General features: G+C 40.6%; 2 protein-coding genes and 1 non-coding gene across 3 annotated transcripts; 1 reads left to right on the top strand and 2 right to left on the bottom strand.

Moving 5' to 3' along the window:
* Positions 1-15,565: 15,565 nt before the first annotated feature.
* trnat-ugu lies at positions 15,566-15,638 on the bottom strand. Its single transcript has one exon. It is a non-coding gene; the product is annotated as a tRNA-Thr (tRNA).
* Positions 15,639-16,540: 902 nt separating this feature from the next.
* Positions 16,541-23,577, bottom strand: hhipl1 (HHIP-like 1). The gene is made up of 9 exons (XM_040136312.1): positions 23,177-23,577; positions 21,321-21,967; positions 21,017-21,160; positions 20,455-20,783; positions 19,291-19,417; positions 18,150-18,295; positions 17,943-18,024; positions 17,234-17,316; positions 16,541-17,128 (listed from the first exon to the last, which is right to left on the bottom strand). The coding sequence occupies exons 1-9, from the start codon at positions 23,564-23,566 to the stop codon at positions 16,560-16,562; spliced, it is 2,517 nt and encodes an 838-aa protein (XP_039992246.1). The 5' UTR covers positions 23,567-23,577; the 3' UTR covers positions 16,541-16,559.
* A 3,242-nt stretch (positions 23,578-26,819) lies between these two features.
* ccdc85ca (coiled-coil domain containing 85C, a) lies at positions 26,820-59,183 on the top strand. Its single transcript, XM_040137334.1, is given in 5 exon segments — positions 26,820-27,117; positions 27,120-27,187; positions 27,189-27,306; positions 43,831-43,955; positions 58,944-59,183. Coding segments are annotated over 5 exon segments (849 nt in total).
* Positions 59,184-72,089: the final 12,906 nt, after the last annotated feature.

Genomic DNA, 72,089 nt, shown 5'->3' with positions numbered 1-72,089 from the left:
GTTAAATCTTGGTTTCATCAGACCATAGAATCCTGTTTCTCACAGTCTGAGAGCCCTTTATATGCTTTTTTTGCGAACACTAAGTGGGCTTTCATGTGTCTTTCATTGAGGAGAGGTTTCTTTCTGGCCACTTTGCCCTAAAGCCTAGATTGGTGGAGTGCTGCAGTGATGGTTGTCCTTTTGGAAATTTCTCCTATCTCCACACAGGATCTCTGGGGCTCAGCCAGAGTGACCATCAGGTTCGTGGTCAGCTCTCTTACCAAGGTTTGGCAGGATGGCCAGCTCTATAAAGAGTCCTGTTTGTTCCAAAGTTCTTATCTTTAAGAATTATGGAGGTCACTCTGCTCTTGGGAACCTTCAATGCAACAGAAATTTTTGTAGCCTTCCCCAGATCTGCTCCTCTACACAATCCTGTCTCTGATCTCTGTAGGCAGTTCCTTTGACCACACGGCTTGGATTTTGCTCTGACATGCATTGTCAGCTGTTAGACCTTATATAGACAGTTGTGTGCTTTTCCAAATCATGTCCTATCAATTGAATTTACCACAGGCAGACTCCAATCAAGGTATAGAAACATCTCAAATATGATCCTTAATTTCAAGTGTTATAGGGTCTGATTACTTATGTCAATGTGATATTTCGGTTTTTCCTTTTAATAAATTTGCAAAAAATTCTAAAATTCCTTTTTGCTTTGTCAATATGAGGTATTCAGTGTAGACTGATGAGTGAAAGAGTGAATTTAAACAATTTTACCATGAGGCTACAACATAACAAAATGTGAAAACAATGATGGGGTCTGAATACTTTCTGAATGCATTGTAACCATAACAACATGCTTTAGTTGCTATGAGCAGATATTGTGGGGAAAACAAATGAAATATGAAACCACTAAACATTTTGCAGACACAGTCAGTATGAGCATTTAGTGACTTCACAGATATATTTACTGAAATGTTCCCTTATTATGTTGATGAAAAACCTAATTCAGGTGGCTTTAGAGTACATTTCTTTTAAAGTTTAAAATATAAAGAAAAGTGCAGAGAAGAGTGGTGAAAATGTTTGCCAGAAGTTTGGCAAATATGATCAACAGCAGCAGTCAGTCAGCAGACAGGACTCAATCTGTCTCTGTAATGGCAAAACACAACCTTCTCTAATTTCATCAAAACAGTCAACTGCAATCTCTTTTCTGAACTTTTTTATAGATTTCCACTATGGGGTGATAAAATCTTGATTGGTTTTCAAGTTACAAATGACAAAAGTTTCAGAAATTAGTGAGGTAGTGAGACTGTCTCTATATGCTGCACAAAATGGATGCCATTAATCAATCTGCTGTTTGTCTGACCTATTTGTCTGCTTGTTTTAAGGACTTCTGAAGTAGACACAAAATCCAATAAAATATAAGAAAATATTCCATAGTAATTCTAACACCAGTTATCTGTTGTGAACTAAGGATAGAAATGAAAACAACAAAACTGCTTTTAATTGTAAGGTGTAAAAATACCCTATGCTTGTCTGAAGAAGATGACTTTATTACTAATTCATTATTGATGAAACTTGCAGGGTCATCTAAGTGTCTGACAAATGTCTAATCCCTATTAGGAGGGATTAGGGAGGAGCAACATGGAGAAACACATATACCATTTTTGATCCACACGATGTGTACGAGGAGGAAGGGGTAAACGGGACAGATGTGTGTACAGTCCACAGAGTGAGGATCAAGGATATCAGCTGCCAGATGGGGGGTCTGGGCCTCAGAGAGCTTCTGTTGTATCAGTCTGAAGAAGGCTGTGTGGGGTCTGCTGAGAGGATAAACAGGAATGTGTTCATACATGAGCACCACTTCACTTAAGAGTTCAGATGTGGAAAACAAGGTTGCGGAGAGCGGAGAGACTGAACCATACGATAATGAAGCAAGACAGAAAACCGAAACAATCAGTTGAAAATGTTCAAGCAACTAAAACTGGACGTAAAACTAAGCAGCTTTAAAGGCCATTAAAAATAAAAAAGAAAGGGGAAGATTTCTGGTCGTCTAAAGCTCAGTTTAATTTGGGGTTCCTACAGGATCCATTCTTGGCCCACTATTGTTTAATATACAGTACATGCAATCTCAGTCAGATAATACAAATGATGAACATTTACTTTCACTTTGTCTTGCCTGGATGACTATAATGCACTCTTTTTCAAAGCTCCATCAACCATCTCCACTTGGTGCAGAACATTGACTTATTACAAGGACCAAGAAACATGCAGCCCTATCACCAGAGTTTTGCAAAACCCCAGATAATTGTAGTTTATTAGGTGGTGATGATGATGATGTGAAGAGGATGAAGGAGACTCCGCTGACACCGTCTTGATTGCATATAAAGGTTTTTTACAAAGAAGTACAGCATCAAATCAAACATTTGCAGATCTGCTTGTGAGAGGGTGTGAAGCCAATGAACCACTCTCCCACTCAGCCTTGACCACCGACTCTTAAATAAGGCCGTTGTCTTCCTAGGCCACGTCTCCAACATATGTTTTAATCATAAAGTGTTACCTCCCTTTCCAGAATGCGAGGCATCCTCTGAGTCCCCCAAATCAAGGGCCTCTATGATAACACATAAATCTATCTCTGCATATTTAATTTTCAACGACGTTTTTTGACATCCAATGCAAGCATTTTCAAAATTTTCACATTTTTACAATACGTGCACATGGCAACTAAAGTATCGTTAAAGTGTGGTAAGCTAAATTCTACATACAAAAAAAAGCAGCTTTAAAGTCCTTTTAAAATACGGATCAAAATCTATATTTGCATCTTTATGAATGTATTTTTATATTATTCATAACATAACTGTATTCCTCACTAAGGTAAATCAACCTAAAGTGCATTTTCTTAAGAATTTTAAGTGAATTTATCTCAAATTATATACATAAAGTCGTACATGCTTATATCTTTAGTTGCCTGGAAGATTATAATGCAATTAATGTTTAGAGTTTCCTCTGCTGGCTCCAACTGCTGCAGACCACTACTTGCTGAATTATTGTAAGAACCAATATATGACCATTTTGCCCTTGTGCTAGCCACCGTACACAAAGTCAAAGTTAATTTTAATAACTGATAACCAACAGTTTTGTGTGAGAAAGAAAAATTAAAGTGTTTTTCTAAATTAAAAGTTTTGTTATAAGGGTTGAAATCTGGTCCAGGTTCAATAAAAGGTTGTTTAAACCCTGGAGACAAATAGTGATAAGTGCTGCTAATTGGTAGGCAACATATACCTCCTTGCAACTGTGTTTGCTATATGGATTCAGTTATGTCAAACTTGAGTCATTTTTCATTAAGTACTCATGTTACTTTGTCTTCCCCTCATAAACCTTAATAAGAAGTATGCATCATAGCAGTAAAAACTAATGAAAGACTCAGAGAATAAGGTCTTTGAAAGGGAAAAGTCAAATATGAATACTTTTCTGGAGCTGTAACTGATTTATGTTTCTGCTGGGGGCTGTGGGCCTTATGATGATCACTGAGTGGCCATAATTGTTTACTTTGGGATTTACTGCTACATCACTAGTACACGCTACAGGCCAAAAGTATGGCTGCAAGGCAAATAAGCAGGGAGCCATATCTTTACATACTCCATAGAGCACTTTTCAAGCTGAGAAGTTGTTTCCATGAGACAATAAAATATTAAAAGAAACAGAGTTGTAAGTAAGATTTAAAACTGTAAGCATAAAGCAAAGGACATAAAGTGTCTCCATTCAGTAGTTTGTCATGAAAGGATGTATTGTTTCCGCTCAACCCCGTCCTGAGCAGCTAACAGAGCTCAAAGGACACTATTTTCCAGAAACCAACCACCACCCTGTACACACCTCCACACACATACAATGTCACTGCCACACACACACACACACACAGCTGTTTCTGTCAGTGCTGTGCAGTAGTGGTTGGCAGAGGTGGTCAGTCTGTGTGACTATGGGAAATTAAAGTAATACTGAAATTCAAATTCGTCTAAGTTAAGAAATCATGTATATTTTTCGTGTTTTTTGACTTATTTACTTATTTGTTCAAAACTGTTTTTACCACAAAGACAAATTATTAGTGTTCTCAAATGGATGAGTTTTTTCTTCCCACCCGACTCACAGAATGCACCAGACCCACCGGCAGTCAGCCAGCGGGACCATCTGTGCTTCAGTGCTCCCTACGTTCCTCCATTACTGTATAAGTTCCTCTGTGTTGTAATTTGAATCAATGTATAAAGCACTGAGGTTACAGGACTATTCCCTCAGTTGTCAGTGGACCTGTCAGATTTTGTGAACTGATTATGAATTTCAGCTGTACTGCCACTGCTAACATTTTTATCATTTATTGCATTCTTTATTTTGATAGCTGTTATCAGATGATAACTATAGTATTTAAATAGCATCACAAAGCTTTGTTTGACAGCTTGGATGCATTTCAAATGTAAGGCTTTGCATCCATGGAGCATGGCGTGCTGGTTTAGCTGTTCCTGAGTTAACAGAGCGACTCCATGCGGGTCAGTGAATTCCTCCTGAATAATCCAAAAGACTTTAGAGACTTTTTTTGGCATACTAACTCTTCTGCTCACTGCTTGACACTCTTAGTGTCTAAAATATAAACTCTCTGACAACACGAAGGATGCTACAGCATTATTTCACAGCTGCCATTTATTATTTCACATGTCCACAGTCTGTGCAGACTCAGCTGCCTCTCACAGACCAAACATTACGGTACCTTTGTTATCTTTGTGTGTTTATGTGTCTTTACTTGTTAAAAAAGAGCACCTTTTCCACAGCAAAATTTTGCTACAGTCACCAGGATTTTCTGGAGATTGGTAGAGTACAAACTGCCAAACACATATGAGTCTTAACCTGGTAGACTACCCAGGCCCTGACTGCTAATCTTACAGCAACTCTGCCCTTACATTGGACATTCAGACCACATCTCTACCATGCTAATTCCCAGCTATTTTCCAGATGAATCCAGAAACAGATTAAGGTCTCATCAGAGGGGGCCATCTCAGCCCTGTGGGACTGCTTCGAAAGCACTGACTTGAGCATATTCGAGGGGCAGCTTCCTATGAGGAGAGGTTTGGACGTTGCTGAGGATCTGGGACACGGCATTCAGATATGGGGAGTAGACAGCAATCACAGCAGTAAGAAATAACCTGTTATGGGGCATCAGTGAAGCAAAACTGAATCATGCATAGAGAATCAATGGCCACTGACAACAGAGCGACATGGCACTTGTGGAAGGGCATCCAGGCCATCACAGACTACAAAGCCCCACCGTAGACTTGTGACAGTGATGCCTCTCGTCCAGATGCAATGAACAACTTCTTATGCACGATTTGACAGGTTTAATAATGTCCAGGTGATGAAGACAAAACCTCTGCCAGATGACCAGGTTCTGCATGTTACTGCTCATCCCCACATTCTTCAAGTCATCCACCATCATCCTGGTGCCTAAGATGTCTCCCATGTGGTGTCTATTTCCTCTCCACTGTTGCCAAGTGCTTGCTCATGGTGGGAACTCTATAATATTGTAATATTATAGAGTTCCCTATATCATATTCTCTCTATAATATTGTAAGGTCTTTACCTTACTCTGTTAAGTACCTTGAGATGATGTATGTAATGATTCAGTGCTATATAAATAAAATCAAATTGAATTGAATTGAATTGAATGAAGTGCTTTGAGAGGTTGGCACATTAAATCCAGCCTCTCCATCACACTCAAACCCCTCCAGTTTGCTTACTGCTCCAACCACTCCACTGAAGATGCTGTAATATCTGCCCTCCACCCAGCCCTGTCCCTTCTGGAAAGAAAGAATTCTTATGTCAGGATTCTATTCGTTGACTTTAGCTTAGACTTCAACACAATCATCCCACAACACCTGACTGTGAAGCTGGACCAGCTAGGCCTCAACACCTGCCTCTGCAGCTGGGTCCTGGACTTCCTCACTGGTAAACCACACTCAGTCCAGATTGACAGCTACACCTCCAGGATCAGGGCCTCCTCTACCAGGCTCTGCAACAGCTTCTTCCCTCATGCTATGATGATCCCCAAGAGCTTGCACACCCAAGCCAACATCCCCAATCCCTTCCCATGAACTATAACACCTGGGCCAATCAGCCAGTATCCACTACATGGACAGTAATGACTGTATATGTCACTTATGTAACCTTCTGTGCCTTACAATCCACTACACTGTACAGAATAAGCTACCAGTCATTTGTTTACAGTCATGTTTACAACAAACATCTTGTTGCACCTTATTTGCATCTGAGCCAGCTGCTAATGAGCCATCCTGTTCCTGCTAATGCAACAGTGCTGACTCTTACCCATAAGCCAGTGTGGTGTGTGTATCTCTTGTGGTTTTATTTACTTTTAGGCTAATAATTTAGTTTTTTGTTATGTTGCACTGTGGTCCATGAGGAATTTCATTTCGTTTCCCTGTATGCTGAGACAAGTTCAAGCTGAAGTTTTGAACTTGATATCAACTTCACGTACACTTCTAGAAGTGCATTACATCAGCAGGATATCTATTGGTTATTCAGTCAAGGCATAGAATACTTCACTAATAATAATACCATACAAATTACTCAGTGAAATTAATTCCTGCCACGGTCTCAAACCAAGAAGGGAATAACAGCCATTTAAATCAGGTAATGCCAGCGGTAGCCCTTGGCTTCTCAAATAACCATGATAGTACTACTTTAATTTACGTCCCCCTATTTAGCATTTATGAGCAGTATACATACATTTCATAAATGATTCATAACATGCTATAATATAGCTGTAAGGAGATAGACGGTCTTTTTTAAAATGTTCATTAAAGTTAAATATTTTTTATATCTTCTCCTATGAAGATGTATTTCATATTATTACAGCTATTTTTTACTCTATTGTCATTTGTTATCCCTTTATGCAGCAGCCTGTACTTATGGGTGTTCACAAGAGGAGTTATAGTTGTTAACAGATACATTAATAAACACTTAGATCTGATTACACCTAAATTATAGTCTGTTAGAAACAGGTTCATACTTATATAATGATTATAAATACTAAACAGGGGGACTTACAGTAAAGTGTTACCATGATGACTGATAACCATAATTTCTCCTAATTATGAGAAAACCATCTCAATTATGATTAATTATGAGAGATATTTTCTCATACTGAGATAGACTGAGACATGAAGGTCATACTTCTTAGATAAAGTCTCTAGTTTTCTTTTTCTTTTGTAAATGCACTGTACTTCAGTAGTAGACTATGGTTTCCTCCAGTCAGACGTGCACCACAGAAGTTGCCAGCCATCTCTTAGCAATTCCAGTCCCCAGTGTCAGCCACCTGCTGTGACTGGTAAGTATGAGAGAGAGGGGGAGGATAAGGACAGAGAAATAAAGCAAATGAGAGGTCACGATGGTGATGTCAGACTGCTCTCCGTCTACTTGCTGGAAATGGGCTCCCCCATAATGTTTTAATTTCCAGAGGATTACTTCAAACATAGGCCCTGGGGCCTTACCTCGCTCCCCTGTTAGACGCCAAGGGAGAGGAAGGAAGTCCGGTCCAAGGATATTATGATGAACTATGTCCTCAAATTAAAGAATCTAAGGTTTTTGGCTTTATAACTGAACATGTGTGAGTGTCTGTGTGTGTACATTACATTTCAGAAAGCTAAGCAGACAGCATAACCTCTTAACTGTTGCTGTATGTATTCAACACTTTTTTTTGCCAGTGTGTCAGCACTTTACTACAGTTAATTTAGATGCTTAAACTTGTGAATACTGACAAATTAAATTCTATTTTTTGTGTTTTTGTTTTTGTTTTTGTTTTTGTTTTACAGTTGTGGTGTTTATTGAACATTTTGATAGAATCACAAAAAAAGAAAAAAGTTATTTTAAATTGCATAAGTCACTTTTTTGTATCATATATGATACATCAGGTTTTTATGGTACTTTATTTATCTGAAATGGATTTATTTAGAAACAAAAATAAAAATTTTTTGCATTGATTTATAATTTTACAACTATTTTAGATACATTATATATTATTATTATTATATATAGCTATGTTTTTGGTCTCCACCAACTCCTGATGGAAATATCTGACTCCCCACAAGTGAAACCATGACATTTTGATATGTAAAACAGGTCAGGATTAGGGTCTGAGTTAGACATGTTGTGGTCATGATTAAGATTACGGCGCATGCAATCTCCTTCCAAATGACAACAAAAAAGCGTTTGTCAGAGGAACACATTTTGGTGAAGTAATAAGTTTGAGTACACTGTAAATTACTTTAAGTTTGTTCAACTCAGAAACCTAAGTTCCCCTACTGCCTTAAAACTGTGAGTTAACTGAACTCAGGTTAAATAGTTATTTCAACGTCCTTTTATGAGTTTTGAAAATGTAAAACTAACTGAGTTAAGTTCATTGAACTTGAGAAAACAAGTTCAATAAACATCAGATATTAAGTTGAATCAACTGTTTAGTCAGAAGACAGACTTTACAGACAGATTGGCTTTCCTTTACCATTTTCTCATTTTAAAGATTCAGTTCGTCATTTGATAAGAAGAATTTACAGCTGCAACTGTTGGAGACATTTTGTACCAGAATCAGTACAAACACAACATTTGAGGCTGCTCTCAGTGACTTTGTGTAATACTAAGTGGGCAGGGGTCAGGACTGAATTCAATACTAACCTTCATCATGGTTAGCATGGTTTTCATTATTATGAAAAGAAACAACTAGGACTTAATACATGCGACTTACCATGACATGTATTAAAGACACATAGCAACTTAAATTAAGGTCTGTTTTCCTCAAACTACAAAAAACTTGCATGCCGGGAAGTCAAGGACAGTTTCGTTCCTTTAAAAACTTTATTTAATGAGTTGAATGACTCAGCAGTTTAATTCAACTCATCATTTCAAGTTAGAAGACCCCAACATCTCATTCAGTCAAAAGTCTGAAAATGAAAACTTTAATTAACTTGAAATGAACAAAACTTTTATATTTACATTAAGTTAATTAGAAAAGATTAGTTGATTTCACTAAATTCCTGAATTATGTTTTACAGTCTACTTTTGGCAATGGAAAGGGGCAAATTAGAGGATTTCCACACAAAGTATTTTCTAGAAGAAACTTCTCTGAAATTCTATAAGTATTGAAAAAAACCCATTTACAACCCATGAGAAGTTTCACTTTCCAGGATAATGTATTTTTTGTCTGTTTTCACTGCAGGAAATCGTGCTTGTGTCCTCTCTTCAAGCAGGTGAAGCTGGTTCTGAAGTTGGTTTCCTCAGCATTAGCTGCTGTCCTCATGAAAATTTAAGGAAATGCAATGTAGTTTGCTCTGATGAACATGGCTGATTAAACAAATGCTAACATAAAAAAAATCTTTCCTAACAGCCCTTCTTAAACACCAGAAACACTTTAAAATTAAATTTAAATTTAAAAACACTAAGCAACATTAGGAAAAAAGCAGAGGTTAAAAATAAAAATTCACATCCATGACACCTTTTCTATAACTTCCACCTTTTTTCCTACTTCTTGGAAAAGTGTGTGGAATTTAGAACTGTTGCAGGACTTTTGAGTTTCTCATATTTTCCACTTCCTGAATGTTTAAATTCCTCTAACTTCTGGATATACAAATGGAAAAGAGCCTCATTAGCAGAAGATGACCTCTCTTTGCTATCAGACAACTTGTATTTAACCTCCATTGTGTCCCTGACATCTCCACAGTTGAACCTTGTCCACTGAAGGTTAGCTTATTGTCTAGTGGACAATTTTTATGAAGTCGATAGACTTCATAAAACCTTGTTTTCTCAAAAGGTTATCGGGGAGCCCACGCATTCACTCCGTCTGTCAGCTCTCTCTCTCTCACGCACACGCACACATATACACACACACACACACACACACACACACACACACACACAAACACACACACACACACACACAAGTACCCATACAGACTTACACACACAGTCACCTGACTGTGGAGTCTGAAAGTCAAGCCAAAACAACTCAAATGTTGACCAGACTGAAATACAGTGAGCTCTGTGCTGAGAGTCTATGAGCGTGCATACACAGACACACAAACGCATATTGATCTTGGTCACTTTTGGGGACAAAACCCATACATAACCTTAAACTCTCCCTTAACCTTAACAAGCTGTCTCCAGTTAACTGGTATTTAGTCTGAAATTTGTCCCCATAAGTAGCCTATGAAGACTAAAACACACACACACACAGTTATTTTTGCTTCAAATTCCTGTGTTTGTCCAGCTTTTACAATAGTCAAGGGTCACTGGAGACTGGAGTACAACGTCCCTGGATGGTAAAAGGACTGTACTTATATAGCACTTTTCTACCACTCAAAGCACTTTACACTGCTGCCCCATTCACCCATTTACACAGTATTTTTTTTGTACATACTGCGCTTCCCACACATACACAACAATGATAGATTGGGGGCAATTTGGGGTTCAGTGTCTTGTCAAGATATGTAGACTGGAGGAACCGGGATCAAACCACCGACCTTCCGGTTAGTGGGCAATCTGCACTACCTCCTGAGCCCAATGGATGTATAAAATGGAAGTCTTTGCAATTCTTTGCTTGTTATTAATTTTCCTGGAAAACGTGAACTGAGAATTAAGTCTGATTGTTTAAGTTAAATGTGAAACAATCCATCTGCTATCTCTTTGCCAAATTAAAGTGACATGGGAGGGACATAGAAGACAAGTGTACAGAGATAGATCAGGAGTTGAAACAACGTGCATTCATGCCTTTGCCTGGTGACTGAGTTTACACATGCTTACAAGCATGCGGGAGCTAACCAAAGATGATTAGAAATTAAGCTACCAGCAAACTCGACAGCTTTCATCTTTATTTTGTTACTTGCATGACAACATGTGCGATTGATTCACCAAAATGGTAAATGCACTGCACTTATATAGCACTTTTCTAGTCTTATCAACCACTCAAAGTGCTTTAAACTACTGCCACATTCACCCATTCACACACACACAGCACACTTTTCTATACATATTGCGCTTTCCACACACACACACACACACACACACACACACACACACACACACACTCACACGGGTTCAGTATCTTGCCCAAGGACACTTCGACATGTGGACTGGAAAAGCTGGGGATTGAACCACCCAGTTAGTGGATGACCCGCTCCACCTCCTCAGCCACAGCCACCCCAAAATAAATAAATGGAGTGAATCTGAAGGCAATGGAAAATAAAGTATATCCGACTTCCATTTCCAAAAGAAGCTGAGAGGGACTAAAAGAGGAAAAGGGCTTTACTTTAAATAATGCTTTTCCACATTCTGCAAAAAAAGGTTAGCCATTCCATTCTAAAAATACTTCTTAAATCAAGTAAGAAGGTGATTTCTAGCTGTGGTCATTTGCCTTTCCTGTTACATCTATGGCTTAAAATGATACAATGATGTTCACACCATTCAGAGGAACATTTAGAGGAGTAAAAGTTGTTTGGTTTGAGTAACTGTAGCTGGTGTTGAGCATTATTTGGCTTCCCTTTGCACTTGAGGACCTTCACACAGGAAATTGTGCCTCCAGTTTTAGGATAGCCCATCTGAAGGAGGGGGATCGTCTTTCAAGTGTTAAAAAATGGCACTGATCAAATGACCATAATGTAATAGGAATTGCTTGTTGTGTTGAACCCAAAGAGAATTATCACCCACTCTGCAGTTCCCCTTAGCTCTATGTAGCGTTTTAGCATCTTTCAGCTCATTGTTTTGGTATACAGCATAAAAATGTTCTATTTTATTTGGTTCAACTGTACTCATCAACCCTCTTTCAAGCCAAAGCAGCTGCTTTTCAGTAAAAAAATGAAACAAAACAAACAACAAAAAAACTCTGATTAACCTACTGTACACTACCTGCATGCACCAAACAGCAGTCAGACAAAAAAAATTGGCGACAGCCAGAGATTCAATAATTTTTTTAGGAGTTGGTAGAAAAACAAAACAGAGTTGAAAGGAGAGTGAATATTTAAATTTGTGAAGTCACCAGAAACACCACTTCAAATGAATGCTAATGTTGCTCTGTGTCTGCTCGATGTGTAAATAGGCAAGTGTTTGCTAACACCACAACATATTTTAAAAGGTCATCCATATTATTCTGGTTGATTATTTTCATAGAGGAAGTTATGTTAATACCAACAGTAGCAATGTGTTTTGTAATGAGCATACACTCTCTTTCTTGTACAAAAATACACATGCATATAAACACACACACACACACACACACACACACACACACACACACACACACACACACACACACACACACACACACACACACACACACACACACAAACACACGCACTTTGATGGCTCCACTGACAATCCAGCCTGACAGGAGGAGGTGAAAATTACTAGCATTCCCTGCGGAGACGGGATGCCACTCCACTTGGCTGAGGTAGAGAGAGGGGTGGGCTATGAAAGCTAATATATGGGAGGAGAAAGAAGAAGGCATGCATGGGGCTCGGAACCCTGCAGTATGAACTTCACATTACTAAGAACAGCATCTGTGGTCAATTGTTTTCCTTTTCAAAAAAATCCAAGTATCTGCCAAGAATTGAACCAAATAATTTGTCTGTAACATAGAAGGTAGACAACTAAAGAGTCAGACATATTCCATTTAAATTAAATGATTAATACATTACACTGTAAAGTCAGTAAAAGGTAGTCCAGATGGAGACAGTAATGATGTTGAAACAACTGTGGAAATCACATTTGTTGTGGTCATTGCTCTTACATACTAATAAGAATATACCTTGTTAGGAAGATTTTAATCAAAGGTGGCAAAAGAAGAAAGAAGAAGAAAAAGAAAGTCCCTGACTGATATTAGAAATGAATCAAGATCATGTAGTGCCGAGAGGAGGCCTGTCAGAGCCTCAGAAACAGCAGTGAGCAACAGCTCTGAGGTTCCACACCACAAGCCACAGACCCTCACATGGTTGGTTACATGTTGTGAAGTTAAAACCTCTTAAATCCACTTTTGGTGATCTTCATGTTTTCATTTCAATTAAAGGATTAGAGGGTCTTCAGTGGATTGAAAAAAATCTAAACCCTTTATGAAAAAAGCTGTGTCGCTCTTCTGAAAACATGGTGGTTTTGCTGGCATCCTGTAGATACCAGGGATGTACTGGAAAACAACAGTTAATACATTCAGCACTTACCTTTGACATTTTCAACAGAACTTTATTTTATTTCAAAGCAGCTTGCATGGAATTCAATGTCATAAAGCTGTTCTTTTCCCTCACACGGTGGATCATCTGGGTGACAGTCTGCCGGTTAAACTGCACACAAATCATTAATAAAAGATTCTCTCAAGCATTTGCTTCCTCCTCTGTCTTCTTGTGATCCAGAAAGCAATCAAACATCTAACTTTCCTGCATTCAATTAATCCACAACCCAAATTACAAATCGGAGAAAAAGCTGGGGGCTGAAGCAGTGGGGATGTAAATTAGGATGAGACAACACTGCCACCTAGGGGCTAACTGTATGAATCTGCAGCAGATGTACAGTAACGCAATGACTGGCTGAGCTTGCTATTAACCTGGTTTGTGTTTTTGGTGGACATGCTGACATTTGGTAATATGGCATGCTAGCTGTACTTTTGTTTAAGAATATGCTTTGATGTAAAGACAATAACCACTTTGGATTTGGTTTCATTGCATTTTCTTAGGAAATTATGCATTCTATGCATTCTGTAATTTCATTCGACCAGTGTCATTTTTTAATATACACATAAAACACTGAACACTGCCCGTGTGTTTCATTTGATATCCTGGAAAGCATCATGAAGCCAGGGAGATTAGTTAAATGTATCTCTCTCTCTAGTTTCTCTCTAGTTAGAATTTGTATGTAATAATTTGCAGTGATTTTATTGCGGATGATATGGATATTAATTGTGTTTTGCTAGTACAATGATGTCACCTGGACTCTTGCATCTTTGTACTTGTTCTTGTAATGTAACAAAATTCCCACTGTGACACGGTGACAATACGCAAGGGAGGGAACAATTCAGAATTCAAAATATGTGTTATTTATATATATATATATATATATATATATATATATATATATATATATATAGACGGGTGACAAATTAAAGGGAAAACCAACATAAAATATCATAGTAAGGTGCTGGGCAAACACGCGCTGCCAAACAGCTTCAATGCGCCTTGGCACTCATTCTACAACTCTCTGGAACTCTACTGGAGGGATGGAACACCATTCCTCCAAAAGTATTCCCTTATTTGGTGTATTGTTGGATTTGGAGAGCGTCGTCTAACATTTTGGTCCAAAACCTCCCACAGGGGTTGAGATCTGCCAACTTCGAAAGGCCATAGCATTTGATTCACTTCATTTTCACACCCATCAAGAAATGTTTTGTCATAGGATAAAGGTGATCAATTAGCATAACTTCATATTGGTTTTTATAGTGATATCTATATTTATATACACACAATGTGTGTGAGATTTTTGGAAGCATTCCCGTGACGCACTGTCCAAGGCAGTTGGAGAGGGAAAAATTTTGATAAAAAGTCAACTGGCAAAATCTTACCACAACAAAACATACAGAGCACAGACCACTTTACTTTCCTGTCTTTTTGGCAGTTTCTTTGGAAAATTTTTGAGGAATATGCTCAAAGCCAAATAGGCCAAAGTGCATTAAAGAATTCTCCATACACACTTTTTTAACATCCCACTTCCTACTTTTGAGCACTCTGAGGTGCTCAAGGTGCTCTCCATGAAAAGTATACAACAGAAGTATAAATAAAGCTATTCTAACGATTATTAAACTATAACTCAAGATTATATTCCAACTGCCTCAATTTTTGAATGAATATTGATCTCAGAAGAACTGGGATGAGAAAGTAAGAGAGAACAAACTACAACAGATACACCGTCATTAAAACAGTAGTTTTGTATAAGTAGTCACTGTGACTGTGTCTGGATGTATCAGGAGCTTCAGGACTGATATCAGGCTGGATGCAGAGAACCGGAGTGAGAGGTAGAGCCACACATTGCTAGGGTGCAAGGTGGCCAAGGATGGCTCCAGCTTCTGAGAGCTATTGCCAAGCATATCAATGATCTTCACAACACAGAAGAAAGTTTAGCTCGAAAAAAAATGACTGATTGGAATAAAAGGCCTGTCATTTAGACTTTGTTTTTCTTGGTATTTACCTCACATCCTTCGCATGGAAGATCTGGGACTGGTCAGTTAATTTTAGATTTTATATTTATATTTGAATTATCCTACAATATTCAAACAGTAGAAGAAGAAAAATATTTATTTCCAACATTAAACTATCAATTATGAATAATGCTGCTGTGTTTGTCTACTTCTCACTTAATGCTACTCTTTTAAAGACCAAAGGTTGTCAGTGTGGGTGCTGCTTTTTATTTTTTGTACTGTGGGCCTGTGTCCTAACGTTTAGGATTTGTACTGTACATGCTTAGCGCAATGCTAACAAGCGACCTAAAATATATCGCTGTGGGGGGAAAAAGGCCCCAGCGAGGATCGAACTCGCGACCCCTGGTTTACAAGACCAGTGCTCTAACCACTGAGCTATGGAGCCAACATGAATGTATTCGCCTGTGGATTTGAGATTTATCCCTGTCACCTGCTGAGCTGACCTCCTTGGTTAGGGGTAGGTCTTTGTTTAGTTTATGGTTAGCGGTAATAGAAATAGCTGGTTAGCGGGTCCGCTCAGGGTAAGGCGAGGGAAAACTCAAATTGACGGGTATGGCAAACGTCACCAAAACACCGTATCGCTTATTTTAAATGGAGAACAACCTAATAACATGTCCCTCCATTTCGGTAAAATGACATTATTTGTGAAAATAAATAAAGCGGTTAGGAAGTGATAGCGTGTCTTCACGGGATAATGTTTTTCTGAAAGAGTGCTCTCATGTTATATCAGACTTACCTGTTTGTCTAAGTGTGGGAGAACGCCAGTAGAGCCTAGAAAGATTTTATTAAAGCCGTTTACCAAAATGGTAACATCAGGATATAACCATACATTCATTCAGTGGGTAATGAACCTTTAACACATTAGGACACATTCAGACACATATTGTTAAATATTTTACTGTAACAAATCACTGAGAAGCCAAACATACATTCACAACAAATGTCTGTAATGTAAAATTAAAAATAAGCTCTAATATAACATGTTTACCTTTGAGTAATATTAGCAAAGTGTCACTGATAAGTGGAAGACATTAGTGAAGGAAAAGCTTAGCAGTTATAGCGTTGGATATCATCAATGAATTCCAGCTGTTAGGTTATCTCATAAATAACCTCTGGAATGCTTTGATGAAAACATTTTCAACCTACATCACCTCCTGCTCTAGATTGCGGTTTCCTGAACTTTTTGCATTCACCTGTGGATTTTAATGAAAAAAAGTACCATGCAACTTATTCATGTATTTTGGCTGCACTGCACTTGCACTTAATGATTTCTCCATTTTCCTCTGACTTCATAGTGGTCACACTTTTAGACTTCTAAAACGGAGTCCAAATTGCCACAGATCACCCCAGCGTCTTCATAGTGGGCACAGTTATGTGTCCCAACGCCAGCGTGTTTGCAGACCAGCAGGCTGGTCTCGGTCCCTTCACACTGAACATCATCCAGAAGAATCCGCAGATCTTTCCCCTCACCAAACTCTGAGTTCTTGGCTGCTTTCAGAACGTATTGGAAGCCTAGCTGGCGGCAAACCACCACAGCATTGTTGGTTGTCCATAGGTCGTCACACACGGTGCCCCACTCCCCGTTAATGTAGATCTCCACCCTTCCACGGTCACTCCGGCCTTGTTCGTCTCCAACTAGCCTCACTGTTCCACTCTGGAGTTCAGGTGCAGTTTCCATTCTGGATTTTCCCTTCCTGCGCCGACCTTTCCGCCTTGAATGTCTGGCTGGTTTGGTGGTAGTTGTGGGTGGTAAAGTTGTAGCCAAGTCTTGTCCTAGTTCACCTAGATGGTCAATGAGCTCTTGGAGCCAGTCATATGATTCTGTGGGTTGTAGCTCAGGCTTGTTTTTGCTTGATGGCTCAACACCAATCAATGCTAATGGAGGTGCAATGGAAAAACACAAGACAATGAATATAAACAATTAGTGTCACAGATATGATAAGTTTTAGTCAATGTCAGGTGATATGTAAGTTGACTCACTTTCCTGTGGAACAAACTTGATGAGATTGCTTTTTACTCTGACAGGAAGAGGGTCATAGTGACACTGTCTCGGTGGAGCACGTCTGAAAAATGAACAACAAAACTGAAATAATGTTGCATATAAGTAAAGACAGGATACAAGCTGCAGGACAAATAAAAAATATTTTTTTTCAGAAACTTTTAATGTCTTTAACTTCTAGTTTAAGTCTCAATAATGGTGAGGAACAGTTGAAATGAGCTATGAATTAGGTGACAATACCATCTACTGCTGAGAGAAACGCAGAAAGAGCCAAGAACTGTCTGAGGCAATGACAGAGAGTAGAGATTTTACAATGGCAGGCCTTTCACACTGCTGCTAACACTTCTTCATTCCCCTTCTTAACCAAAAAGGCAGTATGACTTCCACATTCAGCGAAAAAAGTCTGAGAAAGTTATCCCACCATTCCTGAGAAAAGCTAAGCTCACATCCAATACAAGTATGATCATGATACTTCACATCCCTTGAGCTCACTGAGTAGAATGAGATGCCTGTGTTTGTAATTATGAACAGTTGTGTGTCTTACATATTCCCATGCCCAGCAAGCAGAAATAGAGCTGCACATTCTGACTTCACAGTGAGCAGTTACCGGACATGGCATGTCATAAAAGTTTTCTTAATGTAATGATGGTGAAATAAGAAAAAAATCCAAATAATGATTAGATTAGTCACCTTGTGGGATCCACCACTTTATAAATGACTCCTGAAGGTGACGTAGCACTCGGTATTCCAGTGGACATGAAGTACAGCTCTCCTGATGGGAAGAAAAAAAAAAAAAATTACATCAAGAGGTCATTACACAATTTACAGCTAGTGTAGAAAGAACACTGCAAGTACAGCATCATAGATTGGTTGAGGGTTTGTGTGTTCATGCATTACCAGCTTCATCCTCAGCAAAGGAGATGATGTACTGGTGGTAGTTGTTGATGAGGCCAGGGTATGCACAGGTCAGGCCCATCCCCATGCAGATCTCATTGTATTTCCATTGCCCTGTGTTTCTGTTCTCCTGCAGACTCATCAAACGCCTAAAACAGGAACAAAATCCACAATCTCTAATGTGCGTTGTACTCTATATTATTTTATGATGTATGACTGTTGTGTGAGCTTTGAGGCAGCATTTTCTATCTCTACTTTGGTTTCTGCTTTCCTTCATTTCGCAGAGTACTTTTAAACAGCCCTAAAGAACAGTTTAGGGTTTACAGTATTGCACTGTATAGTGCATTATACTGTAAACTGTACTTAAGTACAGTACTTGAGGAAATGTACTTGTGGCATGCCACAAAATGACAAAAATGAAAAAAAGACGAAACAATGAATCAAATGGTTTTGATCATTGATAGAAAGCAACAATTTTGATAATTAATGAACTGTTAATAATTTATTGAACAAATGTGCATGCTGTAGCTTCTCCATTGTGAGGATTCGCTGTTTCCCTGTGTTGTATTTCCCTGTGAATTTAAGATCACTAAATTTGAAGGCGTCACCTTGGTCTCTGGGAAGCTGTGAGGGCCATTTTCACTATTTTTAAAGACCAAGGTATTCATGTATTACTCAAAAAAATATTTGACAGATTAACTTATAATGAAAATGGTCAGTTGCAGTTTTACAAAAAGAGGGATCTTTTGGTATTCAGGGGAATATGGAAGCCATGTGTGCACTCTATTATGTTTTACTGTTGTTGAAGAACATGACACAATGGTAGAGGGCCTGTACAAAAAGAAGTTCTTAAAAGAAGTGTTTTGTGTTTGATAAGGACCCAGAGGAACTTCGATAAGGGGCAAAAACCTGCCCCTCAAGTTGCTTGTCCAAACTAGTTCACAGACCTCATGTCATTTCTGAAATCTTAAAATGTAGATAAGGGAGGCATCCAATAAATATTTACAAAAGTGATCTTAAGGTGTAGGTCTGATATTACACTGTTTCCATTCCTCAAAATCTTTTCACTGCTGTTCTCAACACAAACGTAAATGTTGATGTTATTTTGCAAACAAAATATGCTATTTACCAGATTAAATCTTACCCACTCATGAAGTCTCCAAATATGTACATGCCATTCAGGTTAGGGTATTCACAGCCTCGGTACACATAGCCACCAGTCACTGACTTGCCCATCTTGTGGGGGTATGCATAAATAGGCAGGACATCATCTGTTAAAAAATCTAAAGGTCACTATTGGTATTACTGTAGTTGTCCTTCATGTGGATCAGCCATTTCTTTACAGTGAAGCCAGTCTTTTGATATTCACATTAGAAAATGTATTTTTTAACATACTGTAGATTTTAAAGTTGAATAAAAAATGTATTTTTCCAGGAGTCCAATTTCAAGGGTCAGTGTGAACATGCCTAATGATTATACGAACAAAAGACATCTGAATCAGAACTTGAAATAGAGTTGCCCTCTTGGTTAATGCCAGGCTGTAGTGCTTGCCAACTGCATCTCATCTCCCTGAAGAGTATTTCTTTTACATGGCAGGAAGTGTAATCATGGACCATGATATATATTATAATTATTGGTGCCTTTAAGAAATGTCCGACATAGGGCTGACGTATGACCATCGACAAATAAAAATGGAAAAACTGATTCTAAGGATTTTTCTTTTAAACCTAGCCATTTCACCTAAATTTATGTTCTAATTCAGAAATCATTTTAAGCAAATATTATTAGAAACACAAATAACTCATTTAACCATCATGATGACAGTGAGAGTGTACTTTGGAGGATAATGCAGACCCAACAAGGAACATTTTAATTGCTTGGTCAGGCTTACTACATAAATTATTCAGGAATTTTATGATGATTGTTAACAGTGCATTCTATGTGGTACTTACTGGTCAAATTTAGTTTTCAGTATTATATCTGACATCAGTTGCAGTTGCATTAGTTGTAATTACGAGTTTATTTGCTTTACTATGTGGCAGCAGCAAAAAAAAAAAAAAAATGGTAACCATTTCTGAAAAGAGCCAAGAGCCTGCAGCCTTTCATTCAAACAAATACTACAGAAGCTAATTTCAACCAGACAGGAAAAACTACAATAGGTTGTGCAGAGAGCTGGCATGGTGCTTGTGTGCAATGAAAAACTGCAGAATCTTGGTCCTCCATTACAACACAATTAAAGACCACTGTTGTCTGCTGCTGAACAACAGTAACATGGATGTTTTCCAAACTATCTGACTGTCATGCCTACCTAGTGAGCTGTTGGCACACAGCTTCTTATCGTAGCAGGAGAAGCCCTCTTTAGCTCTCCAGCCGTAGTTCCGACCTTTCTCGATGATGTCGATCTCTTCAAACTTGTTCTGGCCTACGTCCCCACAGAAGATGCGGCCCTTGCCCTCTTTGGTGTGAGGGTCACCCCGGTCCACCGAGCACCTCCACATATTGCGGACACCGTAAGAATAAATCTCAGGTCGAGCTCCTTGCTCATGTACGAAGGGGTTATCTGGAGGGATTCTGTACAATGGGCCTCTCTCATTGTCATCCACATCAATACGAAGAACTTTACCCAAGAGAGCTGACCTGAAATAGATGTGGCAATATGGAAATAACTGACCATTTAAGTTACATGGACAGTAAAAAACAGTGCTCCTGCAGATATAATTTACATAAAGGAAAACTAAATTATTATTACTAAAACATTAATTTAAAAGGTCCCTAAACATGATACTTCAGTACAATTGCTACAATTATATTGATTCTTTGATCGATACTTCGTTACTTTAGATCATTCTTCAGATCAAATATTTTCTTACTTGTTCTGGGCATTCCCATATTTCCCAAATGGATCTCCTGCCATACCACCATCACCAGTGAAAATGTACAAGTAACCATCATCTGCAAAGAGCAGCTGTCCTCCATTGTGGTTTGATGCAGGCTCATCGATCTCCAGAATAACCCTGGAAGGACAGTGGACATGACAAATACAACATAGAAAGGCCAACAGTAACTCCTTATTTTTGCACAGTTTATTTGTAGGGTGCATGCAGGGTTGTAAATGTTTCAGATTATAGAAAACCCATTGCTGTTACCTAACCTGGATCTACTGTCTATACCTACCGCTCAGAGGTGTGATCCACCACATTCATGTCGTTGGCTGACACATGGAACTGACTGATCCTGATCCTCTCATCAAAACCTACCTCCACCGAGTAATACACATACAGCTTCCCATTGTACTTGTACTGGGGGTGAAAAGTGAGTCCCAGAAAGCCTCTCTCATCTCCTTCCCATGATGATGTTAAGACCACCTTGGTAATGTTCAAAAATGGTCTCTGCAGTTTGGACCGGTCAGGAAGGTAGGTCCACACCAAGCCCACCTGTTCTGCCACAAAGAACCTATATGTGCCATCATTGGCGTGGACCATTGCTAGTGGGTTCCGCAGACCATTGGCCACTTCTTCCAGACACAGCTGCAGACAGCCATCTGAGTCCGACTGAACCCGGCCCAGGTTCTGGGAGAGCTTCTGGTTGCTGAGGAGGTGTGGGTAGCAGTAGTCCACGTCGTCTAGCTCCAGGTACTTGCAGAGACGAGTCTGGTTTTCTTTGACTTTGGCTACATGTGGGTCGTCAGATAGGAGAGGAATGGTGGAGCTGCACTTCTTCCAAAACTGTGAGCAGTAGTCTTGACAGAGGCCTGGGATGGTCCGGACCGGGGTGCTCAGGTCCTCGGCATCAAAGAGGTGAGCTGCATAGGGAGAACACTCCTGAACAGATGGAGAAGAGAGATGAGCAGAGGAGTAGGACAATGTGTAGTATGTAAAGCTTTACTTGAACCTGCATTTGTTGTTTTAGGCCTACTTAGAGCTGCATAAACAAACTGTACACACAACGCTGACATAACCATTTAATTTGTTATGGCAAAGTTTTTTAGCAAACAGTTGCTTATTTGATTTTAAAAATCTGTCACATACGGTGATTAGGAAAGGGACAACATTCATTCATTTCAACTATATATTAGTAAAAAAACAGAAGCTGTTATAGCTTACATCAGGGAAATACTGTTATTAATGAAATAACTGTCAACACAAAGACCTCATGCCACACACTTGGAGCTGGACATACAGTGAGAGCATGCTGTTATTGTTATTTGTCGGCCTCAAAGGAGACAAAGAAATGATTTTTTAATGTTATTATTTTGAATACATTTGGAATTCTGATATATTTTGTAAATTTTGAAAAAGGAAATAATAATACTCTACTAATAATACAGAATACTAAGGTTATTGTAGAATGAAGATAGACCTGTAGATAAAAGCAGCAATGTATTTTCTTCAAATAATTGCTTATGTACGATTAAGGCATATTTATAACAAAATTTAAAACACTTTGACACACAAAGAGGAAGGGCACCTTTTAGAAAATGTTCCATGTGTACACAAGAAGCAAAATCAACAAGACAAAAGGTATTACTGATGTGTCAATCAATTTTCAATTATGACTTTTTTGGTCTTTTTCCATATTAAAAACATATAAAATAAATATAAAACGTCCTAACGAGTCCATTAAAATCCCAAATTGTAATGCATGGTGGTGAGCTAAACACTGTTTCTGTAATATTGGCTACATCAACATCTCAGAAGTCTCAAAGCTTTTAAACCCTTCTGTCCCTCTCTCCACCTCTGTCTGTGTGATTGTAGGGGTTTAAAGGGAAATCAGTGAGGGGTGACCTTTACCTTAATTCTGCTCAATGTAGCTTACTTCATGAAAAGAGTAATGAAATAGTATTTTCATTTTAATTTAGTAATTTCACTGTTAAGACTATATTGCTACATTTAGCTGTATTGTGTTAATGTAGAGTTTGTACACATGACAGATCGTCTTCTTTTGCTTTTTTAAGTCACTGATTTCGCTGTCCGGTCAGACTCTTGGCGCTTTTGAGCTACGCCAAGCGACCTTTGTCCATGCATGCCTACCTGGCAGAGCAGCTCCGCGACGAAGCCCGCACAGTTAGCATATCCATAATGATCAAAATTATCCATAATCTGGTAGTACTTAGCCATCAGCCCCTGGTCTTTCTGATAATCACAGCAGCCAAACTCCTTGTACATTACGCAGAACTCGAGCTCCCTCAGCGGTCTGAAGGGCGGCTTAAAATCTAAACACTGCGGGTGTAACATTACAGGTGCGACCCAGAATGTCGAAAAACAGAAGATGCCAATCGGCGAGAGCCGCGGCCAACCCGGGATTTTGCACCGCATTATGGCGTGCGACGGTGACCATGGAAGAGAAAGTTGTACAGAAGCGGCTTCCTGTGTGCACTTCGCTCTGACTCCAATCATCCGCTGTAATGGGCGCTCTGACATAATGAACCGCCGTGTGCTCTGTAAATCTAGGCTGTCAGGGCAATAATATTTCTACTAACACCCCCCCCACACACACACACACACAAAGCAACGACTCTTTTATTAATACAGGTTTTTAACATGACATTCACTGTTTTTATTGAGATTGTGCTCTTCTGAATTTCGATTAAGTTACAGAACGCAGTGCATTGTGGGTTCCTCTGTTATTGTGATTTCTTTGGCTAAACAGTCATCTTTTGCAACGTATTATTGTTGAATAAACATGCATGTCATCTCCTGCTGCCCAGCAGGGGGCGACCTTACACACTCTAAATAACTCGATGCCGTCTTCAAATACAATCGTCATAATAGCGGGACACTCAAGTCAACATACAGAACTTACAGTCCTTTAGGCAGCATGGAGAGAGCAAAGTAAATTTCACCTCTAACTGTTGAAGTGCACTTATTTTAGTACATGTATTTGTGTATTTAAAATAAATAAATACAGTTATTTTAAAGAAAGAAAGAAATGTATGTAGAACCACTCTTCAAAATTTTTTCCCAACAGAGGGAGTGTGCTCAATTTCAAACGCCATACTTTTGAATCTGTATTGCCCAAGCTTTTTGTGTTCCAGTGAAGGTCTTTGTGAGTCTGAGTATTTGATCAAACTAGTTTCAGTCATGTAGAAAACATTTGTGAGCAAGAATGTACACTAATAATAGTTAACAGGCCTATTTTCCCAACCAGCCCTACTCTGCCTCTGACCCTCTGACCCTCTGCACATAAACTATGTGTTCCATATTCCACATGTTGCTTGCTCAGTGATGACGAAATGTCCAAAGTTGCAAAAGTAGTAGTTATTACTGATTTTTTATGAATCTGAGTATTACAAGAATGTTCAATAGCTTATCAAATAGACAAAACAGAATAACTGATGATTTCTGTATATTATAGAGAAAACTTTCTTTGTGGAAATGCAGCTGGCCTGATTTGGAGATCACAATTATTTAAAGAGACATTCATTTGAAATGGGTGTGTGTGTAACATGAATGTTACTTTAAAGGGACATTTAAAAAAAATAATAAAGGAAGAAGCTGGCATAAAACAGAGGTGTGATATTGTAAAATTGTTCATGCAGCATTTCTTGTTGTATCTGATATCATTTTTAAGAGTGATCTAGTTGTAATGTGTGTCTATTGGGTTTCTTATGTTTGAAGTTTTTAGAGCATGTGTCTAAAGGTATATCTGCTTCTGAGGCAAATAAGCTACTGTTATTTGTATTCAGCAAAGTTGGCTAGATTGTATTGAATACTGACCTGACCTGTTGAAACCAGTTCTGTTACAACCAGCCCCAGTCTCATACTGGGAACACTGACAGACCACAACAGACCTTTGTAAGTTACAGTCTTGGTTGAAATTATTGGCCCCCCTCAATTTTAAGTACAGAATTTAGAATATCTTCAGAGATGAATGCACAGTAACCAATTTTGTATAATCATAATATTTCAAGATTAATGAACAAAAGAAAAGAAAAAAAACTTGCATAATAGTGAAATAATACAAACACAAAATGTAGGCCAGACACAACTATTGGCACCCTTCACTAGTATTTGGTTGCAGAACAGCAATGACAGCCCCTAACGTTTCTTGTAACCATCCAGAAGCTTCTTGCACCTGTCTTCTGACAGTTTCTGCCACTCTTCCTTTGCTATGCAAAGCTATTTTAAGTTTGCAGGAGTCTTTTGCGATGGCAGATTTCAAGGCTTTCAATGGGATTTAGGTCAGGACTCATTACTGGATGAACAGTCCATCTTTTCCTTTTCAACCATTCTTTTGCTCTGCTGGATGTGTGCTTTGGCTCACTGTCCTGCTGAAAGATCCAAGAGCTTCACTTCAAACCTAGTTCAACAAAGAAAAAAAATGCTTTTATATAGTGAAATGAAAAACACAGACATACAAAGTTTGAGTTTCTTTTTCACAATGGCGAAGACAAGAGCTGAGAGCATCAGAAATGTTATTATCAAAAACAGAACAATTTCAAAGGCTACAAGGCAATTGGCAAAGATCTTGAAATTCCTTTTTCAACAGTTATAAAACTGTTAAGACACTTCCAGCACAAAGAAGACACACAATGAGAGAAATTTGTGAAGGTTTGTGCAGATTGTGGAAAAAAAAACACGCAAAACATCTAAAGAGCTTCAAGCTGACCTGGAGCAATCTGGAGGGGTTGTTTCAGCCCATACAATACACTGCTCACTAAACCGTGGGTGAAGGCAAAGGAGGACAACACTATTGAAAGAGAGGCACAAAAAAGCAAGACTAATGTTTTCAAAAATCTTCATAGACAAACCAAAGTCTTTCTGGGACAATGTTCTATGGAAAGATGAAGGCGAAGGTCTTGGGTCTTTCACCAGGACAACAACCCAGGGCACACAACAAGCAGCAATGGTTGAAAAGGAAAGGATGGACTATTTTAAACTGGTCAGCAATGAGTCCCGACCTAAATCCCATTGAAAACCTATGGAGGAAAGAAGAAAAAGGATTCCTCTAAAGTGAAATGAGCTTGAACACATAGCAATGGAAGAGAAGCTTCTAGATGGCTATAAGAAATGTTTAGAGGCTATGATTGGTGCCAAAGGTTCTGCAACCAAATACTAGTGAAGGGTGCCAATAATTGTGTCTGAGGTAAATTTTTTACGTTTTTTTTTTTATTGTTAAAAAAATTGATTTATTTCCATTTATTTCTGAAGATATACTAAATTCTGTACTCAAAATTCAGGGGTGCTAATAATTTCAAACAGGACTGTAAGCTGCTTTGTTTTAGGGGTTGTGCTTTTGGCTTCTAGAGGTCTGTGTTGCTGCCTACAGAGGACACCGTGGTACTTTCTGTCAGGTGAGATAAACCCTCTCTCTCTCTATCTCTCTCTCTCTCGCTCACTCTATCCTCCCCTCTCTGTTTGTGTGCATGTGTTTCTGTGTGCACCTGTCTCCTTCCATGCTCCTTCACATTGAGGACCAACTGGTTCCAGTTTCTGACTTCAGGCAGTGTGTCATTGCGTCTCCATAATAAATCTCCCCTGTTAATGTTAAAGAGAGTGAGAGAAACGGATATTTCTGCTCAGTATTATGTGGTTTGCTCTGCACGTGGATTAAAAGCAGTCTGATTTGGGCCAGCGGGGCCTGATGTATAATCTATCATGGATCTGGTTTTCATTATAACTTAAGTTGTCCTGTAGCCAACCGGTTAGAAGACTGAACAGAAAAAGCAGGAATATGGATGGTGATGGGGTGGATATGAGCCAGCCGTCCGACAAGGACCTGCTGATGCTGCAGAAGGTGGATCTGATCCGGAGCCTGAGGAGCCTGGAGAGCCGTAACATGGACCCAATGCTGGAGCACGGAAAGATGATGAAGGACGTTAACCGGGGCCTGCAGGTCTGACTCCATGAGATCCGGAGTCTGAAAGAGGTCAACCAGAAACTGCAGGACGATAAACAGGAGCTCCGAAAGCTGTGCTGCCTCCTGGATGACGACCAACAGAAGGGGAAGAAGGTGGAAGAAGGCCGTTATACGCTATATCCTGTGGAAAGCAAAAGCTGAAGGAGCTGGAGGCCAGTCAGGAAGTGCTGAGGACAGAGAACACTGGAGATGAAGGAGATCTTCCTCATGCTGAATGAAGAGAGGAGCAGAGCCGGCTCAATCACAGCCCAGCCAGCAGCCAGCCCTGAACACCCCCCCAACAAACACTTACACAAAGAAAGTCCATAGAAAGTCCATAGAAAGTCTATGGGCGACCTGTCCGGCACTCACTTCCAGAGAGGCACTGTGCTCAGTGATTCTCAAGTTTAATGTTCCTGATGCAGATCAGGATCGAACTGTAGCCTGTCACTCATCTGTAAGTAAATATCAGGTTAGCTACAGTGTGTAAAATTTTGAAATTTGATATAATGAATTCTCAAGTTTAAAACAGTTTGCCTTTGGGCTTCTGGTAATACATGCTGCAACACACACATGGAAACAAACAAAATGTAGGCTACGACAAGTTATAAAGTGTTTCTTATCTTGCAGTAAAAATATCAAAGTGTTTTTTTCAGTCACAGATAAAATCTCACGGAAAAGGTCATAATACAAAACTTCCGTCAACAGTTGTTATTAAACAAGTCAGTTCTTGACCTCGAAAATAGAAGTCTGAAGAAACAGTTCCAACTCATGGTTCACTTACAAGTTTTTTCCTGACTTTCAATTCCAAAGTCTTAATAAACAGATGGAGTTTGCTGAGTTATCATGGAGATGGATCTGTTGAAATGTGAGCTCAGGAGTTGTAATAATTTCATCTGTAGCTCTTTAAGGATCCCTCCTTTGTGTTAGCTTAAAAATTTGGCATCAAAGAAATCAGAGAAATCCTACTAGATCACGAAAATCACATGGAAAAAGGCTAGTAAGTGGGCATAAGTTGGGGTTGTTGTGTCAAAAAGTTTTTATGTTGACATAGTTATTATTCAATAAATGAATTTCCAATCGTGTTCATCGTTTTTTTGATTCATGAGGATATATTTGAATATGAAAGGTGGTGATAACTAGGTCACGAAATGGCAATAAAGATTTGATTCATTTGCATTCACTCTCAGAAAGTGACCACTGATCTCAAGTTATACTCAGGAAAAATAACATGATGTTTAGAGAGTCAAATACACATGCTTGGAAGTGTAAATATACCCAGCAATGTTTCTTACAAAATATATCATCACCTCAGGGAGGGCTCCAGGAGGTCACTTTCAGCTCATGTTAACTCACACTCTATTTTGGTTATGAAGTCCTAAAGCTGATTACACATCTAAAAACACCATTAATGATTAAAGATGAGTTAGTTTCACTAAATCACATTATTACTGTTTACAGTATAAGACTCATAAAGTATTCAGGTTTAATATTTCACAACATTTATATAGGGTATAACTCTAATCAGTATTACAGTTGAATTAATGAATGATACACCAACTTCCACAATTTCATTACAGTTACGACCACAGCAGAATGTGTGAAGTTATAGAAGTTATACCGCACCAAAGTCAAACACCACCCTGAGCGTGTTCTTCTTGGGGTGGTAGACTCCATGATGCGGAATACACCAGGTTCTTCCTTCGGCTCGTTCCATCACTTCCTGCAGGACCACCTCAGCATATACTAACATCACTGAGAAAGGCTGTGTATTCTCTGTGGAAAGATTTATTTCTTTTTAACCTTTTTTTTTAGGCTCAGGAGACATTGCATGGCATGTTGCGGTTGTGAATCATTTGCTCATCATCTTTCCTGAAGTCAGTCTCACTGATGGACATTAGTGAGACTGACTTATTTGCAATTTTGAGGAACTTTTTTATCCTTAATTGACAATTCAAGCCTTTCTTCTGATGTCCTTTCATTGAAGTCATGATTGTACTGACTAATCAGACACTTTTTTTTACAGGTATGGCCATCTATCAAGATCCTGCTTTGTGGGTATATTGTCAACTGTGACAGGCGTCTCTTTTTGTTTGAACACATCAGGTAGCTGTATGATATTGTTTCCATTCAATCCGGAAACCTCTAAGCCTGAGACCACATATGTAGGTACTAACTTCTCATGACTCATTGTTTGCAGTAAGATGTTTGTTCTTCCTCCTTTGATATTCAGCTGATTTACGAGGTGTTCTGTAAAGAAACTATCTCTGCTACCTGGGTCCATGAAAGCATACACTGTGATGACATTTTCACCTTTACCAACTTTGACCTTCACAGGCACGACTGAAGGGACACTGCTGGCCCCAGTGTGCCCATATGCTTTGGGGTGCATCACTAGTGTTTACTACTTCTGATGTGTCACTGCTCAATGTTGCTTTCTCTTTTGTTCCATTTGCTTTTTGTTCCATTTGCTCAGCACTAGGGTGCTGTTTGGATCATGTTTTTGGCTAGTGTTTGATGTGGCCCTGATGTAGACAGCCAGAGCAGATTCCCTTTTCTTTTAGGAAGTTTATCTTACTTGTTTTTCTTTATCCTAAATTAACCACAATGCACCAATGTATAAATGCTGTTGCAAAGCTAGCAAGAGCTGAAAATGCCTTCTTTAGTGGGCTGAGAGGAAGTAGTTGAGACACGAGTTACAAAGCTGCTTTAATTGGACTTGGGCTTAGCTTTAATGGGCAGTTTTTCTTTAGCTCTGGTTGGCCTATCGTGAATGTCCCCATACACTGGGTCAGAAACTATCCACACTTGCTTCTCAAGAAATGCAACAAGATCTGTGAATTGAGGTCTGCTGTTCTGCTTGTCTTGAAATTCACACACATAGGATCACCATTTTTCTCTAAGTTTGTAGGGAAGTTTCGTGATCAGGATTTTCATGTTTGACAACAAGTTGATTTCATGCGAGTATGTCCTTTCTTCCATTGCATTACAACAACACTTCAAGAATATTGCAAAGACCTTTAATGCTTTTGAGTCCTCAGCTTTAACTAAAGACCATTCTAATGCTTTCTTTATACAAGCAGAGCAGATTTTGAATTCATCTCGATAGTGTTCCTGTAGCAAAGTTTTTGCCATGTCATAACCTCCATCTGGGCTCATGTGAAGACAACTCCTGACAATATCCCTGGGGAAGCCACTAGTGTACTGATCGAGGAATTACAGTCTATCTGCACTACCATCAGTCTTGAACTCTGTTGTGCACTGGTAGGAGCAGGTTTGGTGATTAGCAGATTATTAATAATTATCAATGACAATTATTGATATTTATAAAATTATTAAGGGGAATTAATAATTATGGGCACCACCCTGGTATCAGGCACCAATAACCAAACAGTTAATGTAGTCTCAAATGGGTGTTCACCTATAAGTGTTGATATTTGGGAGATTAATGCTTATGAAGTGAAAAGTGAAGGGTTGAATCCGAGCACTGACGTCACAATCCAGCTGTTATCACAGGAAGCATTCACAAATAATCATAAACAACGACTGCTTAAAGTATAACAGAACTTATTAACGGTAGAAATATTAATCAGCAGTCAATATTGCCCTTAATTATCAAACGGCTATGTAACAAACAAGCAAAAGGCAAGCCAGCAGACATGTAGTGCATATGATGGGGTGTGTGTGTGTAGAGAGGGAGAGAGCGAGAGAGAGAGGGAAAGATTTTCACAACCATGAGATTTGAGCAGGGAGAGTGAGAGACAAAGGGGGAGATGTGATCTAACACGTGTCTAGGGCAAGAAGCTGGCACTGGGGCAAACTGGGTTATGCTACCACGCTATCTGATCACCAAGGCTGAGAGTGAATGCGTGCAGATGTGTGTAGCTGTGGGTTAGTAAAAAAAAAGAGACAGAGAGAGAGGCATGCAAAGCAAAGCAAAGAAGATCCTAGCCGCCGTGAAGAGACACAATAAACTGTCCTATTTTACCAAACAGTAGCACGTCAAACAAACTAGCGTATGTCAGGCCTGGAACTGGCCCTTTAACCATGACAGGGCAGAACACAAACCAACATTAAGGCAATAAGCATAATAAAACAAGCAGGGAACACACTGGGAAATACTATATTAACAAATCATTAGTTAATGAATAGTACATAATTATCTATGAAACAGAGTATTGACCACTCTCTTCATAAGTCGTTCCTGATTAACTCTCAATCAGCTGCTGATTGGCACAAACTAGTAAAGACTCATTCATTACTCATTACTTAATCATTAGTTATTCTGTCTCTGCACCTCCAAGTAAAGTGACATACCATATTGAGTAGTTTCTGAGTAGTTCCTCCTTATTTCATGATTATCTGACCATTATCTCTTCTTTCTACCCAACAGTCAACAGTTTCAAAAACAAAACAGTCAACAGTTTCAAAACAAATGACTGGAAGTTAGCATCATGCTACCTTACCAGAGCCACAAGTCAGTTAGCGTTAGCATGCTTGCTGTTAGCAGAAATGCTAACAGTTGTCCATTCGAGAAATATTGCTCGCCAGTTCATGTTGGAAAGTTGGGGTCGAGACTAAGTTGGGCTTATGCAAATTGACAATGGACACATCCTATTGGCTTGAGGTTTTGAGTGGCATGTCAGCTGTCCAATAGAAAGCTACAAAATAAGCTGAGGTCTGCAGGCGCGATCATCTCTGCTATAACCTCTAAGGGCAAAAATTATCTGACCAACACCTAGCTAACACTGCCACACTACACAGTAGCCATTAACTTTGTGTATGCCAAAACCAACTACTCCAGCCGTCTATTGACTCCAGTGTAAACCTGTCGGCGGCAATATTGGATGCTTTGAGCTTTGACATTCCTATTGGAGAGCTGAGGCATGGTGCAGATTTTCTGCCAGTCGCATTTATTTTTTGAAACTATTTATTATTTTTGTCAGACGTTGGAGCATCTTGTAAATATGCAAATACTCAATAGTTTTTATAAAAGCAATTTGTGTTTTGTGTTTTTGTTAGGAGGTAGAGTGGTTTATTCACTACCCTGAATGTTGGTGGTTCGATCCCCGGCTCCTCCAGTCCGCATGTCATGTCCTCGGGCAAGATACTGAAACCCAAATTGCCCCCGATGTATCATTGGTGTGTGAGTGTGTGTGTATGTGTAGAAAGCACAGTATGTATGGAAAAAGAGCACTGTGTGAATGTGTGTGTGAATGGGTGAATGTCGCAGTAGTGTAAGGCGCTTTGAGTGGTTGATAAGACTAGAAAAGCGCTATCTACATGCGGTCCATTCGCGTAATTGCCTTTCCACACAGATCTATCTTTAAGTTTAGTTAAGATAATATTCAGTTTACTACATTTATAGTAGCCTGAATATTAAAAATATTAAAATACTTGTTAGGAAACCTGCTGTCTCTGATTTGTTGTTAACGAAGTTATTGGGATATAATGATGAAGTAATGAGGAACTACTAAGTAACTACTCCGAATGAGTAGCCTTGCTCATTGGGGAATGTTTGGCCTCTGTAAATAATATTATAAGGAATCTAGACCTGCTCTTTATGAAAAGTCCCCTGAGATAACTTCTGTTATGATTTGGCACTATATAGATAAAACTGACTTGACAGAAAGGAGGGAAATTGTCAAATAATGATGAAGTAATGAGGAACTACTCATTAACTACTCTGTATGATGTGTCACTTTACTTGGAGGTGCAGAGAGACAATAACTAATGATTAAGTAATGAGTAATGGATGAGTTGTTCCTAGTTCATGCTGCTCAGCAACTGATTCAGAGTTAATCAGGAATGACTTATGAAGAAAGTGGTAATTTCTCTGTTTTACAGGTAATTATGAACTATTCATTACCTAATGATTCATTATTATAGTTAAAAAACAGTTACTAGCGAACAGTGTGTTCTCCAGTAACTCATTATCTACGATGTGATCCTCAATTCTGAGTTATTCAGGAACTACTCATTAATTATCATGTTGTTCCTTATTCTTACCTCACCTCCTTGTTCCTCAGTAACTATTTACATTTTTGTATACCTTAATGTAAAGTGTTACCCAGGTTTTATTTTATATTAGAATAAAGCTGATACAATTTGCAGATGAGTAAATGATCACCAAAAATTATTCAGAAACTATTTTGATAATCTATTAATTCTTCCAGTCATTTTTCAAGCAAAAATACCAAACATCTGCTGGTCCCTACTTCTAAAATGTGAGGATTTGCTTTTTTGTCATTTATGATAGTAAATTGAGTACTTTAGGTTTTAGACTGTTGGTCAGACAAAACAGAAATTTGAGGACAACATGTGAGTGGCATTTTCATATTATAATATATTATATATTATTTAGCTGCTCTGGGTAAATTAGCTTTACCCTGTTAGTTTTATCTAATCTGGATCTAAAGCAGCAGATCCAAGAAGAGTTTGTTTTCTTAATCCTAAACTGCTCTCAATATGAAGAAGCAAAGTCATCAGCAAACGGTTTAACATTGTGTCACTCTAAGGGTTTAGCAGCAGTCTCATCTGTTGTCATAAACCCTTGCTGAATTTTCTGTTGGCATCATTTTCAAATTCCTACAGACTAGCTTGTACTTGTTGAACATGTGTTCATGTGTTCATGTCCAACAACATGGATTGTTTAACCAACCAGTAGTTGGTCCTTTGAATTAATCAGAGGAAATCTTTTATTCCTCTAAACTCACTCTTATTTCATGTCATGTCTTATCTTTGAGGTTCAGTATGCACAAAAAAGCTGCTAAATATGGTGTACATGCAACAGACCAATTGGCTTTAAATGTCATTTTCTTTGGGTACTTAATTTGGAAGCCACGTGACGGTGGGTTTTTTTTTTTTTTAGTTATATTTTGTTGTAGTACTATACCAAACCTCCCTTGTGTAGTCTGTGGCTAATCTTTGTATTGTATTTTTTCCTGCTGGTCTCATCCTAGACAGAGCAAGTGTGTGTGTGTGTGTGTGTGTGTGTGTGTGTGTGTGTGTGTGTGTGTGTGTGTGTGTGTGTGTGTGTGTGTGTGTGTGTGTGTGTGTGTGTGTGTGTGTGTGTTTGTGTTTGTGTGTGCTCTCTGTGCCTTGGCCATCTGTCTGACAATATTGTGTGTCTGGCAATTGGCTGTGTGGTCTTTAAAGACTCACTGTGTAGAATGGGGGCATCACATCAACCCAAAAAAACTCTCTATGTCTCTCTGTCATCCAGTCATGTCATCACGTTTGTGTTCAAGCTGCTGGTCTAGCCTATAGCCTCTCAGCCTGTTAACAATGTGATGAGAGGGCTCAGGCAGTGGGACTAGTCAGGTCAAAGGTCATCTGCCACTGTCTACCCCTGGATTGTATGGAGGTCTAATCTCATGAAGGTCTGTAGAGGTTCTGTCAGCCGTAGTCTGGGCACATAAATATTTGTTTTATGCACATGACAGCCAGAGCTTATTTCATTTACATCATATTTGGAGTAAAATACACCTAGACAGATAAAAAAGAGAAAATTAAGATGTCACAAAGCCATTTATGACAGTTTTGGCATTGATGTAAACATAATGGACTAAATGTGAGCTTGTCTTATTCTTAAAATTGCACTTTACGTATAAAAAAGCTTCTGATAGCACCCCCACAACTTTTAAAGGATAATTCTACTTAATTTCAACTAATTTCTGTTGTAGCCCCAGCCATTATGACAATAATGTACTCTACAAAGAAATTGCTGAGATCTTGGAACATGGTAACCAAAAGAAACACAACCAGTTATGATGGCTGTAAACAAGCCAGCCGCTTATTTATAAGCGCACCTGAAACATCGCTAATATTCCCTCGTTACTCAAGAAACCTGTGTGCATGCACACCAACAGTAAGCATGGTAGGTCCAGTAAGTTGGAAGTGGTCTGTGAACGGTGGATGATTACAACAGACGCTTTTAATTTGGCAGTTTGTCTCTTCCAGTGAGTTTGTTCAAAACCTCTCTGATCATCTGAATGCTCAATGATTTTTTCCCATTTGACTTGTTTTTAGTCATTTCATAGCCATGGATAGGACTGAGGGAGCCTATTCCTAATATTTAGTGCAATATGTTGTAGTATTTAGCATTTAGTACATGCACAGTGTGGATCTGGTGTGCCAGGAAATTTTGGAAAGCAGTCAACATCTGTTCATAAATAGTGTTATACCAAAGTTCAGCTGCAATTTTTACACGCGAGAGTTCTGCTTCACCTGCGGAACGTCACCTGAAGAGGCTCAAATTTGCTTTGTGTTTCTCTTAGGTTCGGCTTTTTACTGTGAGGGATGAGGAGCCTTTTGCATGTCTGTGACCAGGGGCCCATTGGCTCATAAACCATCCATGGTCATGGCTTTCTAAAATCTCAGTAATCTTAAAGAGTTTAATTTTTTCATCCAACCAACAATTATTGATACATCACATATTTTGGGATGTTCCCAACTATTTGCAAAAATCACTTGTTTTGAATGTACTTTTATATCCAGACATCTTTAGCATTGTACTTTCCTTTTTTGCCTTCCTCATAAGCTTCAAGCTCTGGGAGTTTTCCATACTAGACAAAATAGAAAGTATAGCTCACACTGTGGCATGTTTAAAGATTTATTAGCCAACATAGGCACAAAATCTTCATATGAAAGAGACTGACTTGCGTTAACAGGCTGGGTGCAGATTCTTGGGCTGGAGTTTGCAGACGAACCAATGAGTAGATGAGCTGATCAGGGAAGGGTGGACGGGTGGAATGGCAGGAAGGAGCCTGAATGCCACACCCAGCAGACAGATACAGACACAAACACAGATAGAGACAAACCAGGGACAAATAAAAAACACAAGGGAGAGGAGCAACAAAGCAGAAACAAAAGGGGAAGGAGAGAAAAGGCATGTACCCTGACAAAATGTTAGAAATTATTACATAATCCGTCAATATTTTTAATGGCCTATATACATATAGATATATATGTATATATCGATTCTATGTAGATATAGATATATATTTATAGCACTCTATGTAAACAAGATCCTGTTCATTTTCTCTTCCTGCAGCAAACTTAACAAGTTGGTGGAATTTCAGAAAAAGTCTTCAAATGAGCATCATTGAAGTCACCAGCGATTATGAAAAAATAAAATAAGGGTGTGCTATCTCTTCTGTCTTCTTCCTGTTTTTACTGCTACAGTAACAACAGGAACTCCCTCGGCAGATAGTATGGCCGGCACTTCACAGTCATAAAATTCCACAAGTGGAGAACAGTCTTTTGACACAATCATTCATGAACCTTTCCTTGTGGATATAAACACACAGTCCACAACCACAAGTCCTTTCTTTAGCTTCATAGTGAGTTAGCCAGTTCAGCTGGTTGGCTGTATCAAGAATGTCGCCGATCTCCAGAAGATCTTGGCAGCTGTAGCTGAGTTTCCCTGCATAAAAGGGAAACAAGGGGCATTGGCACACACTGCCATGGCAACCAAATTTTGTGTGTTTTATTGTTGTTTTAATGACTAACTTAACATCTGGCCAAGGGACAGCAGTTGAAAATTTGTCTTTTGGCTGATGTTGTTTAATGTGCATTGACCCTGAAATAACAAAAAATAGTCATCTAAAAGTTCCACATTGTCCTGGCCACAATCACACACAGGAAAAACTTGATTGTTTTCATATATAGCAATATATTTCTTAGGTTGTGCCATCCTGAGGTTTTATATCCCACCCAGCCAAGCTTCTATTAGCATCATTTTCAAATCCCTTCAGACTAGCTAACATTTGTTGAAGAGGGCAGGTAGTAATAAGATTGTCTGTACAGTTATATTCATTTAGTCATGGTGGTAACCAACTCAATTTTATTTATTTTCATATATAGCCTAGTATAGGTAATATAGCAGCAGCCTTAAAACAATGATTTTCATATGAACATTGCATAAAGTTACAGCCCCATGTTACAAGGCTGGATGTCTATAGTGTTTCTAGCAGAAAAGCGTTGGCAGAGTGCTGGGGAGCGCTTCATCCCAGCACTTCATCAAAAAAGTGCTGGCAACAATATCTTGACAACATATCACCACCGCCATTGTAGACTAGCATCGCCCCTTTGCTTTTCATTACTATTTATTTATGAAGGTCAGAGATTTTCAACTAGAAGCGCTTTGAGCGGCCATACAAAAAAGGCGGAATGCTCTGAAAAAAGATGCTGGGTGAAGCTCTTTTTCTCTAGGAGGCCGTATGTGGCCGCATAAACTTACTCCTCACTGGGACAATTGAAAAAAGACACTGGAGCTTAGAAACAAATGCTATATGGACACACACCCTAATGTAACCAGTCCTTCTTTATGAAAAATAACTGCAAAATTATTGTCATTCCCATCAGCCTCAGCTGTACTTTGGGTTTAGTGCTAATTAGCAAATGATAGCATGCATAGCATTGTAACTTAGCTCAAAGCAACACAGTGCCAATGTAAAGCCTCAAAGAGCTGCTAGCGTTGCTGTAGACTCTAAGACTTGTTAAAACAGCATTACTGGTTTTTTTAGGTTTCAAAGCTGTTATGGATTGCGCTAAAATTTTAAAATATTTCTATTCATTTACAACTTGGTTCTAAATATTGTAGGATTTGCTTCTAGTTGTGGGGGTATAATAACATTCAACCAAGGAAAAGTATAGGTTCTTTTTTTCGGTGCGCATGTGCTGATGTGCATGTGGCCTGTTGCAGTTGCTCCTGCTCATTTTCTTATTTTTCTAACTTTTTAGCTTTCTTCTTTTGTCATATTTGTTTAAGTTTTTACTTGTAAATTATTTTAGCTGTACTGTCTTTAAACATGCAAGTAGAGAGAGTTCTGGTCTGTTTTTCCCACCATGGAATATCTTCTTTCATTTTCATTGCAACTCTGTTACCACAAGACTCCAGACTCTGCAACCCAGTGCTTTCTTCATGATCTCCAGGGACTTCAACAGACAAGACTCTCCCTACTGTCACTCAGTTTGTGGACTGCAGAGTCCACTACCAGAGGAGTCAGGCCCTGGACCGGCTGTGTGATAATGTTAAAGGGGCCTGGAGATTTTACCTCGCACATTTCTTTTTGCACATTTGCATTTGTACATTTTTCTACTCACTTACCATGTAGTTATTATTATTACTATCTTATTGTAGTTTTTACTTTTTTACTAATTTACATAATCTTTCCTAACTGTGTGTTATGCAAATGTAACACAGCAATTTCCCTTTGGCGGTTATTTTCTGATTCTGAGTCTGATTATTTTCTCATGTCTGTTCTAATGCAATACTCACATGTCCATATGTAGGCCCTGAAAGAGTTGGTGTTAGCCGTAGTGGTTCTTCCTGTTCATGGGGATAATGATGTGATCCCTTCATACAGTGACTAGATTGTAAGTAATGAGGGGATTGAGAAATTATTACTCTCAATGGCATGTTAGTATTGTTTCGAGATAGACTTGAAAAAATCTGACCCCCTCTTTTAATACCTGGCACATTTTTCAAACTGAAGATTCTGAATTAGTGACAGACAGGAAACCTGGTCCATTAGAGGTTAAAAAACTGGCCTGTAACCAAATGGTTGTTTGCTTGAATCCCAGGACTAGCTGGGAAAATGTGAGGATGGAAAGTGGAGTCCAGCTGCAGCTCCTCCCATCCCTCAACAACTAGTTTCACCATGTCACAAACTGGCTTTCAATTCTGTCTTTTTTTAATTTTACATTCTATCCCAACAACATAGCACATTTTGACAGCCATTACCTCCTGTATACATACAGTGTCTTCCAAAAACTATATCCACCTCATACAGTCCAGACCACAAGTAATTGGACAGGTCCACATTTTTTTGTCCTTCAGGTTCTGTGTTTCTGTACATTAAATTTGAAATAAAATAATAGATACTACATTAAAGTGCCAAGTCTCAAGTCTCAGCTTGCCAAGTCTCATCTTGGCACGTCTCATCTTGGCACGTCTCAGCTTGACGCTTTAATGTATTCCACCTCCTCAACCGGAAAAGCTCTTTGGTTGTTTTGGTCATAATTTTAGGATCATTTTCCTGCTGAATGATGAAATGTCATCTACTGAATTTTGATTCATTTGGCTGAATCTGAGGTGGTATATTTTTGGTGAGCTGTAATATCTTTGGCTGGACTGCAACAGCAGGACCATTCCTATTAAATGTGAATGTGTGTGACTGACTGAGTGATGAAGTTACAACATTGGTCAGCAGAATGCTACGTGAATGAATCATGATATTACACCATCGGTCGGCCAGCCAAGTATTTGAGTTTCCCTACAAGCTGTTACTATTTCAAAATGAATAGTGCCTTTGATGCTAAAGTTACTGACTTTTCAGACCACTTTAGCGACCTTTTTTCAAAAGAGCAACTAGTAACAAATCTAGTGATTATTTTGGAAATGGTTAGCTACTTTTTCTAGAATAGAGTTGCCAGTATTGCCCCCTGAGCAAGAGGTCAGACTTTCCCTCTGCAGGCACACTGCTTTATACATCTCATTCAACTGACTGCACAGCAACTGACATAGACATGAATCAGCTTTTAACTTTCCCTCTCAGTGATCACTTTACAAGTAAATATAGCCAAAATCAAAGCACAGCCATTTTCTTTAACTTATGTGTATGGTTACTTTTTCAGACGACGTCAGGATTTTAGCAGTTGAGGTGTATGGTCATATATGTAGAATTGAAACCATTTGTTGAAATAGAGGCATGGCTCAGAGGTCCTAGGTCAAAGGTCCTCAGAGGGTGCCTCATAGTTTGAAAAGGAAGTGAATGCTTTGTGATCCAAATCATACGTTAGTGACATTTCTTAGGAAAACAACTGCCTTATTTAAGAGTCGGTAGTCAAGACTGATTTTCAGAGTGGTTCATTGGCTGCACACCCTCTCACAAGCAGATCTGCAGATGCTTGACTTGACGCTGTACTTCTTTGTAATAAACTTTTCCATGCAATCAAGACGGTGTCAGCGGAAACTCCTTCATCCTCTTCACATCATCAACACCATCTAATAAACTACACAGTACAAAGCAGTAGCTTGGACAGGGTTTGGAAGCGACTGCTGCTTAACATGTAGTCTTAATGGGCAGCGATTCAGTCACTATTTCATACTTGTTCCATCGTCTGAAATGAAGAGAAAAACATCTAAATGTAGGATAGTTCTGAACAGAACACAGAGACAGCTTTATGTGTGACGCTTTCTATTCTACAACCAAAAGGTTCTTGTGCCACATTGGAGTTTCCACATGTCCCTCCAGCCACAGAGGGCTGCTGTTTTGCTTTGACTGTTAGGACTCTCTAGAATATCAAGGTATTAAGAAGAATACAAGGAATCCAATATCACTTCGGACAGACATAACCAAGTACCCATAATGTGTGCCTGAAGACACATTCACTCACACTCACTCTAAGACACTTTCGCCCCAGATATTTCGAAGCCCCCTCCTTCTCATTGCCCCTCTTGTCTACTCCTCTCTGTGTGTTACAAAGCCATGCCTTTATTACCTTTTTTATTGTTTTAATGTGTACAGTGGTGTTCTTAGAGATTTACTATAATTTTTAGCTGCATTTAATTCTGCAATTTGTATGTCCTTGTATGTAAAACTTTTGTAATTTGTCCCTAATAATTAAAGATAAAAACATGATGTTTAATCTCATTGTAATCACCTAAGCATCAGGATGTCAGATCTTTGTTCACTGTAATTATCTAATTACAAAATACTGTTATTTAGGAACTTGTCTTAAAAGTTATACAATTAATCATGCGATATCTGGCCTCTGTTGCCCAGAGGTTGTGAGCGTGACACCGCCCCAGGAAGGCGAGCACACCGCAGATTTGCCAGGTGTTCCTCTTACTTTCCCTATAAAAGACCGTCATTGGAATGCAACTTCGGATTTCCTTTGTTACCGGGGCTATTGGTGTCCCAATCTGTCTCTGCTTGGGCCTACTAATCTCAGTTTAAACAGAATCTTCACTTCCACACCTTCGCTGCTGCATCATCACCTTCTTCCCCACTCGGGACACCACCACGTTGAATCAGCACAGATACGCAAGTACTATACCTTCTTTTCAGAAATTACATTTGGCTTCTCTATCCAAATGTGATTCTAAATTTACCACTGTTTTACCAGCTGCTTAAAGTAACAGTGAATTTTTGGTTTCCTTGTGTTGTCGGTTATTGTTGTGTTGTTCTGTGTTAGAGTGTGTGTATTAAACGATTAAAATAAAGTCGTTGCCTTGATTGCTTTCTATAACTTACTTTCAGTCACTCTATGTATCCAATTATTTTGCTTGTTGAAATTCAGGTTAATTTTTCCACAAAGTTAAATTAATTAAAGTGGTTCCGCATGATAATTCTGATTAACGCCATATTCCCCCAAATTAAGCAAATTTTCCCGTACATTAATGAGAACAGCTTTATTGGGAATTCGGCTGTATTAAATGATTGTATTTGAGCACAGAGAGTAGGAGAGAAGCAAACAGATAAAGGGCTGAAATCAGCTGACACTAGGCAGAATGCAAATATGATTGTGGCATTTCTGTTTTTGAGGCTTACTAGGGGTTTGCATCTTGTAGTAAATCTTCTTATGATCATCATGGACTATTTAATGCAATGGCTTTCCTGGGCTAAAGCCCAGGAACCTGGAATTACAAGGGGCCTCTGAATGTCAATAATAATAATACTAATAATAATAATAATTTTTTTTTTTTTGGGGGGGGGGTAATGTCATAAATCCTGTATACTGATTCATTGACCAGTTTGTTGACAGTGGTGATATTTGTTGACACTAATTGGTCAGTTTGGGGTCACTGTGTGCTCTGGTGACTTCTTGATTGCAAAAACATCATAAATAACCATGGGGAAATTAAGGAGAATTGGGACACCATGCTCAAACTCAAAAGGCTAAAAAAAAAGAAGAACAGGAGTTACTTAAAAGAAATAACAAAGTTAACCAGATTTTTCAAAAAGGCTCAAACACAAAGTAGCAGAAGTAGCAGTCCAGCAATTCAGCTACCAGACAAGTCTGCAGCGGCTAGTGCTAATGTTAGCATTGTGCCTCAAGAGACTGGTAATAGCTGAGAGGATGGCAAGCAGATCTTCTTATTGCAAAATGTCAATTGTGAAGAACACCAAATACTGCCACTGCCAGGACCAGACACTGACTTGGAAAAAACGGAAACAAGTTGGCCACATCCACAGCAGGGTCACTTGCTGTTCAAGGCACTTAAGGGCAGCTTCTGCTGCCACATAAGCAAACTGGAAAGACCAGCAAAGATGACACTAAAGGTTCCTCTGCTGCTGTAAGCACAAGACCAGAGGATCAATACCCTGACCTTAGAGGGTGGGAATGACTGCTTACCTAGACACTTCCAAGGTAAGACAGTGTTTAATTTTAATGCGTGTTATTATGTGTTATATGTTCTAGACTGTCTTTACTCCTTACATTGACAGACAATACCATGTCAATCTAAATGGCAACTCTAAGTCAACCATGAGCCATTTATGGGTTCTTTTATGCTTGAACTAACGACACACAGCTGACCAAGAACATTAAGTAACCAAGTGTCCAATTACTTTTGAACCCTTGCAATTTGGGCACTATGTGTAAAAGGGCTGTTTCTCCCATAAAGTTATTTCTGCATCGATGTAAAACTACTCAAATTAAAGCTGAGACTTGGCACTTTAATGTAGCATTTACTATTTTATTTCAAAAGGAATGTGCTGAAGCAGAGAGTCTGAAGAACAAAAAAGGTATAACTGTCTAAATACTTACGGTATGGACTGGACACATTTCTACTTTTCCCAAGTTACAATGAGATTGCTGCTACGCCTACTTAGTAGAGGTTTAGGTATTAAGATTAGGTTATGGTCTGGGTTAAACTTGCTTTAATATCAAATAGTATATGCTTATATGTAAGTACATTTCATTCTTGCATCACATTTTCAGACATTTTATGTTTTGGCTCGCGCAATGGTAATGTGAGTCAGTTAGTCAGCCAGTCCACCACTTTGCTCCAGTCTCAAATATCTCAAAAAATATTGGTCAGATTGGACCATTCAGTGACACCAGGAGATGAATCTTAATAACTGCAGTGATCCTTTCATCTATCACCATCATCAGGTCAACTTTTTTTCCCAAATTTTTGCAATGTGGCTGTAGACTCTGTTGTTGTAGAAGTAACTTCAACCTTTCCATGAGATCAGGTTTAAAGATTAGGTTATGGGCTCTGGCTGTTTGTTTGAATGTGCACAGCACTTTAAATAAACTGCACCTTGTCTGTATCCTGTACTGTATGTCCAGAGACAAACTCAAACTAACCTTTATGTGCCAAAAATTCCTATGTTGCCTGATAGTGTTCTGAAAGCAGCTCGAATATTCATCCATTGGTTTGGGAATCAGTGACTATAACGTTGTCTTAACTAGAATCTGTTTGGGAAAATCAACAATGGGCTTCTCAGCCTTATGTACAGAATAAGCTGCTAAACATGTGAAAGACATGCCAGTCGAGGCCCCATAAGGCAAAGCTGGCAGCAGAGGACGCTAACATTAAGTGGAACACTCACTCAGGTACCAGTTTACTGCAGCCATCTGACACTGTAGACGTCCACAGACCAGGCTGCTGTTTTAGGATAAGGCTACACAGTGCTCAATGTGTGCTTATGTCCAATCAGAGAGCATGAAGGAGAAGGCATGAGCACAGCCAAAAAGGAAACAGAATGCTTTGAGATACTTTCCTTAACATCAGTTACTTGAAAAACTGAAAAACTGCTTTGGTTGTATTGACATTTGCTCAGTCCAAGATCGGATGTGAAATTTTCTTTTGTTGTTTCTTGTTCAGACATATCAGCCAGCTACATCAGACAGCTGGAGAAAAAGGTGAGGATGCTAGAGGATGAAAACAAGCCGTCACAGCTGCTGTCATGGTCACTGCTCTCATCACTTTACACAGAACAAAACACATCAGTGTGCTTGATTTATTTTGGCTACAGGCCTGCACAGTAGGCTTTGGAAAGTGTTCACACCGTATTGCACTCTTTGAACTCTGTATGGGTTTTTAATAAATTGGATTAAACAGAGTCTGACACCATGAGCACCAACCCCCAGAAAAAACTGAGACAGCTTCAGTAATCAATAATGTTTTAATGTTTTATGTCTTGGAACTACTGTTAAATGTTTGCTTGGGGAGATGTGAACTAGTGTAATGTTGTAATGTAGTCAGCTAGTTATGCTATGGGCTACAAGTTGAGCACCACTTTACCAGTCTATATTTGTTTACATGTTGTCAAACTGTCCCCATTAAAAGTTGCTGAAATAGCTCTGATCAGCTCCTGTTTGCAGTGTACCCATGGATGTACAGACAACTATCACAGTGTAACTATGATACTGAAGAAAACTTAAAAGCATGATGATTCTCAGGCAAGTTCTGCAGTTATATAAAACTGGTATGGTTATGTAACTTATGTTTGTGTATGATTTATTGTTTGTGAATGATCAGTGTATAGTCATACACTATAGATCAGTTACTATAGTTATCGTCTGACAGACCTGCTGTATGTCCACATCTACAGGGACTTTGTCTGTCTGATGACTGTTTTTATCATTAACCTGTTGACGGCACAAAAATTTTGGTATCATAATAAAATTAGAGCATGATGTGCAGTTACCCATTTTTGAACTGTACACCAAAACCTACAAACCGTACTGCCATTGAAATATTGATTGTCAACACTGAACTTTTCTGTAGCTCACTGTAGCAATCAATTGAAATCACACCGCCATCGGACCAGCCAAGGCTAGTCGAAGCCGGCGGTGAGGGAGGGGAGAGAAGAAACATAGAAGGTCTGTAACTCACCTGGGTGAGATGGAGCTCAAACTCTTCACTGTCTGAGCTGTTTGAGATCAGATTAGTACAGAGGTATCAGAGTCGTTCAGTGATCTACCGGAGGACAGGACTCACCACTGACAGTGTCTGATTAATCGATGTCAGAGCCACTTTGAAATCAGGAATATCACATACAAACAAGAACATTTCCACTACTGTTTATTAGAGTCAGAGGGCACAACTTTTATCTTTCTACTCTAGGTTCATTGTACACGTGCAGTGACTGATTTTAGGATTCAGAAAGAATAACAAAGGACAAAACACAGGTGCCTTCAGCTGTGAAAGAAGTCATATTGAACCTGTCTTTGTCCGAGTCATAGGTTTCTGAAGTTTTGATGGTAGAAAGTGAAGTAAGCACAATGTCATGCTGTCATGTTTTCCTGCCAAAAACCCAGATTTCAGATCATTTTGAGTATTTAGGGCAGCTGTGGCTCACGAAATAGAGCAGGTCCTCCACGCACTTGAAGGTAGGTGGTTTGATCCCCAGCTCCTCCAGTCTGCATTTTGCAGAGTCCTTGGGCAAGATGCTGAGCCCCAAAATTGCCCCCGATGTATCAACGGTGGGTTAGTGTGTGTGTATGTATAGAAAAGCACTGTATGTATAGAAAATAGTACTGTGTGAATGGATGAATGTGATAGTAGTGTAAAGTGCTCTGAGTGGTTGATAAGAATACAAAAGCCCTATATAAGTGCAGTCCATTTACCATCTACTTTTACTGGTTGATTACTACATGTACTGTATGTAAAAAGTCTTAACCCATACGTAACATTACATATTTCTGCATCTCTCATCTAAAAGTTTCACCTGTGTGTGGCTAGATATTTATTATTCTTTTTCCTCACAGAACAAAACCAACTTCAGAAACAACAAAGCTTGAACTTAGTGTTTTTTATTTACTCCAGTTGCTAAAAGTTGGTCATTAATGAGATGTAACATCAGCTGTCTTTTATTGAGCTTGTAATAAAAAACATGAAATAAAAATCTTTTTTTTCATGCAAAAAAAACTTCCTGACTAAAACTCATCAAATGTTTAAATCTAGTTTTAGAAAAATATATATGGTTACATTCAGGAAGTGCAAACAACAATAGCAACACGTTTGATTTCCCAGTAGAGGTTGTAAGTCCTACCTCTGCCTCCTTCACATTAAATAGGGAATGATCCAGTGATCCATTTTCTTTTATTTATTACCAGTGTTCATGGATGATTTCTGTTGTTGTAAAATCTTGTTATATCAACCATCAGGTTTTAAAACTATGTCCCTCTCACTCTCTTTCTGTTGATGTCTCTCTCCCAGTCTAATGACACTCTAAAGACACTCAGGAAGGGTTTTTCTCTTTATCTTTCAGAAATTCTGCTCTCACAGTTCCAGGACAACATGCACAATGTAGGTATACTATAACACTGACAACAATGCGTATGTGTGTGTTTGTGTCTGTGTGTCTGACTGAATCATACCAATAACATACAGGGAATAAGAGCTTAGCTTCAAAATATTGAAACCTAATGTATGTGGTCCTATTTATGTAGTTTTGCTTGTCTCGCAATCTTTCTTTATTTCCACATTACTTCGTTCACTCCCTATATCTTTCAGTTTCATTCACTTCAGTTGTATTCAAATTGTGCTTCATTTGAATCTCCACACCAGAGGAATTACATCTGCTTGAAAAATAACAATAGAATTAGACGAGAATACATTCAATATTGCTTTCATTGCCCTTTATGAGTGACAACAATCAGAACTACATGTCCCACCTGAAATTACAAGACTTTGCTCATATAAACAGGGAATATGAATATTGTTGCCTCCACAGTACAAGATGCAGTAAAAGTCAAATTGTGAAAAATAGTGAAAAATGCCCATTACAGCTTAACAGAGCTCAATCCAGAGAATCAACAACATGTCAAGTGATAAATCTGTCAGAGTATCAGCGTTGCTGCTCATATTCCTAGTGTTTCTGCTGTTTTTCCCCTCCTTTATGTGTCTTGTGTGTCCCCAGTTTGTCTCTCTGACTGTGTGTGCATTTCTCTTGGCATGGCAATCAGTTTCCTCTTTCTTTCAATTTACTCGTGCACCTGTGACCTATCCACTAATGACTTCCTGCAATGTATATATACCACAGCTTTAGACTCCAGTCTTTGCCAGAGCACTCAGTTCACCACTTTGGTACGGCCAAACTGAAGTTCCAGTTTGTGTTTATGCTGTATTTGCCTGAATCTCGTCTAATCCTGTTTTTGCCTATGCCAGTCTGCCTGCATCAGCCAGCACATCATCTATCTGCCTGTCAAGCTGATATTCCAGTTCCCTCTGCCTGCCATGCTCCACCATCTCAGCTCCCCAAAACCTCAACGCTCCAAGTCCTCAATAAAACTGCTTTTGAACCATTGAAGTTCTGTCTGTTTTCTGCTTTTAGGTCCCAACTTTGCTGAACCTAACAGAATGATCTGGACCCAGCAGAGTCAGCCCAGGAAACAATTAGCATTCAAAGAGCAATCTCTAGCCAAGTAATTTTACTTGGACATAATGAACAACTCCTCTGGAAACTCTCAGACAATAGCCAGGCTATGGTAAATAAAATCCCTCAAGTAACTAACCAAGTCTCGTTTTTAACATCTCCCCTCACCCCACCAGCCTCTGCATTGCAGCCGTCCCAGCTCTGCTCCACCGCCTGTGTCTTTTGCCCAGGGAATCTTACGTCACAGACCCGGAACCTTTGGCCAGGGGATTAAGATAAATGCAGAGGTTTCCTTCTTCAATGCTTCCTGTTGTTCCATCAGCTGTTGTGGCATTCCCCTCTGATCAATCCTTGTGTTGGACGGCCGTCTTCCTCAACTGGCTGGGTTGAGAGCGATGGGGGGGCATAGCACAAAACTAATAATTATAAAAATAATAGGAGGAATATTAATAATAATAATAATAATAATTAAACTAAATATATTACTATATATGATAGTAATGATGATCATAATAATTGAGCGGTGGGTGTTGACCAGGATCATTGGGGAAATAGGTGCTTTGCAGTAACAGATCCAGACTCTGCAGCACTGGGCGCAGAAATACCTGCAGAAAGCAAAAGGAGGAGAGAGAAGCACAAAGATACGGGAGAGAGAAGAAGTCAAGTTAGTAACAAGCATTGATGCGATATGAATGCGTACAGATGGAGAGGAATTGGATGAGAGAGGAGCTTGTTGCATCATGGGAAGTCCCCTGGCACTCTAGGCCTATAGCAGCATAAATAGGGGTGGTTCAAGACAAGCCTGAGCCAGCCCTAACTATAAGCTTTATCAAAAAGGAAGGTTTTAAGCCTGATTTTCATTGTGGAGAGGGTATCTGCCTCCCGGACCCAAACTGAAAGATGGTTCCACAGTAGAGGAGCTTGATAACTGAAGGCTCTGCCTCCAATTCTACTTTTGGAGACTCTGGGAACCACAAGCAAGCCTGCGTTCAATTTTGAATTATATTCTGGATTTTACAGGGAGCCAATGCAGAGGAGCTTAACACAGGAGAAATATGATCTCTTTTCGTCGTTCCTGTGAGTACTCGCGCTGCAGCATTTGGGATCAGCTGGAGAGTATTTAAAGATATGTTGGGGTAGCCTGATAATGAGTTGCAATAATCCAGCCTAGAAGTAACAAAAGAATGGACTAGTTTTTCTGTATCTTTTGGAGACAGGATGTGCCTGATTTTTTTCAATGTTACGTAGATGAAAAAAGGCTGTCCTTGAAGTTTGTTAAAGGAGTTAAAGCACCTGATCAGAGATAACTCAGAGTCCTGACAGTGGTGCTGGAATGCCATCTGGAGTAACCATCTGCCATCTAGAATGACTATATCATTAGATAATGTGTTTCTTAGATGCTGGGGGCCAAGTACAATAACTTCAGTTTAACAACAGAAAGTTACTGGTCATCCAGGTCTTTATGTCCTTAAGAAGTGCTTGGAGTTTAGCTGACTGATTGGTTTCATCTGACTTCACTGACAAGTACAATTGGTATCATCTGCATAACAACAGAAGTTTCCTAATAAGTGTTTCCTAATAATATTGCCTGAAGGAAGCATATATGGGTGAATAGAACTTGTCCAAGCACAGAACCTTGTGGAACTCCATGGAAAATTTTTAAGAATATGGGAATATTGTTTACGTGCAACTGAAATCGATCTGATAAATAGGATTTAAATGCCAATTAAATGTTCCAGTGTTTTTAATGGGATATGATGGTCAGTGGTATCAAATGCAGCACTAAGATCGAACAAGACAAATACAGAGACAAGTCCTTTGTCTGATGAAATTAGGTCATTTGTAACTTTTACCAGTGCTGTCTCTGTGCTATGACGCACTCTAAATCCTGACTGAAAACCCTCAAATAAACTATTATCATGTAAAAAGTAACAAAACTGGTCGGTGACAGCTTTCTCAAGGATCTTAGAGAGAAAGGGGAGGTTAGATATGGGTCTATAGTTGGCTAAAATATCTGGATCAAGAGTAGGCTTTTAATGAGGTATAATTACAGCTATTTGAAAAGACTGCTGTTTTAGATGAAGACATTGTTCAAGTTAGTTGGCCAAGGTTGATGGGAGAAAAACTTACTAAGTATATATCAGGTTTTACAGCTGTTTCTAAGGTTCCTGTGTTTCAAGATCAATCTGTGCTGGTTGAGGGCATTAGGTGGTGAATTTTGTCTCTAATAGTTACGATTTTATCATTAAAGAAGCTCATGAAATTGGGACTACTGAGAGCTATGAGAATACATGGATCAATGGAGCTATGACTCTTTCAGCTGGGCTACAGTGCTGAAAAGAAACCTAGGGTTATTTTTATTTTCCTCTATTAAAGATAAGTAATATGCTACTCTGGCATTACAGAGGGCCGGTAGAACGCCATATCCTTTCAAGTTTTCGCGTAGTTTGCTTTAATATGCGGGTTTTGGATTTAAACCATGGAGCTAACCTCCTTTGTTTTATTATCTTCTTTTTTAGAGGGGCAATAGAGTCGAGTGTCATTCTCATTAAGCCTGTAGCATTATCAACAAGATGGTCAGTTTGGGAGGGACTAAAGTTAGCATAGGTGCTAAGTGCTGATGGAATCAGTTCCTTAAATTTAGCTACAACACTATCAGCTATACATCTAGAAAAGGCCTTTCTGCCTAATGGTGTGTAGTCCAGTAATAGGAATTCAAAAGTTACCAAACAATGGTCCGATAAAAGAGGATTCTGTGGAAAGACTACTAAATGTTCAATTTCGATGCCATAAGTCAGAACGAGGTCAAGGGTGTGGTTAAAGCAGTGAGTGGGTTTATTTACACACTGGGCAAAGCCAATTGAGTCTAATAATGAGATAAAGGCATTTCTAAGGCTATCATTATCAACATCCACATGAATACTGACATCACCTACTATATTTACTTTATCTGCACTAAGGACTAAAGTATGGTAAGAGTATTGGCCAGGAGCGCAGTACACTATAACAAATCGAATAGGCTTTAAAGTTTTCCATGATGGCTGTGTAAGACTAAGAACCAGGCTTTTGAATGAGTTATAATTGAGTTTAGGTTTAGGGTTGATTATTAGGCTTGAATTAAAAATGGCTGCAACTCCACCTCCTCAGCCGGTGCCTTGAGGAATGTGAGTGTTAATGTCACTGGGTGGAGTGGATTAATTTAAGCTAGCATATTCACCATGACACAGCCAGGTTTCAGTGAGATTAAATATATCAATATAATGATCTCTTTAGATCATTTACTAGTACAGCTTGGATGGGAGTGATCTAATTTTTAAGAGTCCACATTTATTTCACCTATTGTGTTGTACTTCTGCAGTGGTGGTCTTAATTTTTATTAGGTTTCTGTGTAAAACTCCTCTTCTGTTTCTTTTTGATTTAATTAATTTAGGTGGTCACGGCACATAGAGTCCAAAACCCCATAGAGACATGGTCTCTATGGGGTTTTGGGTGGTTGACTGATGTAATGGAAGCCAAGAAAAGCATGTAATACAGCAACTCAGCCTCCTGGTCTCAACTCTGGGTTGTCAAGGTTTTGGTCTACTAATAAACTCAGTCAGATTTCTAGATATGAGAGCTGCTACATCCAAAGTGGGATGTATGCCGTCTCTCCTATTCAGACCAGGTCTTCCCCAAAATGTCCTCCAATTATCTACAAAACCCATGTCGTTTGCTGGACACCACCTTGACAGCCAGTGGTTGAATGTGGCTATACATGTCATTGCTCGTCAGATTACCCAGGAGCCCAGAGAAAACTACAGATGCAAAGACAATTCTTTGCATATGTACACACCAACTCAACATTAATTTTGTGACCTCTGATTGGAATAATCAGGTGTCGTTACCGCCGACGTGAATATCAGTCTTACTATATTTACATTTATCCTTAGCCAGCAGTTTCAAATAGGATTCTACATCGCCCATTCTGGCCCGAGAAATACATCTGACTATGGTCACTGGTGTCGCTACCTTCATGTTTCTCAAAATAGAGCTGCCAATGAATTTTAAGTACAGAATTAAAATATCTTCGAGGAAAAAAAAGCAAATTAATCAATTTTGTATAATCAGACTTTTTAATAAAATGTCCAAACTTATTGAACAACAAAAAAAAATGCTTTCATATAGTGATGAAATTAAATTAGTTCCTCAAACAAAATAATTTTCCGTGTTCAGAAGACCTGAATTAACCAATATGGTTAATTCAGGTGACGGTTTTACTGCATAAAAAGGGGCTGATTGTTTCCGGGTTCTTTTTCACAATGTTGAAGACAAGAGAGCTGTCTGAGAGCATCAGAAATGCTATTATCAAAAAACACAACAATTCCAAAAGCTACAAGGCATTCCCCAAAGATCTCAAATCCAGCAGTTTCATAGTCATTAAACTGTTAAGACGATTCCAGGATGTGGTACCAAGAAGGAACTCAATGAGAGAAGTCTGAAAAGGTTGATGCAGATTGTGGAAAAAACACCACGCATCTAAAAGATATAGGGAGCTTCAGGCTGACCTGGAGCAATCTGGGGAGGTGGTTTCAGCCCATACCATATAATACACACTAAACTAAGTACAGCTCCACAGGTGAAGACCAAGGAGGACACCATTATTGAAAGAAAGACTAATGTTTGCAAAAACTTTCATAGACATACCACAGTCTTTCTGGGATATTATTCTGTAGACAAATGAAACCAAAGTAGAGCTCTTCGGGAATGCAGTGCATCAGTTTGTTTATAGCTGCTAAAATGAAGCCCATAAGGAAAAAGACCCTAAAACTTACATGGAGGTTTTATCATGCTGCGGGGCTGCTTTGCTGCCTCTGGTACTGGAGGCATGGAATTTATGGAAGGAATGATGAAATCAGAAGATTACCAAGGCATTTTAGAGCAAAATGTATTACCCAATGTCAAAAAACTAGGTGAAGATCTTGGGTCTTTCAGCAGGACAACGACCCAAGGCACACATCCACCAGCTCAAAAGAATGGTTGAAAAGGAACAGATGGACTGTTTTAAACTGACCAGCAGGGAGTCCTGACCTAAATCACATTGAAAACCTTTGGAGAGGGCTGAAATCTGCCCATTGCATAAAGGATTGTTTACTTAAAACTTAAAAGAGCTTGAATGCATAGCAATGGAAGAATGGCAGACACTACCAGCAGACAGGTGCAAGGAGCTTCTAGATGGCTACAAGAAACATTTAGAGGCTGTCATTGTTGCCAAAGATTCTGCAACCAAATATTACAGAAGAGTGCCAATAATTATGTCTGGGGTACTAAAATATTTTGATTATACAAGATTGTTTAATTTTCATTTATTTCTGAAGATTCCTTACTTAAAATTCAGGGGTGCCAATAATTTCAACCAGGACTGTAAGTGATCTCTAGACAACAGTAAAATATTACCTGCCAAAAGGCAAGCAGTCCTCCTGAACACCTGCATGTTATAAAGGTCTGTAAGCTGGGCTTGACTCCTCCCTGAAATCTTATGAGCCACTTTGATGAGGCTACCAAGCTTTTTTTTTTTTTTGGCCAGTCAAATTACCATACCAAGCAACAATGCAGAACATTAAAACTAATTAGATAAAACTTGTATAAAAGAGAGTCATCATCACAGAGGAGACATTAAAAGAGCACAGTTTCCTGTTGTTGGACCTTTTTTTGTCATGTAAACAATGTAAGATTCAAAACACAATTTGTTGTCAAGAACAATAACCAAGTATTCTTCCTGTCCAACGGCCTTGAGGAGAACCAGTGGAAGAGTGCAGCTGACTGTAAAAGGAGCCATTTACCCTCACACACTGGGGCTTATCAGTCAGGAAGTTTAAAATCCAGCCAACTAGATTAAAATCCAATTTAAAAAGACTGGATTTGGCAGATAAGCTGCCACATCTGTTGGCATTTTATCTGCGAACAGATGTGGATAGTGTTAAAAGGAGAATTCCATAAACAACATCCCGGCATGAGCTTTTATCCTCTAGGTGGCGATGCAGAAAGTTTAATAGCTTTTTAGTCTTAGCAACTGGGACATTGTGGAAAATATCCATATCTTTGTTGCTGAGGAGACAGAGAGAAAATAAAATGAAAGATGCAGCACATCTGCTCAGCACAGGCTTTAGGAACCTGGCTGCAGATATTATCAGGTCCAGGAATCTTACTAGACTTGGTAAGTCTGAAGTGTTTTTCCACACTTTGAATATCAGCCAAAGTTGGAGGAGCTCTATTGTTGTCCTTTAAAGCATTCAGTGTATCAGTGAAGTCATGATTATCAAATCTAAATAAAAAGCGTTTAACTCATCAGCCTGCTGTTTGTCTGAATCAAAACCATCCAGTGCAATGTTACTATTGCCTTTGTCATTAGATCCAGTCATAGCTTTCATAGTGTTAGAGGCTTCCCTTAAATTGTTACTGCCCAGCTCTGCTTCAATTTTATCTCCTGAGTACCTGAGTTTAGCCTTTTTGATTTTTGAGCTGATCTCCCTTTTTGTTTTCCATAACTTCAGTAACATTATCCTCATTAAAAGCATTTTTCTTTTCCAAATAAGACCCTTTAGGGCTGATGAGGAGGCCCATTGTTTGTTGTTAGGAAAAAATCTCACAAACCTTGGTGGGAATAACATTGTCTCAACAAAACGAGAAGCAGCTACACACAACGTCCATTAACTAATTAATATTGTCCAAGGATTCTGTAAACACCGACCAGTCTGTGCAGTTGAAGCACCCTTGTAGGGCACGAGAGGAATCCTCATTCCAGACCTCCAGCCATGTTTCCCTGAATTCCATGAGACAAGCTTCTCTGTATGTAGATGACTGATATTCCCATGTAATGGATCCTTTTTATTGCTTAATGATTGGACATTAGCCAGGATTATGGAAGCCAGGGGAATGCAATTGTTTTGAAGTTGTTTCCGTAAATGCTGACACACGCCGCCGCCACTTTCTTGAAGTCATTTCTTGTGATCACAGACTCAATATCTCCTGATTTATGTTAGAAATCCTTGAGGAAAAAATGTAGGATCCAAGGTCTGACAACTTAGATTTAAGTGAAACTCTGGATACTGGATTTTTTGGGAGTGAGAGTGACTCCGGGCAAGGTTCGTGAATATTACTGAAAGCAAGTAATAAAACATCTCCATCTCTGCACCGACTCATAAATTTATTTAGGACTTTAAAATACTCAAAAACTGTCCCACTTAGAAAGAGATAATATATAAAACAACACTGAGATTTAAAAACGCCCTGACACCAGGAACCTGCTGCCGGTTGCCACATGAGCAGTGCCCTTGTCCTTATATATTAAAGTATCCTCAGTTCATTTAATAAATTTAATAAATTATTTTTTGTTTGCTGAAAATGATATGTCTCCCACTTTTGTAATGGCCTCATGCCAGGTTGTGACAAAAATTGGGGGCTTGTCCGCTTGCCGGGTTCGGTGCGTTTGAGTACACACTGAGCAGTTGATTTGGTCCTGGTGTGAGATGATATGCAGCTGCATGGAGGACAAGTGCCTGATACCAACTGGTTCGTTTTATCTCTGAGGGTCAGGCTGTACCTTTTAACTGAACAGTGAGCAAATCAATACTTTCCATAGATATTATAAAGGCAGCTTAACAGGTGAATAGTATCGAGTGAATAGTATTAAAATTTTCCATTACAATTCCCCACTATGAGCATTTTAATGCTCATTTAAATCAACCACAAAATTTTAATCATTATGAGTTACTTCAGAATACTGTACATTTGTAAGAAATTAATGGCATATTAAATAGCAGATAGCATAAGCATAGTAAGCTAAAGTAAAATGTTTCATCTGTCCAGTCAGATGCATTTGACATTGTGATTGTCCCATAAACTGTCCTGTGCCGTTCTTACACAGGTTTTGGATTAAAACTTTCCTCGCAAAGCATCTTCCAAAGGCTAATAGCTGGGTTGTTGGAATATGGTGCTTTCAGGTATGCTATTGTAGTTGGTTTGCAGTCTTCTTTAGATGTCACCCATTGATGTCTGCCTTCGGGCTTCCGGGTATTAATGTGTCCTAATGTGTTAATGGTCGATATATTACCAATATGGGTCTGGTTCCTGGATCCCCCTGGCTAAGAAATTTCAGGAACGACGACCAGGAGTTATGATGTTCTGGGTTCTCACTATCTTATCTTGCGCACTTAGATCAGGAACTCTCTTGCAGTGGCTAGCATGTATCCATGTGGCTCTCTCTGGAACCTCCACTGCGGTCTCACTTGTCAGTGGCACTTAATATGGACTGTTCAACCTTCGAGCCTTCCAGTTCTTCCTCCTCAGGTCCTTCACCAGAATCCAAATGCCAGGTCTCAGGTCATGCAATGCTGTTTCAGCTGGTGTTGGTAGGGCTGCTCTCACCTGATTGTGAACATCACAAAGGACAGAAGATAGGTTTGCACAATAACGCAACATTTCATCTTTACATAGGCTGGTGCTTGGGAGTTGCCTTTTAAAAGGTCTAATTCCTGTTTTGAGTGGTCTGCCAAACAGGATATCAAAAGGACTTAAACCATGACCATGACCGTGATCTTATTCTTGCTCTCATTTGCATCAAAAGAATTGGAAATGGTTTTGTCCAAGGCAGTCCCGTGTCATCACAACATTTTGCAAGTTTGTTGTTGAGGGTACTATTTTCTCTCTCAATGGCACCACCACTGGCTGGATAATAAGCACAGTGTTGTTTCATGTCAATGCCAAAATACTCACCAATGCTCTTCAGACCAGCACAGACAAACGGGGAACCATTATCACTGCTGAGTTTACCTGGAATTCCGCATCTCGGAATGATCTCAGTAACTAAAGCCTTAGCTACTGCTGCATACTGTTTAGCTGTTGGGAAAGCTTCAATTCATTTAGAAAACATGTCAACAATGACAAGACAATACTTTTTCCCTTCACTTGGTATTAACTCAATGAAATCCATTTGTAGATGGTCAAATGGTTTAATCTGGTGGTGGGTGAGCTGCTTGGTCTGTCTTGATACATCTGCCTATATTGTTAGTAGCACAAATCACACAACGTTGACAACATTTTTGTGAGAGTTAGAGAGGTAGAGAATCCTTTTGTGAACCAATATTTTTGAATCTCATTTAACATCCCCCCATTCGACACATGGTCCTTCTCATGTGTCAATTTAGCACAGTGAGGAAAAAGATATTTAGGTAAACAGGGTTTTATTGTTTGGTTCAAACCATATGCCATCATTGTATGTGCAGCCACTTCTCTTCCAGACTGTCTTTTTATCAGCAGAGGCTGCTGTATGTCCTGCAAATCAGCTGTGGGATGTGTCATCAGGCATAGAAACACATTGAGCAGTCATTGTCTATTTTGCAGCCTTCTTGGCAGCTGCATCTGCTTTTGCATTCCCCTGTGAAACTAGGTCAATGTTGTTAGTGTGATCTTCGTATTTACATGCAGCAAGCTGTTTTGGGAGGTGGATGGCATCAAGCAATGCAGAGACAAGTTGGTAATGTGCAATGGGTTTGCCAGATGAAGTTAAAAAGTTTCTGTGTTTCCACAGTGAGACAATATCATGAACACCAAATGCATATCTGCTGTCTGTGTAAATTGTTGCTGCTTTACCTGGTGCCAGTTTGCATGCTTCAGTCAATGCTCTGAGATCTGCTGCTTGGGCAGAATAATCGGCAGGTAATGGTTCTGCATTGAGAGTGTCAAACAGAGTCACAACAGAATAACCCGCTTGATTCTTGCCTGTCTCTGGATTGCGAGAAGCCGATCCATCCACAAACAGTTCCAGGTCAGGGTTCACAGGGGTGTTTCCTGTAAATCAGGTTGGGGTGAACAAACTTAAGTTATGGCAGCAACTCAGTCATGTGACCATCTTCTTGAGTGGCAAGAAGGGTTAAGGGTTAAGAACACTACATCTTTCCACAGGGATGTTAGGCATTTCTAACTCTATTTCACTCATTTCTAAGTGTTGTATCTTGGAGTTGTGACGTCAAATAGCCATACACGGTCTGGGTAAATGGTCTCAGCGGGTCAGGCAATGTTGGTGTGGTTTGCAGTGCTGTTTTCAGGCTTTCAAATGCATCAGATGCTTCTGGTGTCTTTTCAACTTTGTGATTTGCCGTGAGGCCTTGTCAATGAGCAATAGTTGCTAATGGTGCCTCAATTTCTGCATAAGTTGGAATCCACTGTCTACAGTAGGATGTCACACCCAAAAGACTCATTATCTTTTTCTTTGTTTCAGGTTTTGGGATGTTACGGATGGTTTCAACTCTTTTGGGTGAGAGGGACTTGCCCTCTTGTGTGATCACATGAGTCAGAAAAGTGACGATTTGAGAAACCCACTGAAGTTTTGACAATCTTGCTTTGTGGCTGTTTTCAGCCAAATATTTCAATAGAGCCAGTCTGTTGGTGAACAGATCCTCAAATCATCAACATACTGCAGTATGTACCCATAGGCAAAATGAGTTTGTCAAGATTTTGCTTTAATGCTGCATTAAAGAGGGATGGAGATTCATGGTAACCTTGACAGAGACTTGAAAGTATAAAAATTGCCTTCAAATTGAAACGCAAACCAGAATTGACTGTCTTTTTGTACTGGAATGCTGAAAAATGCGTTTGTCAAATCAACTACAGAAAACCATTTACCGTCTGGTGGATCTTGAGACAGGATTGTATGTGGATTTGGAACATTTGGAGAACATGCTAAAAGTGCAGCGTTCGTGGTCTGTAAGTCCTGAAAAAAGCAGTATTTTTCTGGCTGGCCAACATCCCTAATCTTTTTGAAAGGAAAAATCGGTGTGCGTACAGGGGAGGTTTCAAACTGCACAATAACTCTGCTTTTAGTTAAAGACAGGTGTGATGCCCACTACGGCTTCCTATTTCATTCGATATTGGTTTTGACAAGGCTGTTATGAGGATTTTGGTGTGATCACAATGGGTTCCACACCCTTAATTAGTCCTACGTCATATTTATTTTGCCCCAGAGGCAATTTGGAACCTTACTCAATTCAGGAATTTCAGATGTGTCTCACACAAAAAATTAGTTTGGGTCAAATGTGTATTTTGTTTTGTGTCTCATGAATTCAGGAAGTGTATAATCTTCCTCTGGTACCAGCTGTACTGTGTGTTGTGTATTTACCATTTTGTGTATTGTATTTAGCGATCACTCTTCCAATAGAGCCACTTAATTCTCAGAATGACATTTCCACTCTCTCTATAACATTTCTCTTCATAATCTCTGTCCTGTCCGAATGAAACATTTGATGTGCAGTATAGGTCTTGTGGTTTCATGTGATCCGTGTCTGAGGATGTGGTCAGTTTTGCTGCTTCTTGTGTTAATGCATCATTCACAGAACTAAGTGCTGTGTGACGAAACCACTGATAAGCATACAGTACACTATCTGGTGAGTTCTTCACAAAGGAGGCTTCATATATCATTCTTGTGACTATGATGCTGTCTGGTTTTTACACAAGCACAATGCCCAACTTGCACATCAGATCTTTGCTCATGAGATTAATAGAAAAGTAGGGAGACAGCAAAAATGCATGCTTAAAAGCTCCTTCTTGTTCATCTTGGCATTGCAATGGGGTTGTTCCTTAGTCGGCCAATGCCAAACCTGTTCCTGAGCTGGCCTTCTCAGCTGACGTCTTCTCAGTTCCCAAGCCTGTTCCTGAGCCGGCTGATGTCGAACCTGCTCCAGGTTCCCAGTCGGCGGCCTGGTCGATATCTGTACCTGGTTTCCAGTCAGCAGTCTGGCTGACTCCTGGTCCTGAGCTCCCATTAGGTCTGTCCAACTCCTGGTCCCGATTTCCAGTTGGCGGCCTGACTGACACCTACTAATGATCCCCAGTTAGCAGTTCGTGCGGCACTAGCCCCTGATGTCCCTGCTGAAACCAACTCCAGATCTCCTGTCGACGCCCCTGCTGACACCAGATCCAGATCTCCTGTCAACAGTTCCTGCTAACACACTGCTTGACCTCCCAGATCATCAGTCAGCTTTCTTTGCCCACGCCCAGTTAGGGTGTCAAGAAAGATTCAGCCTCAACCTACAGCTGAATCTCCTGGTGCCGGCTATCTCTTCAGACCACCAGTCTTTTTGCTGACCTCCAGAGCAGTTCCACCCATAGCACTGGCCCCCAGAGCAGTCTCGCATACAGTGTCAGCTTCAAAGTCATCATCCAGAGAGGTTCCATCTGTCTGGTTGTCCTCCAGCTTTCCTTCCTGAGGGGAGCAGCTTTCACCATTGCCCTCCTGCTCAGCCTCCAGAGGGGACCTGCCATCGCTGTTGGCCCTCAGTGAGATCCAGCCTTCGTCCCTCCCCCCGCCAACACTTTCCAGAGAAGTTCTGCCTTCGTCCCTAACTTTGCCTGTCTGCCCGGCCTCTGGGCAGCCCTCCCAAGTGACTCCCCCAGTCTGCCAGGCCTACAGTCCATTCACCTGAGGTCCCCTGCTCCAAACATCCCTTTTCCCTCCCTGGTCTACCCTTCTGCTGTTCCCCCAAGATTCCCTGCTCTGTCCCTAGTCTCCTCTTCTGCTGTTCCACTGAGATCCCCAGTTCCTGGTTTAGCTCCTCAGTTTTCCTCTTGTGTTTTTTCCTGACACCCATCTTCCTAGATTCATGTATGCCATCTCATTCACCTGAATTAGTGTACGTTTATTTCTCACTGAGTCACATCACTCATCCAGCCTGCCTCCGTTTCTTTCTGCATTTGAGTCCAGAAATTATTGAGGATTTTATAAAAAGGTGAAAAAAGCTAGTAAAATGTCTTGAAAGCCTATGAGGTGGTCCCCAAAGTTTACCGCCAGTGTTTTTGGTCCTGGAAGTGGAAAGATAAACAAGCTCATTTTGAATTTGCACAGAACTTGTCTCATTTCAATTGTTGGTGTTCTGCTGCAAGACTGACCACTTTTGAAGATCTTTGTGGTTTGATAGCATTGGATCAGTTGAAAAATTCCATTCCAGAGCATATTGCTACATATTTAAATATAAAGTTACTGATGTTCTGGAAGAAGCAGGTCTAGCTAACGATTATGTCCTGATCGTAGAGGTAAAGTTGAAGATGTGCGACCCGTGTTGACAGGGGAAATTCTGGTGTATGTTAGTATAGAAAGATGCCACTGTCAACATTGGGTGTGGCTAAAGGCTTGATTATGCGTGGACTTGCCATTATTGTCATTGAATAGGTAATTGGAAAGATGAACGCCCTGTCCTCAGGTCTAAATCTAGACATTCTGGCTATATCAAATCAGTCTCTCAGGGTAAATCTGCTCCGGCTCCTGCATTGTTCTCCAACTGTGAGGAGCCTGACTATGAAGTTTCGGAAACTGACAGCTATGATGACTTTAAACCTTTCATCCCTGAGGGGTTTGTGTCAATGTGCGGCAGTAAGGAGAAGGTGCCAATTAACACTTTGCTTGACACAGACTCGAGACATTCATTAGTGTTGGAATCCGCTTTGCCAATTACACCAAAGTCTGACACTGGGGACATTATCCTGAGAGGAGGGGTGGGGATGTGTGTGTTGCTCACACCTGTCCATAAATTCTGGCTTGGTTCAAATTTGGTGGAGGGGGATGTTTGCATGGGGGTGTGTCCTGTGCTACTTGTTGAGGAGGTGTCTAATCCTGGGTAATGAGGCTGGCAAAGTTTGGTCTGATGATTGGCCAAAGTCTCCTATGGTTACTGCTTTGCCTCCTCTCTCAGTGGAGCTGGTCGAAAGCACCCAGAGATGTTTCCAGCGTATGCATTAACACATGCTCAGAGTTGTGCTGAGGATGATTCACCTTAAGCTGTGCCAGAACAAAGTCAGAGTCCAGATTTGAGGGGTTATGGTTTTGCTGTCTGATCTTACTCAGTCTGTTCACTGCAACAAGTTGGTAGAAGAGAAAATCACCGATCCATCTCTGGCTGGAGGTTTAATCTTGCTCGTCTGGTGGGTGAGTTGAGTGCTGGTCAGAGATATTTTCTTCAGGGAGAGCTGCTGGTGAGGAAATGGGTCCCTGTGGTAACAGTTTACCACAGTTGTTCAGGTGGTGGTGCTGACTACATTCCGTTATGTGGTTTTAAAGGTGTCTCATGACCAAGTAGAACATCTTGGGGTGTGGAACACATAAAACTGCATTTTGCACTTTTATTTTTTTTTTTCCTTGGTCAAAGCGTGATGTTGCTGTCCATATCAGAACCAGTCAATACCTGTCAAGCTAAAGCAGAGAATTAAGCCTGTTCCCTTGGTGCCAAAATCAGCTGTTGGTAAGCTTTTTGACAATTTGATCATAGTGTGGGCCATCTCCCTTGCTCTAAGGCTGGCAACATTTATTTGTTTACTGTGATATGTCAGAGCACAAGGGTATCCTATCATGCACTATAACCACCAAGTCTGTACTGAATGCGCAAAAACCAATTCATTTCTATTTTTGGCTGTCCTTCAGTTGTGCAGAGCAATCATGGTTCTAACTTCATTGCATACTTTCACAGGTTCTGAAACAGCTGCGTACTAAACACCACAATAAGTCCAAGTAAGAGGATGGTCTGCTCATGCCGTCTGCTGTCCCAAACAATCTAGTGTTGGGCACACTTGAAGTGTTACAGGCAGACTGGAAAGAGGCTGACCCACCTGTGAATCTTTTGCATCATGTGAGTGGATTAAGGCAGTGCTTTTACGCAGCTGGTGAGTTAGCACAAGAGAAATTAGCAACTGCATAGACAAAAATGAAAATAATTCATGATCATAGAGCGTCACACAATAATCATGTTGGAACATGATATTGATGTGGGGGATGCTAAACCGATTCGGCAGTGTTTTGACAGGGTGTCATCTCAAAAATGTAGGATGTTAGAAGCTGAAGTAGAATATATGTTGAAAAATATGTTGAACAATCTTCATTTTTGCGATGATTACTGCAAAGTAATAACATCACAAAGCCTGATTCTTTGCCTCTGCCACACATGGGGGACTGTATGGATCAAGTGTGTCCTGCTAATTTTATGACTAAGTTTGATTTGTTGAATGGGTATTGGCAGGTCCCACTCTCTGCACGTGCATGTGAAATCTCTGCTTTCAGTATTGGGCTGTTCGAGCATACAGTCATGAGTTTCTGACTTAGGAATGCGCTGGCAACGTTCACAGATCTGATGAGCATGGTTGTCTCATGGTTGGAGGGGTGCGCGGTCTATTTGGCTGATGTGGTGATTTACAGTGACTCAGTGGATGCGTATGTTCAGTGGAGTAGGGCTTTGTTTGATCGTCTGTCGAGGATGTGCCGGGATGCTGGTTAAAGAGGCTAGAGCTGATTATGATTTAGTTTTGTTTGATTGTACTTCATTGAAATATATACAGATGTATGTTAATCAGTAGAATGTTTTACTAAAATTACACAAAATGAACATGTATTAGTATTTTATATCATAATTTTTGTCAAATGTAATCATTCCATATTAATTGTGTGGTTTTATTTTTTTACGGAAAGTTAGATGTGTCCTTTGAAAAGTAAGCTTTATTTTGAGTGTCAGCTAATTGATAATTTCATTACATTATTTAGAAGAAACCTTGTTGTATTTGTGTTATCCCTCTTGATTTACTGATTCATGTTATGTAACTTAGGAAAAGCTTCATGCCAACATAACATGGGTAAGGATGAAGGTGAAACCCAGCAAATCCAGAGGCATATCCATCATCAGAGGAAAAGTTGTAGACCAGAAATTCCACACCGACAAAACCACCTTTCTATCAGTGTCGGAGCTGCCAGTCAAGAGCTTAGGGCGGTTGTACAATGCGAGTCTCAAAGACAGAGACCAGAGTGACCAGCTAAGGGAAGAAACCATCAAAGGCCTTGCTAGTATAGACCTCACTTCCTGGCAAGTTGAAACTGTGGTGTCTGCTGTTCGGATTACTTACCTGTCTGATGTGGCCTATTATGGTCTATGAGGTCCCCATACCCAAAGTTGAAAAGCTGGAGAGGACAGTCAGTTCATTAATCAAGAAGTGGCTTGGACACCCACGTTGCCTCAGCATTATCAGCTTGTATGGACACAGTGCCTGTCTCAAGCCTCACAGAGGAGTACAAATGCAACAAAGTGGGACTGGACATGACCCATTGAGTCTCAAGACACTACGATATGAGCGGCTGCTCCCAAACAGGCAACTGGGAGGAAGTGGACCCTATCTGATGCCGTATAGCTAGCAAAATCTGCTCTCAGACATGGAGACATTGTGGGACAGGTTCAGCAGGGAAAAGGTAGTTTTGGACTCGAGACAAGTTGACCCAAATGGCATAAAAGGCAACATCTAGCTAGAGAAGAAAGCTGGTGATTGCTGAGGTACGGCAGCAAGAGGAGGCAGAGAAATGCACAAGGGCAGTCTCACAGTCCAAACAGGTCCAGTGGACTAGCTGGAAGAACCTGGAGCAACGTAAAGTCACTTGGAAGGATCTGTGAGAGATCCCCAGATACCCCCCCCCCCACGGAATCGACCCTCCTGGACACTGCCCGGGAATGGAAAATGCAGGACCTCTTATTCCACCAGAGATCATCACAACTTATCTCGGGCCGGACATGATCTTGTGGTCAACTTGTACATTGTGGCATTAACTGTGCCATGGGAGGCAGCAGTTGATGAGGCATGTGAACACAAAAGGCTGAAGTATGCAGACATAGCAGCCAAGGCAAAACAACGTGGTTGGCGAACCCAGGTCCTCCCTGTGGAAGTAGCTTGTAGAGGGTTTGTAGCCATGTCGACAACCATGCTCCTGACAGGGATGGGAGTTTGAGGACAAGCCTTCCAGACCTGTCATAAGCTGCCAAGTGAAGCAACAACTGGATTTGTCTGAAGAGAAAGGATCCCAACTAGGCTGCAAAATAGCAAGAGGTCCTTGTAGAAAGGATCACAACTGGGCTGCGAAATGACTAGCAACAGGGATAAAAGCAGAAGGGAGTGCATCTGGGTGGCAACATGTCGCTGTTGAGCCCTCTGGAGGTGTCATGGGCCTATCAACGAAACTCCACTAGAGGAGTGTCCCCACCTGATGACCCCGATGAAGTAATTACTCCTATCCCCAATCAAGACATCATGAGAGTGCTGTTAAATCTTGGGATTGTAATATCCAGTCCTATGAGCTCAATTTGCACCTGTCTGCTGATAGTTTCTGCCTCTCTTCCATTGCTATATGTTCTAGCTTTTTTAAGTTTGCAGAATTCCTTTTTGCAATGGCAGATTTCAGCCCTCTCCCAAGTTTTTCAATGCGATTTAGGTCAAGACTCATTGCTGGCCAGTTTAAAACAGTCCATCTTTTCCTTTTCAACCATTCTGTTGTACTGGTGGATGTGTGCCTTGGGTCGTTGTCCTGCTGAAAGATCCAAGATCTTCGCCTAGTTTTTTGACACTGGCTAACACATTTTGCTCTACTTTGATGCATTCAATGCCTCCAGTAGCAAAGGCAAAACAGCCCCACAGCGTGACAGAACCTCCACTATGTTTTACTGTAAGTAGGCTTCTTTTCCTTATGGGCTTAATTTAATCTGCTATAAACTAACTGATGCACTGCATTCCCAAAGAGCTGTATTTTGGTTTCATCGGTCTATAGAACATTGTACCAGAAAGACTGTGGCTTGTCAATTAAAGCTTTTGCAAAAATTAGTCTTGCCTATTTGTGCCTTTCTTTCAATACTGGCGTCTTCCTTGGCCTTCGCACATGGAGCCCTTCTTGGTTTAATGTGCAGCATACGGTACGGGGTGAAACCACCGGATGTCTTGCGTGGTGTTTGTCCCACAATCTGTACTAACCTTGCAGACTTCTCTCATTGAGTTTCGTCTTAGCACCACCTCCTGGAAGCGTTTTAACAGTTTTATGACTGTGAAATGTCTTGATAACATCACACACTGATGAAACAGGGATTTCAAGATCTTTGACTCTGCACAAATCCACCTGTCAGTCTCATGCTCCATTTTACCCGCAGTCATGCACAAAACCCCAAGATACTGAAACTCCCTCACTTGAGGCAGCAACTCACTCCTAACCCAAAGAAAGCTATCCACCCTGTTGGCCTCAGACTTGGTGGTGCTGATTCCTAGCCGCTTCACATTCAGCTGCAAACCTTCCCAGTGCATTCTGGAAGTCATGGGCTGATGAAGCCAAAAGAACCACATCGGTGACAAGCAGCTAGGAGATTTTGCAGCCCCCAAACTAGATACAATCCTCCCCCTGCTGTGTCTTGAGATTGTGTCCATGAATATCAAAAACAGGATCGGAAATATGCTTGATGTCCTGCCAAGAATATGAGCACAACTCTCACTGTGGTTATATAAGGACTGGATAGCTGGTAATAAGTACCCCATACTCCCACAGCAACCCCCACAAGACCCCCCAAGGGACTCGGTTGTAAGCCTTCTCCAAGTCCATAAATCACATGTAAACTCACATGGCCCCTCTTCTAAGCTTGCAAGGGTAAGGAGCTGGCCCACTGTTCTGTGCCCAGGTAAGAACTCCCTTTGCTCCTCCTGGATCTGAGGTTCAACTATTGGTCGGAGCCTCCTTTCCAGGATCCCTGGCATAGGCTTTCCGGGGAAGGCTGAGCAGTGTGATACTCCAATAATTGGAGCACACCTTCCATTCCCCTTTGTAAATATGGGAACAACCACCCCGGTCTGCCAGTTTACAGTACAACACTGCAGCATTAAAGAGGTTTTAAGGTGCTAAGACAGCCAAACATCGTCCAGAGCCTTCAGCATCTCAGGGCGAATCTCATCCACACTGGCACCTTGCTGCTGAGGAGCTTTTTGACTAACTCAGAGACCTCTGCCAGAGATATGAGTGATGCTTCTCCTGAATCTTCAAACTCTGCTGCTTCAGGAGACCCCCCAGGCCAACCAGGCCCAAAAGGCCTCCTTGTTCAGCTTGATGGCCTCCCTCAGCGCTGTCCACCAGCGGCTTCTCAGGTTGCGGCCACAAGAGGCACCTATAACCTTCTGACTGCAACTCCAAACAGCCACCTCCAGAATGGAGGCTGTGAACCTGACCCACTTGTTTTCCATGTCCCCAACCTCCCATGGGATGCATGAGAAATTTTGAGGTGGCAGAAGGCCTTGCTGACAGGGGCCTAAGCCAGGTGTTCCCAGGCTCACTGACTAAACGTTTGGGTTCACCACTTCTGTCCAGCAGTCTCCCCCACCATCTGATCCCAATCAGTACTAGGTGGTGATCAGTTGACAACTTTGCTTCTCTCTTCATCTGAGTGTCCAAGACATGCATCTGCAGATCTGATGGTATGACCCTAAAGTCGATCAATGAACTCAGGCATTGGATGTTCTGATACCAAGTACTCTTGGTACCACCCTATGCTTGAAGATGGTGTTCATTATGGCCAATCTATGACGAGCGCAGAAGTCCAATAACAAAACACCACACAGGTTCCGATCAGGCAGGCCGTTCCTCTCAATTACCCCCTCCAGGTTTCTCTATCATTGCCCATGTGAGCCTTACCAGTAACCCACCCAGAGACTCCAAGAATGCCGGATACTCTGAACTGATGTGCGGAGCATAATTACAAACAAGCATCACAGCCTTCCTCCCAAAAACTGGCAGTTGCATGGAGGCAACCCTCTCGTTCTCTGGGGAGTATTCCAACACAGTAGCTCTCAGCTGGGGGGCTGTAAGTATCCCCACCCCTACCCAGTGCCTCAAACCTTGGGCAACTCCAGAAAAGGAAAGATTCCAGCCCCTCCCCAGGAGTTTGGTTCCAGAGCCAGTGCTGTGCATGGAGTCCAACTATATCAAGTTGGTACCACTCCACCTCCCACACCAACTCAGAGGTGACATTCCACACCCCTAGGACCAGTCTACAATGCCAAGGATTGGCATGCCCAGGTGCTTGCCCTTACCTGCCACCCGGCTTGCATTGCACCCTGATTCCTATCCCTGCAGGTGCTGGGCCCACAGGATGGAGGCCTTTTGTTTTTTTTTTCAGGCTGTGACCGACCAGGAACCATTGGTCAAGCCTGGCCACCAGACACCCACCAGCAAACTCCCTTCCCAGGTCTGGCTTCAGGAGGGGACCCTATATTCCCTGTCTGGGTGAGGTGCTACATTCCTGGAAATAAAAAAAATGCCTATCAGTGTAGTATGAATCGCTCTTAGTCAGGCCCCTCCCCTGGGACGAATTTGCCTTGGGAGACCCTAGCAGGGGCTGTAACCCCCAACATTACAGCTCCCCAGATCAGTGGGACACACAGACCCCTCCTTAAATTAAGGTTTCAATTCTTGGAGGAAGTGGGGAAATAAAAACTCAAATTCCAAATTCCCCACCTGTCTTCCATAAACACACATTGAAAGTATTCATAAAAGAAGTGGCCTGGGAGCGGTCTGGAAAGCACTGCACACAATGCATTCTGGTTGTTGTAGGATTTTCTGCTTTAGACCAATAGGGAAATATACGTAGGCATTGAGGGCACTCTATGGATCAATTCCTCACAAACTCATCACCGAAACTATGGAACACTACCATATCCCTAACCACATCAGAAGGATGATCACCAGCTACTTTGGAGTATTCAAATATTGCTTCATGACTACACATTTAACAACCCATGGGTAAAACCTGGAAAAGGGAATCGTAGCGGGCTGAGGGCTGCTGCTAACCTTCAATACGAGGCTTTATGGATGACCTAACCATAACAACTTCATCCTATGTACTAACAAGGTGGATCCTGAACACACTTGATGACTTGGCAAGATGGGCGAGAATGAGGGTCAAACCAAGGAGGTCAAGAAGCATGGTGATCAGAAATGGGAAAGTGGCCAGCAAATTTTAGCTCCAAATCCAGGGGGAGGTTATATCATTAACTGAGGAAAACCCAATAAAATGTCTAGTTAAGTGGTATGATGCCTCTCTCACTGAGAGAAGCAACATTTCCAGGTCAGTGAAAAAGGCAAATGAATGGCTGAGAAAGACAAAGGGATCAAGCTTACCAGATAAGTTAAGGCCTGGCTCTTCCAACATGACCTGCTGCCATGACTCATGTGGCTACTGACAATTTATGAAATGCCTATGACATCAGTGGAAGGAGTCAAGAGGTACGTGAACAACACCTTCATAGGTGGCTCAGTCACCAAGCTTCACATCAGTAGGGCTATAAATCAGGTTTAGACAGTTACAGCTACCTCCACCTTGGTGGTCGAAGAGTTAAAGGAGGAAAAGTACAGGGTTGACATGATGTACAGAAACTCCAGTGATGAAAAGGTCAGAGGTGCCCCCATATCAGGACGCAAGTGAGCAGCTGAAACATCAGTGGCACAGGCACAAAGCATGCTGAAGTTGAATGATATTATTGGTAACCTGAGCATCCCCCAAGACAAAAACTTGGAACCACCAAATTCCAGCAATGGGGGAAAGCAGACCCAGGGCAGAGGAAGGACATGATCCAAGCCAAGGTCTGACACCTCGAGGAGGAAGGGCAAAAGTCAAGGGCCGTGGAACTTACATCAAAAGGAGCCCGGACAAAGTGGGACCTGCCAAAGGGGAAGGTTACATGGCCTGAACTTTGGAGACTGGAGCCCTTCTGTATCTCTTACCTGCTCCGATTAGTGTGCAACATACTTCCAACACCAATAAACCTGCACAGGTTGGGAATGAGGGAGAACCCACTGTGGAAATTATGTGGAGATAGAGGCACATTGGTGCACATACTGGCAGGGTGCCCGACTGCAGAAAAAAGCGTCAGACCCATGTGAGACCAGCCCCATCCATACAGTTCATAAGGGTAGGGGGAAAGCCACCTTCCTCCAGAAAGACCAAAGAGCCTCCTGCAGCTGGCACAACTGTGGGAGGTCAGGGTGGACCTGGGAAGGACACTACACTTTCCCCAGGTCGTCCAAGCATCCCTGAGACCTGACATAGTTATATGGTCAGAAGAAGCAAAGAGGATAATCCTGATTGAACTGATGATCCCATGGGAATATGGATGCGAAGAGGCCTCGTGGAGGAAGGCCACCAAGTAACCAGGACCTGGTCTAGCAGTGCAGGGACAAAGGGTGGCAGGCCTGGCTATTTCCAGTTGAGGTAGGCTGCAAGGGTTTCCCGGTGCAATCTGTGTGGAAGAGGCTCACAGCTCTGGGAAAAGCAGGAAGGGAGAGAAAGACAGCTGCTTGCAGGTTGGTGAAGGAAGCGGAAATTGCCTGTTGTTGGCTCTTGAACAGGTTGGATGAGTTGAGCTGAAAGCCAGGAGAAGATGGGCAGTGCCAACTGCCAACCCACCTGGTGGAGTATGTTGTGGTTCATGGCTGAAATATCTGAGCAAACTTGGACACCACCTGCCATCAAATTTTCCTGGCTGAAAGCTTCAGTAATAAGAAAGTGACTGAAGGTGTTAGCATCTAGATGTATCTAATAGAGTATCTCTCACAACCCATGGTCATTGGCATGGGCACTCATACTGTAACCGCTCAACAACTCCTTTTAAGCATCAGTACCCCACGCAGTTCGTTTGGTCGTTATGCACTGATGTTCACCTGATGACATTATTTTGGAAATATCTGAAGAATGTTGGCTACCCGCCAATTATCTATTTTTTCTGTGATGACACCCTACTGTTTCAGGCCTCACACAGCCCTAGGTCCAATGTTTTTGATCTCAAAGCCCTACACTCACTCATGATTTCACCTGGACTGTCCATCATTCCTGAATTTTCACCTTCCTCTGCAGTACAGTCTCTCCACAATGACCTATGGGCCAAGCATTCCAATCATTGTGGACTCTTACACAGCAATGCCACAAAAGGTCCCTATTGAACCAAATTAAGTTCTCCAATGTATTAGACAATACCCCCTAACAAAGAAAACACAGAGAGGATCAGACTTGTTATTGAATCACTGTTGGAAAAATGGGTGATTGTACCCATTTCTAGCAACATTGCTATCAACCCGGTACCTAAACCTGACAAACCAAGCACCTACCATTTCACAGGAATCTGTGGAAAGTTAGACACAACTATTTCCCCAAACTCATAACCCATTATCGACTCCAAACTAGCTACTTCTAAATTCTACGCTGTTAATTTATCTACTCCCTTTGCCAGCATTCCATTCTCAGTTCTTTGATAACCTACAATATACATTCACCCGTTTGCCACAAGGATTCGTTGAGTCTTGCTGTGTATGCTGCGGTGGTGAGGGCTGACCTGACAGATTTGGTTTTGATTTGGTGATTTGATGTTCTTGATCAGTATACTGATGACCTTCTCATTGCCTCACTGACAGAGAAGGCTTGCAAGTTGGACTCAGTCCCAGTTTTGTTACCTCCAGGTTGAATACCTTGGGCACACACTTTCCAACTGCCAGCACCCCCTCTTACCTGCCCATGTTAAAGCTCTCCTTCAGCTGCCTTCACCTGCAACAAAACAGCAGATGATGTCATTTTTGGGCATGGCGAGCTGCTGTCGGGCATTCTTGGGTGACTACACATCCCTTGACTCTGATTGGAGACCTAGTACTTTGGCTAGGGAGGCTAATGATACTGCTATTTCTGCAGTCATCTCAGGCCCCACAACACAAAAGATGACCACTCAACGTTGCTTGAACTTGAACTGAACTGATTTTTGTATGTTCTCTTTCCTCCTACTCTCTCTCTCTTTCTCTCTCTCCCCTCTTTCTCTCCTTCTCTCTCTCTCAAATTCAAATTCAAAGTTGCTTTATTGACATGAGAGTTTCAAAAACAATGTTGCCAAAGCATCAAAATACAATTTAACTAAGTGCACGATAACAGAAAAAAAATTAATGATCTGTCTCTTTCTCCCCAGACCCTTATATTTTTTCCTGTTTATTTTGAAATTGGTTACCTTGTGTGCCTTTGTTTGTTTTCCACCTGTGTAATTGCCTGCCCCACCCCAATTAGTTCCACCTGTTCCCAATTACCCTTGCCTTCCTAGTGTATTTAATGTCTGTGTTCCCCTCATGCTTTGTCAGTTTGTCTGTTTTTTTCCTGCATTTTCCTGTGTGCCTGCAACCTACAGGGAGTAGGTTGCAGGCACTACTCCCTGTAGGTTGCTCCTTCTATCTCAACCTCCCAGTCAGCTGGCATTGGGCCTGCTCACTTCGAGCCTGCTGTCCAGCCTGTTTTCCACTCAGCTAGCGTCAGGCCTACTAGCCACCAGCCAGTCTCCCAGCCTGTTAGCCACCAGCCAACCTCCAAGTCTGCTAGCCTCTGGCCTGCATTCAGGTTGACTAATCACCTGCCTGTTCCTGCTCCTGAGCTAGCTAGCCACCTGCCTGTTCCTGTTCCTGAGCTAGCTAGCCACCTGCCTGTTCCTGCTCCTGAGCTAGCTAGCAACCTGCCTGTTCCTACTCCTGAGCTAGCTAGCAACCTGCCTGTTCCTGCTCCTGAGCTAGCTAGCATCCTGCCTGTTCCTGCTTTCAAGTCGGCAAGCATCCTACATGTTCCAGTTCCTGAGCTTGCTGGCATGCTGCCTGATCCTGCTCCTCTACTGCCCTGTGCCCCGAGTGACGAGTCAGGCCCCCAGCTAGACCCTGAGTTGGTCATCTCTGCCAATGTTCTGTCTGTCCCTGCGTCAGGGGTCCAAGCCAACGTCAAGCCTGTTTGTGAACCTTTTCCAGAGCCTGTGCCTGAATTAGTCATCCTGGCCAACATCCTCTCTATTCCTGTGTTAGGGGTCCTGGATGACATCCTGTCTGTTTCTGGCCAGCTGTCAAGGGTGGCGTCTCAACTCTTCCTGAGTCAGCCGAAACAAAACTTCTTCTTGA

Source organism: Xiphias gladius, chromosome 10 (genome assembly GCF_016859285.1).
Source record: "Xiphias gladius isolate SHS-SW01 ecotype Sanya breed wild chromosome 10, ASM1685928v1, whole genome shotgun sequence".
NCBI lineage: Eukaryota > Metazoa > Chordata > Actinopteri > Istiophoriformes > Xiphiidae > Xiphias > Xiphias gladius.
This window is presented reverse-complemented; position numbering and strand designations above follow the sequence as displayed.

Bases quoted from the DNA above. Each gene is read 5' to 3' on its own strand.
- hhipl1 (XM_040136312.1), bottom strand. From the start codon at position 23,566: ATGTCAGAGCGCCCATTACAGCGGATGATTGGAGTCAGAGCGAAGTGC. The intron at 19,418-20,454 runs GTAGGCATGACA...ATTTTTTAACAG, and splicing joins GTGTGCCAACAGCTCACTAG to ATGATGTCCTGCCTATTTAT. The intron at 18,025-18,149 runs GTAATGCATGAA...TCTTCCCATCAG, and splicing joins CTTTGCTGAGGATGAAGCTG to GAGAGCTGTACTTCATGTCC.